Source organism: Cupressus sempervirens, chromosome 7 (assembly GCF_028749045.1).
Source record: "Cupressus sempervirens isolate cs-2001-9-10 chromosome 7, ASM2874904v1, whole genome shotgun sequence".
NCBI classification, from domain to species: domain Eukaryota; kingdom Viridiplantae; phylum Streptophyta; class Pinopsida; order Cupressales; family Cupressaceae; genus Cupressus; species Cupressus sempervirens.
Window position 1 is genome coordinate 111,770,452 of NC_143124.1, and position 72,089 is coordinate 111,842,540.

The window sequence follows — 72,089 nt, forward strand, 5'->3', positions numbered from 1 at the left end:
CAACCAATCTTCTAGCAATCTCCCCAATCTTCCAAAAATCTCCCCCTTTTGCATCGATGGTAACATAGATGAAAAAACATCTAGTTTCAAGAATACCAACAAAAGAGTGTTAATCATGCTTTCAAATATTTTTCATTAATCATTCTCCCCCATTGATATATCTCAATGTTCTTTCTATCAAACTATCATTCCATGAAATTTATCATGCAATACTTCTTGCTCAACATAAAAAAATTCATGCAATATTCTCCCCCATTGACATCAATGTCAAATTTTGCAGTAACCAACATCTCTACATCAAACTCTACAACAACTAATTCTTACTAGCTTGAGTGTCAAAAGACACTATTCATAATAACATCCAACAAGAGTGCTAGATGACTCTGTGCATCACAGGTACTCCCCCATATAGGAAGCATCAACATTCAATCCAGACAATAATGGTGCTCTATTAAACTAAAATTATGCACTCTTGCATCTTCTACTCTGATTTAGGAAGGGGCATAACCCCAAGCATACCTTGCAAATTTTCAAAAATCTCTTTGGGAAGAGGCTTAGTGAATATATCTACAATCTACTCTTTCATGCTCACATACTCCAATTTGATTTCCTTATTTGCAACCTTCTCTCTCAACATATGGTACTTGATAGAAATGTTCTTATTTTCCAAATGCAATACTAGATTCTTAGATGTATTTACCATATTTGTGTTGTTACAATGTATAACAACAGGTTCATTGATTGCTATCCTTATATCCTTTAGCATTGACTTCATCCAAACAACTTGATTGTAGTTATTTGCTACTACAACATATTCTACTTCTAATGTACTTTGAGATGTATAATCTTGCTTCTTTCTTAACCAAGAAAGAAGGCTCTACCACTAGTGCTCTTCATTTCATCCATACTACCTACCCAATCTACATCAGTATAAGCACTTAGATTGAAATCATTAGATCTATCATACCACAATCCAAATTTTGAAGTTCCTTTCAGATATCTAAATATCCCTTTTACTGCTACATAATGTGCTTCTCTAGGATTAGCCTGGAATCTTACAATAATTCCAACTACATTTTCTATATCTGGCCTTGTGTGAGTTAGATATTACAATCCTCCAATCATAGATCTATACTTTTTTTGGTCAATAGTAGGTGTCTCATCCTTTGTATATAACTTGTGTCTAGTTACCATGGGTGTTCCAACAAGTTTACATGCTTCCAATCCAAACCTTTTCAATAAATCCTTCAAGTACTCAGCCTAAGAAATAAAGATTCATTCTTTATTTTGTACAATATGCAATCCTATGAAATATTTTATCTCTCCTATCATGCTCATCTCAAATTCCTTCTTCTTCTCTTTAGTGAACTTTTTACTTTCTTCATCATTTCCTCTAAATATGATATCATCAAAAGATATTACCAAAATTATTAAACCATCATAAATTTCTTTCCAATATAGATTACTATCTGCCATACCTTTTCTACATCCAAGTTTTTTCAAATGTTTGTCTAACCTTGCATACCAAGTTCAGGGTGCTTGCTTCAATCCATACAATGTTTTTCTCAATCTGTGTTCTATGTCCTTGTCATTTATCAACGGAAATCCTTCAAGTTGTTTAATGTATACCTCATCTTCAAGTTCTCCATTCAGAAATGCTAACTTGACATCCATCTAATATACTTTGAGCTTCTTTTGTGCTACATAGGCTAAGAATAATCTTACTGCTTCTATTCTAGCCACTAGAACATAGGTTTCATCATAGTCTATTCCTTCTTGTTGTGAGTAACCTTTACATACCAATCTTTCTTTGTTCCTTACAACTTATCCTTGTTCATTCATCTTGTTCCTAAATACCCATTTAGTACCTATCACATTCTTGTCTACTGGTCTTAGGACCAATTCCCATGTCTCATTCCTTAACTATCTAATCCAATTCCTCTTTCATGGCTTGTTTCCAATATTCATCTTTACATGCTTCATCTACATTCTTCGGCTCAACTTGAGATATAAAGTATAGTTCTTCATTTACTCTACTTCTTGTCATCACACCTTTGTCTTTCCTTAAGATGATCTGATTGGATTCGTGATTCTTTATGATATTATTTCCTGACATAGGAGTTTCTATCTCAAATATTGGCTCTATTAAAGGTTCTAATCTTTGTTCCTACCTTGCCCCTCCTTCATTTTGAAAATCATTGATAGTATCAAGAAATTCTTCATCATTCCTTGGCTTAGTAATAACATCACCATCAAAATTGTAATTAAGTATTCTCTCTTGTATTCTGAATTTCTTGTCAATTCTCACATTTACACTTTCCATAATATTCATCAAAGCTATTTCTTCTGACACATTATTTTCATTAACACAATCTTTCAAGGGCCTTTCCATACTTTCTCTAAATTTTTCAACTTTATCATAAAGTAGACTCTTTCTAAATCTTTTAGGATATTTACTTGAAAAATGAACAAACTATTTACATGTCCAACAAAAAAAAAAAAATCATAGCTTCCTCTAGCTTTATGTCTTCTTCTGATCTGGATCTATCTTCACTTGTACTACTATTCTACTATACAAAACAAAAGGATTCTAGATCTAAAAATTCAATATTCTGCTCTTTACACAAATTTGATGACTCACCAAGAATTTCCATCATTCGAGTGTCAAAAAGTTCCTCTGCTAGATGTATGACTATCTTTCCTAAACATTTTCACCATGGATCTCCAAAAGTTGTTAAACTTTATCTTTAAGTACCTGACGCTCTGATACCAATTGTTAGAAATAATAGTCCACCAATATAACTAAGGGGGTAGGAGGGGGGATGGATCAGTTATCCAACAATTAACAATTTATCTTCTTTAACCAAACATAACCTTTCAACCAAAGTAAACAACAACCACAATAAAATGCACATAGACAATTACACTAGGTATGTTGACTAGGGAAACCCTTAATCAAAGGGAAAACTTCAGTGGGAATGATGCCCACAAGATGATGTACTAACATAAATATTCCTTGTTAGAGTATGGACCCTGTTAGGAGTCTATTACATTATTTAGTACATAGAGTCCTTGTTAGGAGACTTTGAATTCCTATTAGGAGATTCAACCCCTATTAGGAGTTGTAGTAAAATGTATGCAACAAGAGTCTACTACCCAAACATGCAATTTCAACTACAAGAAGAGCTCACTACTCAAACATGTAATTTATTGTTATGTTCCTCTTTCCTCTATCCTATCAACCAAACTAGTCACTATTATATCTTGTAGACTAGGTCACGAGCCTTGGATCCAAATACCAAACTTCGAATAACTCATAAAAACCTTGACAATGAAGTTTCTTTCAATTCTGCACTACTTTGCTCAACTTCACATTATGCACTCTCTGCAGCTTCTCAATCATTCATCATCCACATCATCACACATGCCATGATAAAGAAAAATGTCCTTCCTTTATACCGAGTCCATAAAACAATTCCCTGAGTTGGCGATTGGTCCTCAACTAATTATTATAGGACCACATTAATAACACATTACACTTAGCAATAACATAAAGCTTTTTCTTTGTAACTTGAATAACCTTCCATACACATAATACCATGGTGACCAAGCTTAGGCACATCATCACCAACATGTCTCCTTCATCTCCTCAACCTCAATTCTTAGAATAACAACTCTGCTAAGAGATATAAAAAGTTTACCATAACATGCCTATGTAACTCTATCCCAAAATAGACATCACCAAAACTTACATAACTTCTTCTAGAATTCTGCTTTCATTTTTTGAAGTCAATTGTAAATACCAAATACTCAAAAGTATCTCCCATAACCTCAGATAGTTATAATATACTCAACTTTCTATTCATACCAACTTGATCTTTCTATTGTTCTTTTGTTAGATACCACAAAAAAATGTTATGCTGACATCAATGATAAACTCATTCATGAATGTAATATATCATTACATTAAAATGTCTACAATACTCCCCCATAGGAATATCATCATCATTCATGCTTGCAACCAATCTTATAACAATCTCCCCAATCATCGAACAAAGGGTGAATTAGTTACTACAAATATAAATCCTTGGTCTCTTAGATGTCAGTACAAACCATAAACTCTACTAAAACTATTGTAACTTAGTTAACACAAATCCACTATGTTAACACTAACAATATGTTGTAACTCAGAGAGCACTGTAACAATAATTGTTACTCGACAAATACTTAAAATTTAGATCTTAAGATATTAAGTGTGATTAACCTTAATAAACTTAGTTACATACAGATAAAAGAAAGAGCATGAACATAAGAGGCACCAAGATTTAATGTTGAAAACCAACTTGGGAAAACCACCAATTGCAACTAGTTACTATTTTTCACTCTTCTGAAATAAGCCCTATTAGGAGGAAACCTTGTTAAAGGTTACAAATCACACTGTTAGGTGTGAACCTACTAGAGGATTTATTCACCGTATTAGAAGTGGCCTTGTAAGAGGTCTTTAGACACTTCAAATAGAAATGCCACCTTGTTCAAGGATTTGCAAAATACTTGTTAAGACAAATCTGTTAGGAGATTTGATACACTACTATAATGGTTAGAACTTGATTGTTGATGCAAGCTTATCTTTTCTAATTTTAGATCTCAATTCTAGCTTCAATACTTGATCCTTCTTAATTAGATATATCTTTGCAACTCATCAAGGATATTCTTCTAATCCTTCCAATTCACTACCTCTAAGAACCTCTTATCTTCCACTTCACACTTGCTTACTTCCATACATTTCAATCCAAATCTTGGCATTATATTTATATCATGTACATAGTCAAGTCAACTTGAATACAACCTAAAACAATTGCAATTCATCTCTTTGATTAGCTAGAACCAAAAAACAAATTCATTAAACTCAATATGCCATAACAAGAAAAATCCTTTGTTAGCCAACCTTACTTGGTAGACACTAACTCATAAATGATTTTCCTATGTTAACCAAGTGAGCTCAGTTCACTTGGTTAACACTACTTCTTTAAAAACTTTGGTCATCGAGTGAGCTCGGTTAACACAGGTTCCATCCAACTTTCCCTTGTTAACCAAGTAAGCTTGGTTAACATTGAACTTCAATGAACTTCTCTTTGGAGCCCGAGTGAACTCGGCAGACACTATCTTCTGAACTAGGAAAACACTAGAGTGCTTGGTAGACACTAGAAACTGTCCTCATCACTCGAGTGAGGTCAGCATACACTGACTAGTACAATTATGACATTTTGTATAACATTGAAGACAATATACAATTGATCAATTATTTTCAACACCATCTACTACCAACTCTTTCCACTTCTTGCAATGTGCAATAGTAACCAAATTTGCACACAAACATTTTCTACAATGTGTAATAGACATTATATACAAAAGTGTTGAATGAATTATGCATGGAAAGCTAGTAGAAGAACATATACCAAAATTAGTGAGAATACCATTTAAGAATTGTAAAAGAAACATGTGAACACTCATCTACCTCATTCACCATTTCAAGATACATGGTACATTACCACCAACATTGAATGATAATATGACTTCAGTAGAAAAGGCTCTAGAAAGTGTAAATTCAAGAACCCTTTACTTTTTCTATACCAAACATTCTATCTACTATGCTCTTCAATCTGGAATCTCTAATATAATAATATTTTCATCTATTATACAATTTATCTATAATTGTAGAGCCTATGAAAAGAAAAACCACCTAGAGGAGATTCACAAAAAATTGTAAATTCACACATGTCAACATCTACATATACTCCTCAACAAGATTAGCTTTATATACTAATATAGTAAAAATGTTGAAGACAATGAGATCTATTAGATTTCCACAATCCATGCTAATGTGCTCACAAATTTTTGGATTTGATTGTGTATAATTTTTTTACATCAAATCCAACAATTTGTGAGCACATGTTGAAGACAAGTTATTTTATATATCTAAGTAAATTTTTTCATTACACTCACAATGAACATTAATAGTTACAAACTCCTTGTAAATGAGTTTGGTTAACTATAAGATATGGCTTTACCAATAAAATGACAACTTTCCTACAATATTGTACATATTTTAAAGCCAATGTCTATGGATTGTTAATTTTGTGTTTCTATTTAAGTACTCATGTTATAATGTAAATACTTTAGTTTGAACATCATCTTTAACTTTACTATTTCTATTTCTATCGATGTTTACTTTTGTTGTTGCTATTCTAAGTAATCTTCTATAATATAAATTGTTTAGTTTGATCATGGTGTTTAACTTTGTTGTTGCTATGTTTATGTACTCATGCTAACTTGCGGTTCATGATAACTTATCTCTAATACTAGATGAAGGAAAGAGAATCGCAAGTGAGATCTAGTAGACATATAAATCAAAACACATAGATAATTGTTGCTCTTACAATAAACATAGATAAAAATCATAGATAAAGTACTTCTCTTACTATTAAAAATAAACTAAAAAATTATAAATTAACTTTCTTATCTTAGAAATGAGTTGTTGCTCTCACTTGCAAATCAAATCTATTGTCTTCTCTTCACTTCCTACTTCCTCTACTGCTCATAAGCCTATATTTTTAATATAAATTCTTATCTAAACATTCACACCTTCTTTTGGTATAGTTGATACTTTCTTTGTCTCCCTAATTCAGCAACAAGTGTCATCATGACTATCTCATGCACTTAAATAGTGTCTTGAACAATATCCTCTACTCTAGTGCTCCTCTTGTTTATCCATTCATCCAACCTAACTAGCAACTACCTCTCACCAAGTCTGCCAAAGATAAGGACTAGTGTCCGTTGGTCAATAATTTCTAAAATTTATGCAATATTTCATTTAACCTTTACAAATAAAAATAAATAAAATAAAATAAAACACAGTAAATAAATATTTTTGATTTAATTTTTAAAGATGTAAATTAATTTTTTCAAATATTTTAAATTAATTATTTGACATACAAATGCATTAATAAAACTAAAATATAAATCAAGACAAATAGAAAGAATGTGACGAGATGAGAAGAAATGGCTAAAACTGCAATGTGAATTGGAGAATAAACGAGAGACATAAACTACATGGAAGAAACGTGAAAATCGCAATAATCCTTCTGCACAAAATGGCTCACCTCTCTTTCAAAATTATAATGTGAATTAGAGAAGAAATGAGTGGATTCAATTTCTAGAAGGAATCCAAAAATCATTTCCAAGATTCCTTTTACTCAAACCTAACGCCCTTCGAATTTTTAGACACAAACCTAATGCATTTCTTCCATGCTTACAAATTTTCAAACATGAATCCACCCCATTTCTTCCGCGTTGTTGCATATGCAAATAACTTTACCGACTAGTAATCATTATGGAGATTGTTCATGGATCACGATGCTTTCTTGTTTCATTCCATTCACATTATTCCGCATTTCTTTCGCTAGTTTCTCATGTAAAAATATACCCATTAAATCTCTATACCACCATTTCTTCCATAAATCACTTTACGCCTTCAGTCATTTCACATTACATTCTACGTATCCCTTCTCTTACAAATACCCAGTGTTTCACCTCTTATTTCCTATCTTATTCCTTCTCTTACCAGTTGAAATCCTTCTTTCATCATTTCATATCCTCGTAACTTATCCCTTCAACTTCCCAACATTAAGCCGGTTTTTATAGATTTCCTTAGTTCATCCATTTTACAACTATCTACTTTTTCGGTCTCAGCAAAATTGGAATCTAACTAGTGCTTTCTTTCCCCAAACATTACACACAACAATGAAAGCTGATTTGCTTGACATTGTTAATTTCTCCAACGGCCATGCACTATCACCCTCGTAATTATTAGAGATATCATTCATGGTTAAATCTGGTGTCAAAATTATTCCTATTCTCTCTACCATGCAAATCCCATGTAAATCCCAGTGATTTCAGATGCGTAGATCAAGGGAAAGGAATGTATACCTAGGCATTTAAGGAGTTTGAGCAGAAGGGTATATACCTGGAAAATCTTCAGCACTGGAGGGAGACATTCCGCATCGACTTGTTTTATACTGGTAAAGTCATGAAAAGTAAAGAGTAAATTTCGTACCTGTTAAAAATATCTATTCTTTTAATATTGCAAGTTATTCTTTTAATATTCCTCTCAGTTTTTTTGTTCCATATACTATTTCACTTTGGCATGGCTTATTCACCTTGGCATGACTTAATCAACTGCTTATATATAGATTGTTAAATGCTTTTACTTTTTCAGTGTTGAGGATTGAGTGCTGAAGAAAATTAGGAGGCTTATTTTGCAAGAAATAAATGTGCCATTAGTGTTGCGAAACACAAGTATAGAAGAAATGGTCAAGGACTTTGAGATGGTTGCACTCCAATCTGTTGAGAGTGGTTAGGGTGTAGAACTTGTTGAAATTTGGTGAATGGGTGGTTGTGAAAAGAAAGTATTATATAATAAGAAATCGTCTTTGTGTATGATGTTAGAGATGCTTCAACCAAAGGTCTCTTAAGTTGGTTTTCAAAATGTAAGATTCTTGGTTTTCAAAATGTAAGATTGTTGGCCCATTCATGAACTTTGATTGATAAAAATATCGGAATCAATTCCCCCGTATACATAATTGGATAATGAATATTTAGTTTTTTAAAATGCATGTTCAAGAGCACATACCAGCTTGAACTCTCTCAAACAAAGTTCAAATGGTTCAAATTGGTTCAACTTGGTTCAACGTAGTTCATTCAAGTTAGGTATGGTCGAAATAGATTCGTACAGGTTCATAAGCACAGGTTTCAAGATTAAGTCCAAAGTCATATGAGCGGTGCAGTTCCATGGTTGATTGAGACCAGTTCAGAAAGTTCAGATTGGTTCAAGGACAAATTTCCACCGAAAGTTCAATAGTTCAAGTTCTAATGTTCTTTTATTCTTTGTCTTCTTAATATGAGAGGAAGAATATACATAGAAGGATAAAATCGAATGCATGGTCCACTGGATATATGGTTCGATGATCAATTCCATAGCATAGAGTGAAACATAATTCAGATATTCAAATGTCAGTATGGGGTACATACCAAATAATGCAAGAACTCAAAAGTAGGAGAAATTATAAGATAAGAAGCAAGTAGTAACCAATACCTCATTCAGAATCATCATTGATATTATTGACAATGGAGCCCCATTTAATGTAAAAGATTAAATTTATATCATAGTCGGCATGTTGTTTCTCTAAAATGGTCAGCAACAGTATAATGTTTCCCTGTCATAGTGGAAATAACCACAAGTCAACCCAATCGCCTCTTCTAGTACCATAATCTTCTTCCCCGAATGACAGCATGTCATTGGAAGATAATCCGCAAGACCTATGACGCAGTTTTGATAATATTTGAGAGTTTGTTTCTTAATGTTGTAGATAAGATATATGATTCATCTTATGTTTCCTTATCTTTCTGTCTTCTTTCTTTCTGATGAGAGATCATATAGTTTGAGTTTGATCAGAGATATGGGGGAAAAAATCATCTTGCATCTATTCTGTTGTAATGTTTCTGAACAGAAATAAATGTATTTAATTATTTTTGTGTAATGGGCCGATTGTTTAATTTAACTTGAACCCAAATTTAATTTTTGTCATAGTAGTTTGTGTCACCATCAACTAATTTTTGTACACCCTCAGAAAGCTTTTCCCAATGGGTATTTAAGCACGGCTCGTAGTAGTCGATAGGTATGCTTTTGGAATTTGATCTCTCTGTAATGTGGATTCCTGTTGGAGTTCAGCATTGTTGGCCATTTCGGAAGTGAAAGACCTTCCATATCTGGCTTGCACGGTTTCGATGGGAATCAACCCTCACCCTATTCTGTCGGTGTTCATCTGGTTTGTATCTGGCAATTGGAGTGCTCTCATTATTTGTAAATACTTATCAATCTGCAAATGTTCATCCAAATTGGTATGGCCATTGCATGGTGTTTACATTATTATTTTTCATTAATTAAATAATATCGGTTGATGTTTATGGTGTACGGCTCACTTCCCCTCCTCTACCTACAAATCACATTATTAAGAACTCAACTGTTGTTGCTCTCATTCACTTTTCAAATCCGTACGGACACCCACTACAACATATGACTTCATACTTCACCATTCCGTACAGCCCCCACCTCACTTTCCTGCCATACGGCCTTTGTTCCCACCATATGAACATTGGTCTCAACGTACAGTCAGTCACTGTACAGGTATCTTACTGTATGGACTTTGGCACACTATACAGGTATCATACCTAGTCACCGTACACTGAATTATCCAAACCCACTGTATGGACATTGTTTCTTGCTATAAGGTTACCTTCGATGCTTCCAATTTGCTCGCCCCCTTTTGAACATTGCTAATTCGATCGTAGATTGGAAGTGATTAGTATCTAGCCTACACATTTTGGACCGTATGGCCTCAGTTCAAGAATTGGTGCATTGATTAAAAGGAGTTATAGCAGGTACGATACATTTCAGTGGTATCAGAGCAATTGATCCTGCCAGCCTGTGATCGGTGAATGCGAGTTTATAGCCAAAAGAGAAGAAGGACATATTCTATTGATTGAATGGATGAAGAATAGGAACGAAAACAAGAACCGACAGGTGTCGAACTCATTGCACTTTTGACGGATCTTGCGTGAAACCAGGCACAGATCACTGATACTCAACGGCTTATGGAAGAAACTCTCAAAAAGTTGGCGAAAAATAAATTTTTTGGAGAACCGAATGGACATAGCGCAAATTCAGTGGCAGGCAGATCACACCCTCACACTGCACACTCTCGACCATCCATGCCGACTTTCCCACCACGGACGGAGACACATCACAGAGAGAGACTTCCGACCTTCGAGGAAATACAGGAGGATTGGTAGAATGCAAATCTTGAAGAAGACATCTCCTACGAGGATTATGCAGATCTAAGAATGAGATATGCAGGAGGTGGAAACAGAGGAGAATATTTTAATGATGACCTAAGGAGAAAATTGATTAAGGTGAACCTGTCTCCATTTGATAGTTCAAGCTCCATTTCAGTGCAAGCATGGGTAATTAAAGCCAATGCCTATTTCCAGCTAAATCCTATGCTCGAAGAAGAAGCGATTAAATTTTCCACATTACACTTGGAGGGCATTGCGCATGAATGGTGGCACCACGGCACTATCACTCTTGGGCATGATCAAATAAAGACTTATGCAGAGTTAGCAGAGAGACTAATTGAACGATTCAATGGAAAAGACCTCGAGCTCAATTTTAAAGATTTGGCACAGCTGAGGCAAACGAGATCAGTAGATCAGTTCATCGTGGAGTTTTAGAGACTTTCTGTATTGGTGATAGACATCTCTAAACGAAGGCGGGTTGTTCTCTTTATGGATGGACTGGCCAAACCACTAAAAGGTTGGGTGAAAGGATTCAACCCGTCAACCTTGACAGAAGCAATCAATAAGGCACGAAGCATGGTTTCATCGTCAGCATCATCCTTATCCTCTCAGATTCATTCACATCTGAAACTATCGACGTTTCCAAGGGACAAACCTCCACCCAAGAAGCCATCACTAGATGAAGCATCCTAACAAGAACTCAGAAGAAAGAAGTTATATTTTAATTGCAAGGGGCCTTGGGAACCTGGCCACCAATGTCTCGGGAAAGGGAAAATTCATTACATCAAAGTGATGTTTGATGAAGAAGATGAGCAGGATCGAGAGGAAATGCCAGTGGAAGACATCCAACCTGGCGGTGACATTGACAAGGCCAACTTCAACCATACAGAGAGGATTTCTGCTTTAATAAAATGTGGAGGATCCATTGCCTTGGTTGGTAGTTCAAGGTGCACAGTTTTTCATGTGTGAGGTACCCTTTAGGGACAAAGGATCACAGTGATGCTAGATAGCAGAGCTACATTGAATTTCATAAATTCATCTTTAGTACAGTGAAGGAATCTTTTGATGGAAGCACACCTGGGCTTTCAGGTCAAGGTTGCCAGAGGGACTTTCCTGCCCTGCACACACCTAGTTCCTCAACTGAGCATCATGATGGAAAATCACATGGTGACAGAGGACTTTTTCATAGTGGATCTGGCCGACATGGAGGTCATCCTCGACATACAGTGGATGGAAACACTTGATGAATACACTCAGATTTTCAAGTGAATGGACTTCACTTTCATGGCTGATGGGAAGAAGGTGGTCCTCCGAGGGATGGCAAATAAAGGACCGAAGGAAGTGTCTATGCATCGGATGGAGGCAATCCTACAGCAGGATGACGTCACGTGGGCTGCACAATGTTTCATCTCAGTGGAACCTATTAAGGGGCACCGAACACCTCCACAAGATAAAGAGCTTCAAGATGTTTTAAGTAAGCATGAAAGGGTTTTCATGGATATTCCTCCTGGCATACCGCCGCATCGAGGATTTGAACATACAATAGAGTTGGAACCAGGAGCAAAACCTGTTATAACCACATCGTACCACCACCCGAAGAAGTTCAAAGATGAAATTGAACAGACAATCTAGGAGTTACTTGATAAGGGATGGTTCCATCCCAGTTTTAGCCCATTCACATCATTAGTGGTGTTGGTCAAGAAGAAGGATGAAACATAGCATATGTGTGTGGACTATCGGGCACTGAACAAGAGGACAATAAAGAATAGGTACCCCATTTCGAGGATAGATAAGTTGATGGATGAACTATATGGTGCGGTCTATTTCTCAAAAATAGATCTCCATTCTAGATACCATCAGATCTGAATGAGGGAAGAGGATGTGGAGAAAATGGCCTTTCATTGCCATTACGGACATTATGAGTTCCTGGTCATGTTGTTCGGTCTAACCAATGCACCTAATACATTCCAGTCATGCATGAACCACATCTTTAACAAGTAGTTGCATAAGTATTTGTTGGTGTTCTTTGATGATCTTGTTATTTATAGCAAGACATGGGAGGAGCACCTGAAACATTTGAATGAGGTTCTAAGTATCATCGAAGAACAGTCCCTATTCGCCAAACAATCCAAATGTGAGTTCAGAATGACGGAGATATTGTACTTGGGGCATGTTGCTAGTAAATATGGGGTTCAAGTGCATCAGGAGAAGATCCAGGCTATCCTCGATTGGTCTCCCCTGAAATCACTCATGAATTTGCGAGGGTTCTTCAGATTGTGCAGCTACTACAGGAGATTTGTCAAGGGTTTTTCTCATCTTAGCACGCCTTTAATAGATATGATGAAGAAAGGGGCTTTCCAGTGGAATGGAGAAGCGCAACTCACATTTAATGGGTTAAAAGAGGCCATGAGCACTTGTCCAGTGTTGGCATTGCCCGACTTCACCTGACCATTCATTTTGGAATGTGATGCATCAGGGGAAGCCATTGGAGCAGTTTTGATGCAGGATAGACACCCCATCACGTATGAGAGCAGGAAGCTTACACAAGCCAAGTGCCTGTATTCCATCTATGATAAGAAAATGTTGGCCATTGTCCACGCAATGACCAAGTTTTTGCAGTACCTAGTTGGTGCCAAGTTTGTTGTCTGTATGGATCACAACAGTCTGAAATATTTCCTGGAGCAGCAAGATCTGAACGAACGGAAACAAGAATGGGTAAGCAAGGTTCAATCTTTTGATTTTGATATTGAATATGTAAAGGGGAAAAACAATGTTGTTGTAGATGCCTTGTCCCGAAGACCCACCATCTGCTCACTAGAGCAGATCTTAGCCGATTGGAAGACACAATTGCTAGTGGAATATTCCAAGAATACTTTCACCTGTGAGATAATGGATGGTCACATCCACGATGATAGTTATAAGGTGGTGAATGATATCATTTATTATAAGGATCGGATCTACCTAGTGCCTGAATCAAAGTTGAAGAAAAAGATCCTGAAGCACAAGCATGACTCCCCTCTGGCTGGTCATCCCGACTTTCTAAAAACTTACAAAAGTATGCGGGAGAGGTTCTCATGGAAGGGATTGAAAGGGGATGTGTTGCAGCATGTCAGAGCATGTACTATTTTCCAACAGAACAAATCCGAACACACTCTTCCTGCTAGACTACTACAACCTCTGCTGATTCCCAAACATAAGTGGGAAAGTATATCAATAGATTTCATAACAAGTCTTCCCGAGGTGCATGGAAGGGATTGCATCTTCATGGTAGTTGATTGATTGAAAAATTATGCTCACTTATTCACCATCCCTTCGGACCTTCAGGCTGCATAGATCGCCGATCTATTTTTCAAAGAAGTCTTTTGCCTACACGGGTTACCTCGAAACATCGTCAGCGATCAAGATAGATGCTTCATCAGTATTTTTTGGAAAGAACTGTTTCGGATGGCAGGAACTGAACGATCACTGAGCACAAGTTACCACCCACAAACAGATGGCCAAACTGAAATTGTGAACAAATGGCTCAAAGGTTATCTATGAAACTACGTCTCGGCACAACAACGCACATGGGTGAAATGGATCCACCTCAGAGAATATTGCTATAGTACCACTTATCACATGTCAATCGGAATGATGCCATTCAAGGATTTTTATGGGCACGAACCGCTCTCCTTCCTCGATACATTGTTGAGCGACAGTCATGCTCCAAAGGAGAAGGATTGGCTTTAGGAAGGATAGGACATTCTGAAGAGTTTGAAAGAAAACTCGCAGCAGGCACAAAACCGACAAAAGGTATATGCCAACAGACATGAATTAGAGAGGAGTTTTGAAGTGGGGGATTTGATCTATCTCCGACTACAGCCTTATCGATAGTTCTCACTGAAGGGAACAGGGAAGGAAAAACTAAAGCCCCAGTTTTATGGTCCCTACCGCATGATCCATCATATAGGTGAGGTAGCGTATGAACTAGAGCTTCCCGAATGTAGTCACATTCATAATGTCTTCCACGTTTCTTGTTTGAAGAAGGCTATTAGGAAAAACATCTCCATCACTACAGATCTTCCACCACTCAATGAGGAGGGGAAACTCATCTTGGAACTTGTTGAGATTCTCGAAGTATGTGGAAAAGTCTTGGGTAACCGAATGGTGAGAGAATACCTGGTACGATGGTGACATCTATCACTGGACGATGTAATGTAGGAAGGCGAACACATCCTTCAGCATCCGGCACTGCATTTACTTGAGGACAAGCAAATTTTGAGATGGGAGGACTGTAATTTTATCGAATAGAAATAAATGTATTTAATTATTTTTGTGTAATGGGCCGATTGTTTAATTTAACTCGGACCCAAATTTAATTTTTGTCATAGTAGTTTGTGTCGCCATCGGCTAATTTTTGTACACCCTCAGAAAGCTTTTCCCAATGGGTATTTAAGCACGGCTCATAGTAGTCGATAGGTATGCTTTTGGAATTTGATCTCTTTGTACTGCAGATTCTTGTTGGAGTTCAGCATTGTTCACCATTTCGGAAGTGAAAGACCTTCCCGATCTGGCTTGCACGATTTTGATGGGAATCAACCCTCACCCTATTTCGTCGGTGTTCATCTGGTTTGTAACCGACAATTGTAGTACTCCCATTATTTGCAAATACTTATCAATCTGCAAATGTTCATCCAAATTGGTATGGGCATTGCATGGTGTTTACATTATTATTTTCCATTAATTAAATAATATCGGTTGATGTTTATGGTGTACGGCTCACTTCCCCTCCTCTACCTACAAATCACACTGTTAAGAACTCAACTATTGTTGCTCGCATTCACTTTTCAAATCTTTGGACACCCACTACAACGTATGACTTCATACTCTGCCATTTCGTACAGACCCCCCCTCACTTTCCTACCGTATGGCCTTTGTTCCCACTGTATGAACATTGGTCTCAATGTATGGTCATTCATCGTATAGGTATCTTACTGTACGAGCTTTGGCACACTGTACAGGTATCATACCTAGTCATTGTACACTAAATTGTCCAGACCCACTATATGGACATTGTTTCCTATTGTAAGGTTACCTTCAATGCTTCCAATTCGCTCGACCCCTTTTGCACATTGCTAATTCGATCGTAGATTGGAAGTGATTAGTATCCAGCCTGCACATTTTAGACCAGACGGCCTCAGTTCAAGAATTAGTGCATTGATTAAAAGGGGTTTAGCAGGTACGGCACATTTCATCTATTTTAGACTACAAAATTTATATGCCTACAACATGTAAGGAACCAAAGGTGCACGGAATCGCTTCCTATGCTAATCTTTGAGAAGATGATTATGCAAATTCAACTAGCTATTGCAGAGATCTCAAGAAATGCATAATAACATAATCAAAATAACAAAGAACACATAACATAGTGATTACCATGGGGAAACCCTTCCAGGAGAAAAACCCCACCCTCCAAAACCCACACAATGTATTATCAAACCAAGATGATTATAATACACTTGCAATGCAAGTTCTTACAGGAGCACATCACCAAAACTCAAACTTGGAGAGACTCCTTCTAGCACTAGTCTTGCAAACTGAACTCAATTACACAAACACCTCCCCAAGCCCTCATTTTATAGTGATTTTACAACCTGGAAACTGCTTGTAGTTTTACAAAACCATGGGCAAAACTATCATGACACATGTTACCTATTTTTGACATTTACTTTTCCAATATGGAAAAACAACTAGGTTAAAATAGTAATCCCGTCCACAATTTTGTCTATTAGTCTAGACCCCCATAAAAGTCATAAAATGAGTCATCAAGGCTCTAAAAATAACTTACCTATATTCTACTATGGACAAGACTCATTTTTGACAACTCATTAACCAATTTCCAATGTATAAACAAGTGGAAAACTTCCACAAACAAATTCTAGAATTTTCCAAAAGAAGATTGCAAGGTTGAGACACATGTTCTCAACACAACAAACTTATAATCCAAAAATTTATCAAGAAATTGGATTTGAACTGTCATCCTTCTTGGTTATAGAATATAGTACTTGATTTCTAAACTAATTAAAGAACAAGGGAAGAGATGCCAAGCACCATCAAAACAAGTAGAGTACACCTCATCTAGTTTTATGAAATTAAGCCTTGGAACATTCATGTAATACTTTCAATCTTAAGATGATGATTATTCATCTTTCTTGCAATATAAACCCTAGGTGGCATTAAATTTCACATGAATCCTTTCATTCACATGACTAAAATGGATCACAATTTACTATATTTTTTAATTTACTAGTTTGAATGACTAAATAAATGACTAGTTTTATCATTCAATAAAACCACAACTAATTTGATCATGAGCATTATGGAGGTACATATTGAGTGTAGGCAAAATTTTTAGGGTGAACTGTTTAAAAGTTGCGATATTTCTATCAAGGTTCAAATGTCCTGTTTCTTCTTCAAACTCATTGACCCATATTTCATGAGCCACTTGTGGTTCACATGAACCTATCTCTAATGAGAAGTCAGTACCTATCTTATGACTACTCTTAGAAGTTACTTCCTTGGGTGGGGATAATGTTTAAAGCAAGAGATATAAGGCAACACTTTGGCAAGCATTTCTTGCAAGGGGAATTGCAGCCCCTAATATTCTAGGATGTAATCTTCCTTGAATAGATGGAAGGCCCTCCCCCTTCCCATTTTGAAAAAGATAGGTGAGTTTGGATTGATTCCTATCCTCACCATCTTGTTTCCTTAAATCTGATTTAGATTTCATACTTCATTTCTTAGAAATTTTGCAACTATTGAGAGATTTCTCCCCTTGTAGATTTTCAACTAAGCCAAGGTATGGTAGCTAACCAAGAGCTTCTAGGTCTATGGATTCGCACCCTAAATTTGAGCTAGATGGCAATTCTACATTAGGATGAAAGAGATTGGAAATAGGATTAGGCTAGGGAAAACACAAAAGTTCATAGTAATCAACCATATAATTGATGTTAAGCATTTAATAGACCAATTCTAGTTCCATTCGAATTTGATCATTGACATTTTGCTCCTACAAGGGAGGGTCAATTAAAGGTTGGGCAGCGTACATGTGAAATTCAAGGTCTTGCCATCTAAGAAGTTCTTATTGGACTTCTTTTTGGTTGTATGTGAATTGCTCCATTAAGTCATTGAGGTGTAATAATCTTTTTTCAAGCAAGTTTATCATGTCTCTAGCCTCCTCTTTGGTGGATAAATCCAAGTTATTAATACTTGGGGGAGGGGGAACTTGAGTGAAGTTAGATAGGGGAGGGGGAGATCTTTGTACACATCTAGTAAGGATAACCCAAATGGGAGGGGCAGATGATGGAACTTAGAGGGAATGTATGCCTCATTGCTCTTAAGATCAAAGATAGGGAGCATGGAGGAAGGTGAGCTCTCTAGATTAGGATTGGCAATGATAACTGATTGAATTGTTAGGACTCCTTGAGTGGGGAAGGGACAATAGGGGGGCACATCATGAGTGGATCCAAGAACTTGGGTAGGGTTGTGGTTGAAAACAAATCCTCGTGTTTGAAAATATTTGATCATTGGAAAAAAGGTCAAGGAAACAGCTTTTGAGGGAGTCGCATTCAAGGAGTTCTAAAATCTTGGAGAAGTGAATTCCTCTAGGAATGAAACTCATCGCTAATGGCACCAAAGTAGGGTTTATCCTATTTTGTTTGTGCAAGTTTAGGGGGAATATCTTTTTGATATTAAGGAAAAAGGATGTGAAAGCATTGATAATTTAGTTGTTGTGGATCTATTGTGAATGGTTTAGCCATTTTTCTGTATATGTTAGCCCCTTTATATTTGGTTGCTTTACTATAAAAATCTATTAAATTATTTCCAAAAGAAATAGTGTAGAATTTTTGGTAGCTTAGGTATTACAACTTTGTCTAGCATTCGACTTATTCTATCCACTTAATGAATTTTTTTTTTCTTGTTGATTTTTAAATACTTTCTTTAATAAAATTTTAAAATGTGATTATTTTTTACCCTTTGTTGTTTGAATCCCCAAAGTGTATATATTAGACATTATTTTTAAATATAAGAAACAATTTTTCATCCATTTTATTAAAAAAATCTTATAATAATTTATAAAAATATTCTTTAAAAATGTTTAATGTTGAATTTGGACCCTCCATCTAATTAGGATATATTAAATAAAGTAATAAAAATAAAAATTATTGATATAACCCATCCAACTGGAACAAACAAAGTTTACACAGGAAATAAATACATTCAGCCACATTAGAAAAAGTAGGTGGCAGATATTTTAAAAATAAGACTAAATTACAAATGGGCTGTTTTATTTGTTTATATAGAGTATTCTATAAATGATGAATAAATCTAAAAATGGTGGATCGAATACTCGATAACGCTCAAACTTCTGTTTCTGGTATCACTTTTCATAACAATAAGCTTCCCATAATCATCACTGGAAAAACACTAAAAAATGAGGACCTGAATGAGGGTTTGGCATCCGAGGTTGGAAGTTGGCTAGGCGGTGATGCACCAACAGCGGATGGAGTTGACGGAAGACCTGCTGACTCAGCTGGAGCCTGAGCTTTACCCGTTGTGTCACCAGAAGCATCTAAAATCAAAATAGAGAATTATTCTCTTCAGCAAAAGTCTTTTGTATATACCCGTTACCCATCATAAAAAAACATATTATATGAGAAATGCATATACCTGTAGAAGCCGTTGGGGCTACACCTGAACCTGCTCAATAACAACAGCGCCCATTAGAACTCTGTAATACTTGACTTTCACAAATTCCTTACAAATTATTAACCTTCTATAACCACTTATACTATAGCTTGCCGCCTCTTCAGGATTTTATATTTCATCTTTGTCTAATCCAAAATAAATAAAAAGATCTTGCTCTAAACACCACATTCTCATTGCCTTATTCAAATCAAACGGTATGTGGCTCATCTGACATGACACCGGCTTCTCCTTCATTAGTGTGATTTAAAATGAACTGCCTAAATAAATTCATAACTAGTCATCAAATTACTTATCTGAAATTGTACTAATTAAATTTTCGTTAAAAACTAAGTATGAATCAGCTAAACAATCTAAGTCTTGATATTTTTATATTCAAGCCTATCCTAAATACATAATTAGGAAAAGAAAAAATCATATATAAATTTTTTAAAAATGCCATTGAATAAGAGCATACCTTGGCACTGTGGAGTATCAACTTGGCATATGCTAGGAAGATTGAGAAGTTGGGTTTGGTTAATTGGAAGGCCTGAGGGAAGGGGAGGAGGAGGAGAAGAATTGGAGGGCATGAAAACTAACAATTGGCAGGCACATGTCGCACTTGATTGCACAAATGAAGCAAATGCGGTGCAACAACCCAGTGGAGCATTGATTCCATTACCACTCCTGAAAAAATTAATGCAAGGTGACAAACCGAGAAGAGAAGTTGTGCATCCTGAAGAGCTTGTCTGTGCCATCACCATGCAACTCCCTGCTGCTGAAATGACAACAATCAGAGCAATCAATGCATTCTTTTGCCCCATTTCTACGTATTCCTCGATCAGATCAAGTGAAAAATGATGGGTATGCTGTAGAATAGAATTTCTGATGGGGGAATGTGTGATTTGATGCAGTTCCAAACTGAGGTTTACGTATTTAAAGAATGAATGAATGTGTTTGACATTGGAAAAGAGAGCAGATAGAAAAGTATTGAAGGGCCAGGTGTTGTTTGGGTCACCTAACTTGCTAGTTGTTTACCGGTTTAGAGTATTTAGCTTTGGAAAAGCTGTTAGGAAGCTGTGTGTCAGTGGCCAACAGCATCTAGTTTTGTTAGGCGCTAACGGTTAGAATAACCATGACCCAGTTCGGGGATTTAAAAATTGTTGCAGAATACATAATTTGAGATGACATTAAGATTGATATTCATTTCATTTTACGAGTTTGTTTTCTTATTCGAGATTGATGATTTTCGAGTTCGGTTGAATTTCAAGCTTGTCCACAGTTATATTAATTGAATTAGAACTCTCTGAATTTTTTATTTTGTTTAAACACTAAATGTTAGTTGATGGTAGATTGAAAATATCTCGTCTGTACCCGCAAGTCCACCGTCCCATCCATGAATGTCCAGCGTGCAAGGAAAGCAAAGTTTTCCTTCTTTTGATTTATTGTTAAAAAAATGTGTATGTCCGCACAAGTTATATTAAGTGGGCTCGGGTTTAACAAAAGTCGCATCTTGAAATCAACCGTTACACGACACGTTACTGGAAGAAGAAAACAAATAAGACAACGAATCCGGAGCGAAGGAAAATAATTGAGAGCAACTGATGAACCATTTTAAACACTTGGTTCATGGTTTATCATAAAATACAGTGAATAAAGAAAGAATTGTGATAGATATAAATGTGTACAGATAATTTTAAGTTAACTTATCTACTTGAGATTATTTATTTAGTATTTATTTATATTAAGATTAATATTCAAGTCAATCAAAATTGGAAATATTTTTTCAATCTGTTTAAAGCAGTCTAAAGTTGTTGTAACATTACTTAATATAAATGGTTTTGAGTTGTCTAGTTTTGTATTATCTTAGAATCTATTTGAAACAAACACAATTGAACATCTATATAGAATAATGATATTAAACTTCAACTACAACCACATTTAGCACCTTACACTTATAACCAGCTCCATAATAACAAAGGTGGAGTACTCTATAAAAGAAAATTGTATAACATTTAGTATTGGATTATAACTATAGATATTGCTTAAATACTTACAAACAAAAAGGAAAAGTTCTTACCACCATGGAGGATCAAACCATGCATGGTCTTGAACACACAACTGAATTTTTTCTCTGTTTTCTCTCCTTAAAACCCATCTACCTTTGTTGGCATATGAGCCTCAATAATATGTCCATTGATTCATTATTTCTATGTATGATAATATCCATATATTTTTTCCTAGATAAATTTAACAACCTAAGATTCCCTCACATGTTCCTCTCTCAAAAATTGATAGTTGCAATGTCCATTCACAATTACACGATTGTCTTCAACTATTTTTGGTTTGCCTTAGAATGATGTCATCCGAAACTATCTCACCTTTAAATTTTGGGGAGCTATTTATTGTTGTCATTTGATGTTAGTTGTTGCTTCATTTTTCGCTAGGTATGTTCCTTCCATCTCATTGTCCTCTCTATAGATTAGTGGAAATTGGTACTCCTTGCAATTTCCTAATTATTTTTCTCAAATTCTAATTTTGTGTCCACCCAAGTGCCACGTTGCAATACAAGTCAATGGGGAATCACCTTCTAAATAGGTTTTCTTTGCCTTATTTGATCTATACACTAAAGTATAATTAGAGGCCCTCTAAACTCTACTTCATTTATTACACTTATACTAGGTAAATTTTACAAAGATCAAATTCTTATGACCTATGATGACATGTCATATTCAACACTTTCACTTGGATTAGGAATGGTTGAATGAAATATTATTCTTGATTTTTTAGCTTTTTGTTTTGATGCACCCGTATATTAGAGGTAGCAATGTAAACAAATGTAGTTTCAAAACTATGGAAATTGAAGAGCTAAAGAAGAAATTAGATGAAAGAGTATGTACATGATAGTAAATGGATTGGATGAATTATGGGAGGTATTGGTCATAACATGGATGATGGAGATAGCATTTGTTAGATGATAAATAGACACATGGTAGTGGTTTTTGTGGAAGTGCTTGGAGTAAAGATGGACACAATGATAAAAGAGTTGTGTACCCGTGCGTGTAATGAAATTTAGACTGTAATATTTGGATTTACCAAATTGTGGATCCAAGGGTTTTTTTCAAATGACATAAAGATGTAAGAAATTGTAGCGATAACACTACGGTTTATGATAGTAGTAATACAATTGAAAGAAGATAAAACATTAGAAAGCATTATTAGGAATCTTCAATTGAACTTATAAAATTTCCTTGTCATGAAATGACATTCCATTAATGTCTTATAAATATATTTTCTTTGTTAACTCATTTTAATGTATTTATCAAAATTTGTTATATATAACATGAACTATTTTATTATTATCTTATAACTATTATTTTTAATTTTATTTGTTATAATAAATTTATTAGAAATTATGATATATTACTTGAACATCTCCTCATGCCCATTTGTTTTTTCAATATAATGGTTCAGTTAGAAATATAATGTTCATTTAATTCAACAAAGATTTCAAAATTCAGCAATAACTTCTTAATAAGAAATTAACATGAATATACACATTTACCAAAAGATAGTAATAAAAAACTAAATAAAAAATGGTATTGAATGAGAATAGAGTCTTAAACTAAGCAAATTTCCACAATCCATGACATATGCAAAAAAAATTATTGAAAGTGATTGTATTTCAATTTTTTACCATCAACCTTTAGAATCAAAATACCAGAATGTAAATAAATCATTAAGTATGCTACAAAACTTTAATGATAGAAAAATTGAAACAGATAAACATTTTGCAGAGAATCTAGCATCGCAAACTTGTGCCTGTGGTTGGGTGCCTGCAAGGTCAGACGCAAATGGACGGCGGCGGGTCAGACATTGACCTTCGTCTCATATGATCTGATTGGCAATACAATTGATAGGTTCTAGACTTTGAGTATATCTGCATTAATCTATACCGACCAGTCATGTCTAAACTCCAGCCACTTAAACAGCGAAAGCAATCCTTTCTACATTTTCATGTAGAGCAAGAACAGAATTAAGGGGAAAGATAGGTGTATACACTTTGCAAACATAGCATCAAATTTGACTCCGTTCTTGAGACATCCTCCGAACAACATGCAGTCCTCCTTCTTGCCCTTTTTGTTGAAAAGGTCACGAGGTTGATAAAGTCATCGGGGGAATAATTTTAAGTCTCCTTGTAACGAATGTCAAATGCGATGTCTTTCAAGATATCATCATAACAATCGTTTAGAGCAGCACTTTAAATTAACTAAAAAAAAACTTTACCAAAAGTATCAACTTACAAGATTTCTTTGACTTTTAGTTCCTGACTTTTAAAGACGCGGATTAATGTTTTCGAATCACGTTTTTTGGTTTGGAAGTCGAAAAAACTCAAAACAATCCCACTTATAACATAATTAGAATAATATTTCTTATTAAAAAAAATTGAATTTTTTGATTCATGTTTTTCAATTGGCTTTCTCCTATTTTTTCCAGTGGTCTTTCTATTTTATCTATTGGAAAAATTTGTAGAAAATAGGAGCATATTTGTCTTTTGTCATGCACTTGGTTTATCAATGCTGGTCTATCGGAACGACTTTAAACATCACACGCTAAGCTTAATTCCTAGATCAAAAGTGTTAAATACTCAAAATTGACTATTTTTACACAAGCTTAATTCTTCCCTTAATATATGATGTTTAATTCTTCTCATGTCATGTTTTCCCTTCCACATTTTGCAAACATGCTAAAGTCTTATACCAATTTCTCCATTCAGGGGCGTAAATCTACATGAGCGATCCTAGCTCTTTGTGATAAAAATGTGCAGTGCTTCTAAGACTTTAGCGATCATCTGATATGGCGGTCTTAAAATTGGAGTCCATGGTATGGTTTAAAGAGATTGCTTTCAAATCTAATTATCAGCACAGAGGTTGGAGCAAGTTTGATCTACTATCATTCTCCATAGCTAAGAAATTGCGTTCTCTCACATCCATAGCTTTTAGTCTAAAACAAACGTTCTCTAATCTCCATGGATTTTGTCCTAAATCAAATTTTCTGTAATTCTTCCCTGAATTTTTCTTTTGATTTTAGTTCCTACAACTTTTTTACCCAAATGTGAATTCAATGTGTATCAGGCTATTAAAAACCAAAAGAGATCACCGCCACCATCACTGGATATATATGACACAATTATCATTGAAAATCAAGATTATAATTTCCTATTCGATTTAGTTTTCCTTTATAAAATCTATATAATCTACATGCTTTCGACCTAAGCTAATAAAAACCTAGATAAATACAATACTTTTCCTGGTAACGCATGCACTGCTGATTGTTGTTAATCAAATTCACTTTCTTATACAAATAATCAACACCCTTTGTGTCTAAATGATAAAGCTAATTCATGATGTATTTTCTTTTATAGTTAAAAGGAAGATTAAGACAAGAAGGAAACCGCTATACCTTGATCGCCATCAACAGATTAAAAGTACAACCGTAAAAGAAAGGGCATATATAATAGTGAAGCCCTCGAAAGAATTATTTTTGGGAATAAAGAAATTCTACAAATAATAAATCTTATAATCCATAAAATTGGTTGCGATTATACGTGGTGAATGAAATATTTAAGGAAAATTTCTAATCTTTGCAAAAAAAAAAAAACATCTCTAAACATGTTAAGCTAGTGTCCTTCACATTCAAAATGTCTGAGTGCACGATAAGTTTAGTCTCGCAGATCACGAAAATGAAATGATCAACCTTCCATTTCTCTATTGTATCACTACTCCTTTCGCACATAAGGAAAAGTATGTCAGTTTGATTTTTAGTACTTTGATAAATACAAAGCATAAAATATTGAAGGTTTTGTTGCTGTGATCACAATGTTTATATATGGATTTCACTATCCAGATGTTATTGTATGAAGGCTAATGATCATAATATAATAATATGTCTCTTGGTTTTATAAGACTCTTCATTCCTAATGTAATAGGAATCTTTATATATGCTAATCATGTATCATTTATATATAAATATATATTTTTATTATAATACTCTGTCTAGTCTGGACGTAGCCACATTTGTGGTGAACCAAGATAAATATTGTGTTGTATTTTCTTTTGTCTATTTATTTGCATCTCCTATTTACTTCTCTCTTTCAAATCCTTTCAATTGGTATCACAACCTGTCAATACGGGTTGTGAGATGGTGGATGTGAAAGTAGAGAAATTTGCAAGGAAGAACTCTTGCCTATGGAAAGTGTAGATGCATTCTTAATTGGTTAAGAAAGATTTGTAAATTGCAATTGAAAGAAAAACTAAGAAAATGAAGAGAGTGCAATGTCAAATCATATAAATGATTCGAAAAAATTATTATGTCAAGAAACCTCAGTTGGTATGACTCAAGGTGATGAATCTAAAGCTATCATTTTGTTGTGCTTCCTACTAGATAGTTCAAATGTCATATTTACAATAATTAGTGCTACAAATTCAGATGATGAAGTTTTTGCCACTTTACTCAGTGAAGATATGAGAAGAAGTAACAAAGACTCCTCATTCAATGATGTTCTCACCATGGTTAGTACTGAGATATGGGGAAGAATCAATGATATAGGTAATAATTACAATTGAAAGAAATGTAAATCACCCAATAGATCAAAGTCAAGAGGTAGGAATGGAGAGTGCTAGTTTTGCGGTAAGCTCCACTCAAAGCAAAATTGTCAGGCTTAGAAGAAGGCACAAGGAAAGGTGAGAAATATTGAAGAGAATATAGCCTCTGAGAAGGATGAAATTATTTTAATTCTTTCCACAAATGACATCAAATCATATTCTTGGATGATAGATTCTAAAGCCTATTTTCATGTCACTTCTTCTACAAATTGTTTTACAGACTATCATGAAGGACAATTTAGTACTGGGCTACAACTATAGATATTGCTTATATATACAAAAAAAAAAAAAAACTTCTTACCACCATGGAGGATTAGACCATGCATGGTCTTGAACACACAACTGAATCTTTTCTCTATTTTCTCTCCTTAAAAACCCATCTATCTTTGTCAGTGTATGAGGCTCACTAATGTGTCCATCAATTCAATATTTCTATGTATGACAATATCCATATATGTTTTCCTAAATGGAACTCTAACAACCTAAGGTTCTCTCACATGTTCCTCTCTCAAAAATTGATAGTTGCAATGTCCATTCACATTTACTCTATTTTCTTCAACTATATTTGGTTTCCCTTAGAATGATGTCATTAACAACTATATCACCTTTTAATTTTGGGGAACTATGTATAGAAAAAATAGAGGTAAATCTAATTATTTTTGTCATGTTCCATGTTAGTTGTTGCTTCATTTTTAGTTAGATAGGTTCCTTCCATCTCATTTTCCTCTCTATAGATTTGTGAAAATTTGAACTCGAAATTTCCTAATTATTTTTCCCAAATTCTAATGTGGTGTTCACCCAAGTGCCACATTGCAATACAAGTCAATGGTGAATCACCTTCTAAATGGGTTTTCTTTGCCTTCTTTGATCTATACACTAAAGTATAATTAGAGCCCCTCTAAAGTCTACTTCATTTATTACACTTATACTTGGTAAATTGGTTTGTCTATAGAGATCAAATTATTTTGATCTATGATGACATGTCATATTCCACACTGTCACTTGGATTAGGAATGGTTGAATGAAATATTATCCTTGATTTTTTAGCTTTGTGTTTTGATCCACACGTATATTAAAGGCCATAATGTAAACAAATGTAGTGTCAAACCTATGGAAATTGAGGAGTTAAAGAAGAAATTGGATAAAAGAGTATGTACATGACAGTGAATGGATTGGATGCATTATGGGAGGTATTGGTCATAACATGGATTATGGAGATAGTATTTGTTAGATGATAAAAAGACACATAGTAGTGGTTTTTGTGGAAGTGATGGGAGTAAAGATTGACACAATGGTAAAAGAGCCATGTATACCTGTGTGTGTAATAAAATTTAGATTGTAATGTTTGGATATACCAAATTGTGGATCAAAGCATTTTTTGAAAATGACATAAAGATGTAAGAAATTGTAGGGATAACACTATGGTTTATGATAGTAGTAATAGAATTGAAAGAAGATACACCATTAGAAAGAATTATTAGGAATCTTCAATTGAACTTATAAAATTTCCTTGTCATGACATAATATTCTATTAATGTTTTATAAATATATTTTCTTTGTTAACTCATTTTAATGTATTTATCAAAACTTGTCATATATAACATGAACTTTTTTCTTATTATCATGACAGCCCATTAATATCTTATAATTATCATTTTTAATTTAATTTGTTATAATAAGTTTATTAGAAATTATGGTATATAACTTGAACATCTCCTCATGCCCATTGTTTTTTCAATATAATGGTACAATTAGAAACATAATGTTTATTTAATTGAACAATGATTTTAAAATTCAGCAAAAACTTCTTAATAAGAAATTAAAGTGAGTATATACATTTACCAAAGGATAGTAATAAAATACTAAATAGAAAATGGTATACAATGAGAATAGAGTCTTAAAGTAAGCATATTTCCACAATCAAAGACATGCAAATATTTATCTTGTAGTGATTGTGTTTCAGTTTTTTACCATCAATGTTCGGAATCATACTCAATAATCTATTATCAGAATGAAAGAATACCAGAATGGAAATGGATCATTGAATATAATGGAAAACTTAAATGATAAAAAAAATAAAAATTTGAAGAGAATCCAGCCATCACAAACTTGTCCGTGTGGTTGGGTGCCTGCAAGGTCAGACGCGAGTGGAGGGCGGTGGGCGTAGCTTATCCTCAGTGTCTTATATTTTCCCTTCCACATTTTGCAGACATGCTGAGTCTTATATCAATTTATCCATTGAGGGGCATAAATCTACATGAGCAATCCTAGCAATTTGTGATAAAAATGTGCAGTGCTTCTAAGACTTTAGCGATCATCTCATATGGCAGTCTTAAAATTGGAGTCCATGGTATGGTTTGAAGAGATTGCTTTCAAATCTAATTATCAGCACAGAGGTTGGAGCAAGTTTGATCTACTATCATTCTCCATAGGTTAGAAATTGCGTTCTCTCATTTCCATAGCTTTTAGTCTAAATTAAACGTTCTCTCATCTCAATGGATTTTGTCCTAATTCAAATTTTCTGTAATGTTTTCCTTGAATTTTTCTTTTGATTTTAGTTCCTACAACTTTTTACCCAAATGTGAATTCAATTTGTACCAGGCTATTAAAAACCAAAAGAGATCACCGCCACCATCACTGGATATATATGACACAATTATAATTGGAAATCAAGATTATAATTTCCTATTCGATTTAGTTTTCCTTTATAAAATCTATATAATCTACATGCTTTCGACCTAAGCTGATAAAAACCTAGATAAATACAGTACTTCTCCTGTTAACGCATGCACTGCTGATTGTTGTTAATCAAATTCACTTTCTCATCCAAATAATCAACACCCTTTGTGGCTAAATGATAAAAATAATTCATGATGTACTTTTGGTAGTTAAAAGGAAGATTAAGACAATAAGGAAATTGCTATACCTTGACCGCCATCAACAGATTAAAAGTACAACGGCAAAACGAAGGGCATAGATAATAGTGAAGCCCTCGAAAGAATTATTTTTGGGAATAAAGGATACTCTGCAAATAATAAATCTTATAAGCCATAAAATTGCTTGCGATTAAACGCGGTGAATGAAATATTGAAGAAAAATCTCTAATCTTTGCAAATAAAAAACCTCTTTAAAAGTTAAGCTAGTGTCCTTCACATTCAAAATGTCTGAGTGCACGATAAGTTTAGTCTCGCAGATTACGAAAATGAAATGATCAACTTTCCACTTCTCTATTGTATCATTACTCCTTTCGCACATAAGGAAAAGTATGTCGGTTTGATTTCTAGTGTTTTGATAAATACAAACCATAAAAAATTGAAGGTTTCGTTGCTGTGATCACGATGTTCACAATATTTACATGGATTTTACTATGCAGATGTTATTGTATAAAGGCTAATGATCATAATATCTTTTTATGTGTCTCTTGGTTTTACGAGATTTTCCATTTGTAATGTAATTGGAGTCTTTATATACGTTACTCATGTATCATTTATATATAAATTTATATATTTTTACTATAATACTCTGCCAGTGTGGAAGTAGCCACATTTGTGGTGAACAAGCATAAATATCATGTTGTATTTTCTCTTGTCTATTCTTTTGCATATGCTATTTACTTCTCTCCTTCAAATCCTTTCAATTGGTATCACAACTTGTCAACATGGGTTGTGAGATGCAGAATGTGAAAGTAAAGAAATTTGTAGGGAAGAACTCCAGCTCGTGGAAAGTGTACATACATTCTTTGTTGGTTAAGGGGGTAAAAGCACAAACCTATGTCACTCTTTTATAAAGGAAAAGGCTAACAAAAGTATAACTATTCGTCTTCAATGACATAAAAATGGTAGTATTATTTAGAATTTGATAATGAACTAAAATAATGAAATGTGTAAAAATGAATGAATTTTAAGATTATAATTTTTAATGATTATTTGAAATGAGAATTGATATATTTTCCTATTTTTTAAAGACAATTTTTTACTTGCTAAAGAATGCTGAAAATTAGGGGTCTAGTTCCCAGCAAAAAATTATGTGGAAATAAACTTATTTTACTTTGATCTTAGATTATATTATAGATAACATATATAGCTAGAACAATCAAAAATAAAAATTGGCTTTACACCTATATTTTATCTTTTATAACGGTTTAAAATTAACTCATTTGAAATCGATAGTTTTCATCTCCCACCACATTTTTCAAAATAGATCTTCTCTAACCAAAAGAAAAACTATACATTCTTAAAGAGGACTGCCTCCTCTAGAATCTCATGTATTTTTTTATTTTTTAAATGCAATTTGATATTTTTTACGTTCTCAAACTTGACATCTTCTCTAATGTTAAAATACATACTTGTAAAATTTTTTAATTACAATATACTATATCTAATTAAAACACTATAAACTCTATAAGAGAATATTCTTAACTTTGAACTCTATAAAATGGTGTTTATATGTTTTTTAAAAATATTATAAAAATAGTAAAAGTTATTGAAACATCAATTTTCTAAAATAATTTGATTTCTTTAGTAATTGGATACAAACTAGTATAAAACATTCATCTAATAGATATTTCTAATTGAAAAAGTGTGAGACCATATATAACTTAGCTAGGGTGAATTTGTTTAGATCATATGTTTGAACAAAATTGATTTTTAGATAGAAGTACTCAAATTTAGTTGTTCTAATAAGGTAGCCTGAAAGGTGACACAACTTTGTACATTTACCTTGAGACTTGTCAATTGCAATTGAATGAAAAAATAAGAAATCAAATGCAATGATGAATGAAGATTGGGAAAAGATTGATGATAAGGTGAAGGCATAAATATTTATTTCACTATCTCAGAATGTCTTGTTCAATATATTGAAAGAAAAGACAACAAAGAAAGTTTGGGATAAACTTCAAAGAATGTATCAAATGACATCAGCTACAAATAAATTTGTAATTATGAAGAAGCTCTACAAGTTGAAAATGAAGGGACTGCAATGTCAAATCATATAAATGATTTGAAAACTTTATTATCTCAAGAAAGCTCGGTTGGTATGACTCAAGGTGATGAATCTAAAGCTATCATTTTGTTGTGCTCCTTACTAGATAGTTTAGATATCATATTTACAATAATTAGCACTTCAAATTCAGATGATGAAGTTGTTGCCACTTTACTTAGTGAAGATATGAGAAGAAGTAAAAAAGATTCCTCATTCAATTATGCTCTCACCATGGTTTGCATTGAGACGAGGGGAAGGAGCAATAATATAGGTAATAATTAGAATCGAAGGAAATCTAAATCACCCAATAGATCAAAGTCAAGAGGTAGGAATGGAGAGTGCTAATTTTTTGGTAACCCCCACTCAAAGTGAAATCGTCAAGCTTACAAGAAGGCACAAGAGAAGATGAGAAATTATGAAGAAAATATAGCCTATGAGAAGGATGAAATTATTTTAATTCTTTCAACAAGTGACACCAAATAATATTCTTGGGTGATAGATTCTAGAGCCTCTTTTCATGCCACTTCTTGTATAGATTATTTTCCAAACTATCATGAAGGACAATTTGGAGAATTATATTGGAAACAATAAGTCTTGCACGGGATAGTTGGTAAAGGTGACATTATGCTATAGTTGGAAGGAGGAAACTAATGGTTGCTACAAGATGTTCATCATGTTTCAAATTGAGGATAAATCTAATTTCTATTAGTCATCTATTTGTACGAGGATATCATCCATTCTTTCATCTAGGTTCTTGGAAAGTCACTAAAGAATCTATTATTATTGCCAAGAGGCAATAAAGTTGGTCGTTTATGTCTCTTTGATAGACTTGCCAAGGTAGGTGTTTCTATGACAGTTGTGGGTAGTGATGTGGCACTTTGGCATCAAAGCTTAGGCCACATGAGTAAGAAAGTACTTGCAATAATGCTCAAGAGAGATCAACTACAAGGTCTCCAATAAGAAAACTTGGAGTTTTATGAACATTATTTCAAAAAAAGAAAAAGTTGGTTAACATCTTGGAAGATGGGCATGACATGAAGACATGACTATTGGAACTTGTGCACTCAAATGTCTCTGGTCCTACTGAGGTAAGTTCTTTAGGAGGTGAAAATTATTTTGTTACTTTCTTTGATGATTGTATTAGGAAGGTTTGGATATATACAATGGCTAAAAAATTTGAAGTATTTTCCAAATTCAAAGTTTTCAAAGCTCTTGTTGAAAACCAAAGAGGTCACAAGATTAAATGCTTAAAAAAAGATAATAGAGGTGGGTTTTGTTCACTAATGGTATTTAAAGGGTGAAAGTTATTCCCTACACCCCTTATGAAAATGGGGCAGTAGAAAGGTTTAATAGAAACATACTTGAGAAAGAATGGTGCATGCTTTCAAATGATGGCCTAGGAAAATAATTACGAGTTGAAGCATGTAATACAATGGTATACTTAATCAATAAAAGCCCTTTGTCCTAATTTAATTTTGAATTACGAAAGAGGAATGCTAGGGAAGAATAGTTTCATACTCACATTTTGAGTTTTTTTATTTTTAGACTTTTGTTCATGTTCCTAAGGAGAAGAGATGCAAGCTCGATCCCAATTCTCAGCCTTGCATATTTCTTAGTTATGGAAATGATCAATTTGGTTTCATACTTTGGAGTTAAATTGATAAAATTATTATTTGTAGCAAGGATGTTGTGTTTAATGAACAAGTATTTCCATGCTTTCGAAATGAAGAAGAAGAACTAGTAAAAGAATATGTGCTGAAATGAATTATTAAGACTCTAGAAAACGCTCTGCTAGGGTTTTCTTGCTACATGTGAACTTTCAATTTTTTTTCGTACGGCCCTTTGCCTGCACTCCCCTTCTATTGACACCACTTGTCATACCGCATTTACTGCGGGAGCTTTAGGTTAGAATATAATGGCTCTGGCCAGCGGTGAACTAGATGTTTTTGGTGTTCACACTGCTGGTTCGGACTACCATGGTGCCACCATCGAACAAACGCCCACGCAAGTTTTTTTTGAAGGTTTTTCATGAGGTAATCCTAATATTATCCTTCCTTTGCAAGAATTTGATGTTTCATGTGACTGGTTAGAGCAACATACCTTGATAGGGTATTTTGTTGGTAGGAGTCCTCCTAAAGCTATGCTTAGAGAATGGATCAACAAATGTTGGACTCCTCATGGAGTCTGCCTTGATGTTGTGCAAAACCTTACCAAAGGTTTCTTTTTATTTTTCTTTGCTAAATCATCACAAGTAGACACAGTCTTTAACAATGGCCCTTGGTCTGTGTGTTCCTCTATACTTTTTTTTTAGAAATGGTCCCGAGACTTCACTGTCTCGGATGATAAAAAGCTTAGGGTTCCTATATGGGTCAAATTCCTAGGTCTACCCTTGCCCTGCTAGCCTTTCATTGAGTCTATTGCCCAAGCCCTAGGCAAATTTGTCACCAAGGAGCCTGAGAAATTTTTTAATGCTCGCCCTCAGCAGCGTGTTTGCGTTGAAGTTGATCTTTCCAAAGATCTCAAGGATTCTATGGAAATCCATATTGGAACTCAAACCTTCTCACAGAAGGTGCTTTAATTGAACCTACCTAACACATATTATAAGTGCCAGTCTACGGAACACAAGATCAGGGATTTCCCTTTGGCTACGCCTAGGGTCAAACCCCAGCCTAAAGTGGCACCTACCAAATAGGCCGAAGGAAAAAAAGAAGAATGGGTTACTGTTGGGCATAAGGGCAAGCCTTCCTTGAATTCCTTGGCCCCTAAGACATCCTATGCGGTGGTTACCGTGATTCCTCCTACTTCCACAAAAATGTCAATGCCTGCTAGCATGGAGACGCCAACGGTTTCCATTGCACTTATTCTTGGGGTTTCGCAAGTTTCAAACCCTACTGGTTCGTAAGAGATCAAGGTGGATGCCAGGGCCTCACCCTTGGATGGGGCTCACACTCCTCTTACAGTTTCTTCCATAGTACCACCAGCAACAAGGCGTTCTCACAGTCCTCTTGGACATGCGGAGATATCAGGGGTAAAACGACAGGCTGTAAGTCCAAAGGATTTTCTGTCTGACTTCCACCCGGTTTCTACCTTTTTGCAGAATAGCTACTCCTCTCTAGAGGACGAGGATGATATGGAAGAGTTCTCATGAACTTCCTCTCATGGAATGTTCGAGATCTTATAGACCTCTCCAGAAAGTTCTATGTCTGGGATACCCATCATAGACTTGGGAATTTAGATTTTCATTGCCTGCAAGAAGTTAAGATTTCTGGTTTCATGCTTTCTATTGCATGCCGCATCATTGGGCAGGATAGCATTATGTTTCCTTCTCAGCATGAAGCTGGCCAAGGTGGTGTAGTTACTCTCCTATCACCTTGCCTACATTCTGCTATTATCTCGCACGGTTCTGACCCCACACACTGTATTATTTGGCTTTTGCTTTCCATTAACAATCATTCTTTTGGATTCATTAATGTTTATGCCTCCAATGATGCTATGGAAAGGGCACAAATGTGGGTTTGGCTTGCTGACAACTTGTCGCCAGCTACTTGGGTCCTGTGTGGGGACTTCAATATGGTTGAGGTGGCCTCTGACAAAGATGGCATTCTGCCTTTCCTTTGGACAGCTGGGGAAAGAGAAGCCTGGTTTTACATGCGAAATAAATTGGGCCTTTTTGATCCCAATACAAACCGCCGCCATGGTAGTGGGGCTTGGCACACTTGGTCCAATTTTTGAGTCGGTCTTAACCGCATTTTGAATCATCTTGATCGTGCTATGATCTCGGCACAATCTTTTTTCTCCTTTTTTGAAGATTGTGATTTACTTGTCATTCCCCTGACAGATGTGACATTGTCAGACCACTCTCCCATTTATTTTGGCATTTCTTGGCAAATAGCTATCCCCAAGGTGGCCAAGTCTCAATTCTTCCTCAACACGTTTGTGCTATTGCATGCTTCCACCATCTCCCACATCCAACGTGTGTGGAATTTGGAGCCACATCTGCATTTCCATCGGGGTTGGATTCAATGGTGGAATGATGCCATTACTAGAACTGCTCGATTTTTGTGCATCTACGAGTGTCAACGGGCAATCTTCAGAAAATGGTCTTATGAAGCCAACCCCTCAAAAAAGCCTCTTAAGCTCTCACCTTCAACCCCTTTGATGTGGATTTACAAATTCAACTTGCCAAGCTTCGCCATGATAAGCAAATTGCTGATAACTATGCTACCCAAGGAGCCCAAATCAAAGCCCATCTCCATTGGTTGGAGGTTGGGGACAAAGCCTCGAAGGAGTTCTTCCAGGCTCTCCGAGCCCATCATACCAATGTTGGGATTAAAAAGATAAAACAAGGAACTGATGTTCTTTCTAGTCTACCTAACATCTTGCAAGCATTTGTTCTTCACTATGAGAACGTCTTTGCTTCGCAGGGTAGTTCGATTGCTTAGGAGGAGGCTCTCAGAAAGTGTATCGTTGTTAGTCCAAATTGCCTCACAGTTGAGCAACACGCTTTCTGTGAGCAACCTCTTTCCCTTCGAGACCTTAAAGAGGTAGTTTACTCCATGACGGATGACAAATCCCCTAGGTGTGATGGATTTCCTGTGAATTTTATAAACATCTTTGGGAGCAAATTGGTCTTGATCTGCACAAAGTCTATCTTCAAGTATATCATTCTAAAAGCTTAGGAGTGATCATAAATAAAGGAAATATTAAATTCATACCTAAAGCTGGTGATCTTGAGGACATATGCAACTGGAGGCCCATCACCCTCCTGAATGTGTCTTATAAGATCATTGCCAAGGCCCTCTCTCTCTTAAAATCCACCATATGCTGCCTTTAATTGTGCGACCTGAACAAATTGGCTTCATCAAATCTAGATATATTCTTGACAACATCATTGCTATCTAGGAAGGTATGGAATGGGCCCGTAAGTCTAAGTAGCAGGCTATCTTTTTAAAGATAGATTTTGCTTAAGCCTATGATCGCATTGAATGGCCTTTCATTTTGGCTATGCTTCAGGCTCTGGATTTTGGTCCCAATTTCCTTCAGTCTGTGGAGATGCTCTTTGGTGACGCTAATGCTTGCCTCACCATCAATAATTCACAATCTGAGGCTTTTGAACTTTTTCACTCCATCAGGCAAGGTTGTTCGCTAGCTCCAGTGCTTTATGTCCTTGCTGCTGAAGGTTTTGGTTATTTACTTGCTCACTTTATGTCTTTAGGACTGGTCCATGGCATTTCCTTGCCTAATTCTTCCTCCTAGTTAGTCAATGGTCATTTTGTTGATGATTCTTTTCTTACTCTTCTTGAAGATGAAGAAAACATCAAAAATGTTTTAAATTGTTTGGACTTTTCTTGTCAAGCTTATGGCTCTGCCATTCAATGGCATAAAACGCTCTATTACTACCAGTCTTTCTTGCCAGCTCCACCTTGGCTCAACTAGTTTCAATGGAAATGGGTTACTCATGGAGAAATCTTCCACTTTCTTGGCATTCACTTTGCTTTCTAGGCCTCCCCTGTGGAACTTTGGAATGCTATGCTTGCAAAGATTAGCAAAAAACTTGATTATTGGATCACTAAGCCACTTTCTCTTGTTGGTAAATTCCAAATTTTTTCTAAGATTCTGGCTGCCACCCATGTGTACTATTCTTCCTATTGGGCTCCCTCCAAAGCTTCCTATCTCAAACTAGAATGTTTTCTCAAAGATTTTCTTTGGGCCTCTGGTTCTGGCCATCATGGTTTTCACAGAGTTGCTTGGGATTTTTGTTGTCTCCCAAGGGAATTTGGGGGTCTCGACCTGCTTTCCACTTAGAAGCAGGACCTTGCCCTCTGTGCTAAATAGATTATTACAGCTATTTCTGGAGATGAAGCTTGGAATATACTAGTAAGGCATTGCATTTCTTCCGACTTCCCTGTTAACAGACTGGCATGGAAGGGGATTAGTTTTCAGACCCTTCTCACTATGCATGAACCAGTGGTCATATAGGGCTCTTTTGTTATAAAGAGCATCTTGAAAGCCTAGGAAGCTATTAAACCTTGGCTTCGTTGGGCTGGTGATGAGTTTCGCAATGGGCTATCCTTAAATCAATAGAACATTTGGTGGTCTCCCCTGTTTGCCATCCAGGGTACTCCTCTTGCCAAGACTCAAGGTGCAAGTGCTCTATGTTTCTTTAAACGTGGCATCCGCAATACGAAGGATTCTTTTTCAAGAGTCACCATGAATTTTAGGTCATGGGAGGATATTCAAGTTTAGTACCGCCTTGTCAGTTCTGATTGCCAAACTTATGACCTTCTGTTGTCTTCCATCCCTGTGCACTTAGTTCATAAAGTGGGGATTCAGTCTGTTCATCCTTGGTGGCATGATTGGAAGTGGTATCCTGCCACTCCATTTACCAAGTATAAGCCCAATATGGGGTACAGATGGCTTTTGCCCCACCTTCCAATGGTGGACATGCTTAATCAATGGTGGCATTTGCAATCTTTGCTTTCTGAATGGAGAAAATGTTTCAACACCATTTGGAGTACCATTACAGAACCTAAGATTGCCCACTTTGCTTGGTGCCTTGCCTTCCAAGGTCTTCCCCTAGGGCCTTGGCTCAAGCACATTAGGGTTCCTGATCCCAGATGCCCCTTCTTTGGTCAACCTGAGTCCTTTTTGCATATTTTTTGGTTTTGCAAGCGTGCTCAGAATTATTGGCACTGGATTCATGATTTTTTCAAGCCTTTCAGGCCCGAACCTTTTTCATGGCACATGATCCTGCTGGGTGATTCCCCCAGAGTTCCTCGGAAGCTCTCCCAGATTTGGCATACCTTCAGGATGGAAATTTTGTTTTCTCTGTGGAAAGATAGGAATGCATTTTTATTCACTCATAGTTTTTTGGATGTTAACATTGCAATGTACACTAAGGCATGCATTTGTAACAATGTCATTATGCAGATACAGGTGCAAGCTAATAAAGTTGCCCTGGAAGTTGCACACTTACAAGAATTGTTAAATCATTGGGGCAGTGCTCCATGCACCATTGCTAGAGTGCCTCTGAATGCCTCGGCCAATGCCTCTTCGTCTCGTGGTCGCCATTCCTGATGCTAGTCCTCTGGCTGCCATTCACACACATTGTGCTCCTAGGGTCCCCACCACCGCTCTCCCAGTAGTGGACATGGCGATTGGAGGCGCCGCTCCGCTTCCCCACCGCATGGTGGTTCTGGCTAGTCCCCGGCTCCTCCCCCTAGGCATGCTTCTGGCTAGTCCTCGGCTCCTCCCCTTGGACATGCGCACTCTGGAAAATTTCCTTGGCTAGCCTTGGCAATTTCTCTTCTGCGGCTAGATAAGAAGGATGCAAAGACTGCGACTACCCCAGATCCTACTGATGTTGCTGACGATCAGACTGTTCTCAGTCTGCCCCACAATCCCACTAATGCATGGGGATTTCCTGATAAAGACAATCCTCCCTCTCCTGGTACTTCCTTGGCAGCCTAAGGTTGTTAAAAGGTTTTTTTATGAATAGAGAATAGTTTCTAGCTGAGGCCATGTTGTTAATTCTGGCTTCGGTCATGTGAACTCATTTGTGGGGTGATCTTTTATCCCCCGACCCCTTTTTTGTGAATTGTAAACTTAGTAAATTTTATTAATTGAAAAGGACTATTCATCAAAAAAAAAGAATATGTGCCTTTTTCAAAGTTTGGTAAAATAAATTCACAAGGAAATCACAAGAGTATTTTGACTATGCATCACTCTTCACCCACAACAGTTCTAGTCCCAGCTCCCATTTTCTCCTTGTCCAAAGAGGATATATGCCATTTTGAGACAGAAGATTCAATCTTAGGACAACTTACAAATATAAATGAGACAATATTTACACAATCTTATGCTTGGCGAAAAACTCCACCAGTTGGTGATCACAAAGTATTCATAAATACCAACGATGCTAGGCACACAACAACATCTTGTGCTTTCCAAGAGTCAAGACACAATGATAGATAAAAAATGGGGTATGAGGACTCCTGTCAACGAAAATAAGAAATCTCCTCTACAAACTTTGACTGAGATGATCACGTTGGGAGGTTGCACGTAGGAGATCCTTCACAAAATTCAATCTCTCCTCTCGCAAATAGTGAATTTGATAGCTTCCACATGCACACATAAAACCATGCCCAAAGAAATAATAGAATAATCAATGTAACAACAAACACGGTGGTGGAATCATCTTCAGCAGATCAACCTACCCCAAGCAACTGCTATGACATGATACAATTAGAGATTGAACTAATTCAATCTAAATACAAATGTATCATGTATCATGTATCATGTTCTATAGAACAACAAAATAAAACAAAAAGTAGATCACTGTCATTTTCCCTAGTTGTATAGGGAAAAATTATCACTAAAAATTAAGATCAACAAACAAAATGAGAACATTTATGGTTAAAAAATTAGCAAAGACTAAGTCCTCATATGGCATGTTGCATGTATATCACATATCAACTCATTAGGCAAGTGGTATTTGACACATCTTGCATGCTTCCACAACTTTGGTTGCATTACTATTTTTGAGTTTTGCCGTTTATTTCTACATCTAATGAATCTAATATTACAGTCATCTTTTAGGGACTTCATCTCTTTGAAATTTTCTAAACTTGAGCATCTTCCAATTTGTTGCTTCTTTCAGTGTAAAAATTTCATTCTCTATCTTATCTCTTTTAAAACCTTTACATGTTTTATCTTTTGTAAAATGAAAATGTTTTAGCTAAATTTTGCAAAGTTTGTAAATGTTGCAGAGGCAACTTAAATAACACTTCTTGCTTGAACTCCTTACCATGTATTGGCATTTTGATATTGGTGACAATTTGATCCAAATTTTAGATTTTATTCTTATTCCTCTCCCTTGTTCTCTTGATTTTTTATATCACTCAATTAATTTTTTAATGTAAGAAATTCATGGGTATTATTGGTTAATGTTGCAATATTGGAATGTTTCTAATATTGGATTGATTATTTCTGAAACTTGATTCTTTCCTAAACTATTCTTTCCTAAATTGATTCTTTCCTTTCTTGTAGCTATATGCATATGACTCACAACTATATATGTACTTGTGCAGTCTTATGTCAATACAAGAATAAAAAATATTCTTCTTGATTTTTGATTTTCAAGGTGGTGTCAGAGTTTTGAAGCTTCAGTCATTTGTATCCCTTCATTGAACCATGATCAATTTATATTCGAAAGTATTTGAGAGAAAATCTGCTCTCATTATTATTCAATCCAAAGGTTCATCATTCAAGGCAAGGATTAAACTCAATGAAACAAACTATGATTTGTGGTCTCAAATCATGGAGATACATATTGTTGAGAAGAAGAAACTCTCTTTCATTCATGGTAACTCACAACCACCTACCGAGAAGGATGATGGATATGAGAAGTGGTACATAGACAATCAAAAGGTCAAAAGATGACTGTTAATATATATGTCCCTAGAAATGATGAAGCAATACACTCACTTACCCACCACTCAAGATATTTGGAAAACTCTTTCCAAGGCTTTCTATGATGGAGCAGATGAATTGCAAGTGTTTGTTTTGAATCAGAGGGCTTTCTCTGCTAAAACAAAATGGCAAAACACTCTATGTGTATTATCGAGAATTAACCAAAAATTTTGGTTAGTTGAATCATTGTGACAAACTAATCATGGAAAGTGAGAAGGATATTGAATCTTACCAAACCAATTTAGCGAAAAAGGGTGCATATTTTTCTTGTTGGATTAGATGGTGACTTCGAACAATTTCATGGTGAAATTTTGATAATAGATCGTACTCTCCAATTAGAAGCATGTTATGCATTGGTCCACCATGAATCTATTTGATGCATAAAAATGATTGGAGAACCAAAAAAGACTAAAGCTTCAGCCATGCTGACTCAAAAGTGATCTAATCAAAATGGACCTCCTCAAAACATGCCTAAGATCACTAATGGTGCTAATAAATCCACCTACAAATGCACCCATTGCAATCAAACTGGTCATACCAAAAGTCATTGCTTTGAATTTTTTGGGTATCCAGAATGTTGGGATTGTAGCCGTGATTCATGGAAGAAGAATTCCAAGAAGATCTGTAGTGCAACATTTGTTGCAATAAAGATAGAGGATAATGTTGCTAGATAGATCTTAGCATTAGCAATAATGACGGGTAATGGTGGGGAGTCTTTAAATATGTCTACACTTGTTTCTGATAGTGCATGGATAATTGATTCATGTGCTATAGATCATATGACATTTGATTCTAGACAGGTATCATCCCTTAAACCATCCTCACAAAAATTTGTTTCCACTACCAATTTCTCTCCAGTCTCACTTATCAAAGAAGGATCCTTACCTCTCACTAATACTTTGAATCTAAATTTTGTTTAGTGGTTACGTATTTGGATTACAAATTGTTTTCAATTTCCCAAATAACCACTACTTTAATTTGTGTTTTAATTTTTTGTCATAATTTATGTGTGTTTAAGGACAACCAAACAAGGCAAATGATTGGTTGTGGTGTTACACTAGTACATTTGACAGGGCATAGTTCTACCATCACTTCAATATCGGCATCTACTGGAACAAATAGAGAGATTTCCTACATGCATGAACAAGGCCCCTACCCTACCCTACTATTTTAAGGTAAGGGGTAAGGGGTAAGGGGAAAATAGTAGGGAGGTGGTGGGGTCTTGCCTGGGAATTTTCGTGTCGACCTGAAACCCCAACAATTATCCCCCGCAACCCTGGGAGTTCCATAGTAAGTTCCATTAATGGCCCCTTTGTCAACTATAGTTCCCTTTGCATGCACCACAATGGCCCCTCCCATTTTTAGACCAAAATTTTTGGCCATCTATTAAAATGTTTTAGATTGGTCGAAATATGGAGGGAAAAATATCTTTTTTATTAAATCCATGCTCATGGTGGTTGAAATTTCAACCAACACAAGCTTAAGATGTTAAGATGAATATGGGTTTTGGCCTAATTCATTGTTCTGTTTAACACGGAGCGCGCGTGAGAGCTGCACAACCACAAGAATTGGTGAATGTGATTGACTGTTACTCACAACATGATCAACTAAACACTTTAACAATATCAAGGTAGGAGAAGAGGTGGGAATTGAGGAAGAGGCCTCAAACTTGGGATTATTTCAAACTTTTTCTGCATAATAACATCTTGGGCCCTCTATTCCTGTGGGGTGATGAAAACTACCAGTTGTTTTACAGAGGACATCTAGGTTCTTTTCAGCACAAATGGCATTAACAGTTGGCTTCTTTACATGTTCTCTACACATGCATGGGAGCTATGTGCTAAGTTCCCCTTAAATCGTTACCATTTTTTAAAATTTTGGTAGTTGCTTGACAAATTACGAAGGTCACGGGTTGAGTGTTTTTTTAAAAACTATACTTCTGGAAGCTAAGGAGGCTATAAAGTGAGAAACCTAGAAGATTAAGGCCATTCTTAGCAACATGTATGCATTCTCTACATATTTCAATATTATGGTTTGCAATATGACTACCTCTCTCTGTCTCTAGGGTTTATGGTTTCTTCAACTTATGGCTTCTTTTGTACTTATCACATTTTTCTGCCATTATTGTTGTTAATTTAATGCAAGATTAACATAAAAGATATCCCACACTACCCCAGCAAAAAATTTCTCCAAATTTAATCCTCTTCAGCAACTATGTACAAGGAACTTTAGGTTTCCCAATCTCACAATATTTCAAAAGAATTTTTAATAATGATCATAAACATCAATATGAATATCTTAGACACTCAGTAAGTTACTAGAGACATACCTTGCTTGAACATGATGCAATAGGAAACAATGGTGAACTTTAAATCCCATCAAATAGAATCATAAGTTCAAAGAAAATTATTACTTTTTGGAATCATTAAGAATTTATGCAACAAAAATTATTGTTTGAATTTCATGCATAAGGAGTTTGATAGAGAGAGTTGATTTTTTGCTACCAATATCTTTTGATGAGCAGTTTAATATTTTTTTTATTAAACTATTTAAACTACCACAAATCATGCACTTATTCATGCATATTCCATCATTATCTCTGCATGTTGTGTGATAGGGCTTGTCAGCCTTTACTTTTAGCTTCTTGTTATTTGTTAACTTATTCTACTTATTTCTTATGCCCATGAATACATGGTTAATCACCACTTCCATGTATACATATATCTCATTATGCAAACTAATATGGTTAAATATCACTGCTTTCACATATAAATGTATTTCATTATGCAAACTATGTCATTCAATTGCTCTACCAATACTGAATATGGTATCAGAACAATGCAGATCCCATGCCTTGCCTGATATCTTGTGATGTGAAGAGATTATTGGCACTGATTGAGATGTGAGGGAAGATGCAACATTTTTTTATATGTTGCATAGTGGAACTAACCCCAATGCACCCCATTAGGGTTGGCCTTGCACTTAACTTATTATTTTATTTTCATGCGATGTGACAGAAGGTTTTGTCACTCTAAATGTGGCCCCCACATTCTTCCAACATGCAACAAAGTAGTCACTACCCATCATGATAGATAGTTTAGAAATGAGAGACAAGGAATACTTTTGGTAGTATTCAATATGAATTGGCACACCAGCTTTTGAGTTGGCTCTTAGTAAGAGCATTGGAAGAGGTGGTCACTACTGATTTCTCCTAGTTACCTCAATTTGATGCACCCTAGAAAACTTGATTAGCTTCTCTGGCTTGTTCATCTACTCTAATAGAGAAACTACTTTGTACATGTCACAGTGAATGCCATTTTGGGCCAAACTTTTTCAAGGTTCTAAAGCTCCATGGTCATAGATGTAAGCTTCCACACTGCTCATTCATTTTTTATTTTTAATAGATTTAGATGTGATTGCTCTTGATGACATTAAATTGGTATGTTTAGTTGTCATCCTTGTCTAGGGCTTAAAGCCCTCATTTTCCCAAGGTGATTTTTTATCAGGCTTGCATTTTGCACCTACTCACAAATATTATCAGCTTTGGTTTATTCTCTCAACCAGTTGTGAATGATATTTAAAAACTAGTATAACATCTAACTATAGCCTATGCACCTCTCATTGGGAACCATATCAAGTCATCTCTTCACAAAGCTTGCATATTAGTAGGTCGTTAATTTAGTTTTTTTCTTCAAATTGCCTAAGGAATTTCCAATGGATTGACAATCCTATGTCAATGTCACCTTGAACTATACCTTTCCTCATTCAATCATGAGAAGAATTTGACACAACCTTTCTCTCTAGGGCTTGGATTTTTTTCATTTTTGATGTTTACCTGTCAACTTTACATCATTTTGGAATGATATAATCTATATGCATGTAGCCTTTTGAAAATAAATAAATTCTTTTATTACAAAGTCTAAAAATTATTTTCATTTGTATTTTAGATGGAATTCATCATTATTACCTCTGAAAGTGTGGTTTCTCATTTTGGCTCATATTAACTGGAAAATTATAATAAATGTGAGTTTCCTTGTAAAATTTGAAATTTAAATAATTTCTACTCTTTTTAATATTTATCTGAATGATTTCAACATGTTTAAATGGTGATTACAAGGGGGAAGCCAAGGAACTACTAGGATAGAAAAAAAGGAGGCTAGGAGGAAGCCAATAAAAAGGTGCAAGTAGTAGGAGAGTTATTTTTATGCTGATTTTTTCTATTGTCATTTTCTTGATTGTCAATAGTATCAAATTATTGCATAGGTGCACACACATCCCACAACGCAATTATATTACATTTGATATATCAATTTCTAAATTTTTGAGTTTATGAGTATAAATATTGTTTAATCTCATTATAATAACTTTGAGAAGGAAGCTCACATTCTATCATAAGGCCTTGTAAGATTTATGATGTTACTGAGCTATGTGGAATTTTATGATGTTACTTAGTTGTATGGAATTTTATGAAGTTAAATGTATTTTAGGAATAGGTCGCAACCACTCATTTACTTATGGCTTAAAGAAAACTTCTTCAGATAGCCTTTGGCAGTTAAGCATTTTGCATATGTTTGTCCTCTTAGTCTCTAATATCTGTGAATGCAACTACACAAAGGAATCAAACCCAAATATATTACTTATATTTTTCCTCGATGGATAGATTAAGAATAGCATGTTCTTTAGTGGTATATATATAATATATATATCAACTTAGATGTTATAGGGGAGGAACATATATGCATTAGATTTTGTTTCTATTGCTTCAATTTTTTTTTGTAAATCCTATAGTTTCTAGTGGGTTGCTCCATAGAGGATATCTAATTCAAGTAATGCAAGGACTACATGCAACATATAGTTTCCATCATCAAAGGCAATATATTGAAACCACTAGTTCATACACATAGAACCATCTTTCAAGAACTACATGCAAATCATTCATATAAATATAAGTAAAATCTTAAAATATGCAGGCATGTAAAATCCTCTTCTTTCTTGACTTTAATGCAAATGACTCCTATCTATTCATAATTTCTTGAAATAACATATGAATCTCAATTATTGTACTTGAAATAGCATTATGATAAATCAACAGACATTCATCAAGTTCAATCACCTTTGTAATCAAGCACATTATTCTGTTGCTTTAGACAAAATTATTTTATGATTTTCCCTTTTAGTGCAATGCATTTGCAAAGAGGCTTTTCATATGATTATCAAACATTTGGGCAATGCCATTAATGATGAACTTCCTAAAAATTACAATCTACTTTTTCAAGTACTAAATTGGATGATATGAACTGCAATTGTTTTACTTTTAACCTACTTATTTATTAGATGATCATAATTTATAAATTTCCTTGGATATTCTTATATTTAATGTGACTAGTTTACATGAATAGAAACATTTTCTTTAATAGTCCATCATCTTCTCTAAAACAAGATGATACTCTAGTTATGGATTTTCTTCTCCAGTTATAGATTTCCTTCTCTATGGGTTTGATTGCTTTTCAAAATCAAGACATTTGATACAAGTGACACCTTCCACAGTATGTTCCTATAGAAAAAATCCATCTACTATAGAGCTAGGAGTATAATCAATGAATAGGTGAGATAGATTAAAAGTCATGAGAATACAAATAGAGAGTATGGTGAATTGATATATCATTCACAATGTACTAGAAATTAGATTTCAAGATAACAAATTTTCCTCTTGTTAGAAAATATGTTGGAGGCTATGATCCAGAAGCTCCCTAGTATGGGTAGAAATAAAACCATGGAGCATGGAACATCAATATGTAGCAAGCATGATAGAAAATGGCCAAAATATAGTTTTAAATGAGACTACCATATATATCTATATTTCTATGTTCAAAGTATACTTGAAATGCCTTGCTAGGGAACCCAGTCTACAAATACAAGATTGCATCAACTGAATATTGCAATAAATCTACATATGATAAGAAAGGATAGAACAACTACAACTATGTTTCCTAGCGGGATGTTACAAAACTAAAAAATTCTTTGGTCACTAGTGTACAAGCATTCACACATCATTTGATGTTGATTATAGTTAGGAATTACATAGAGACCATGACTAGCTACAATTGTTAATCATTATCTAGCTTCATCAAAGAACATTAGGTAAAACTAAAATATCAAATTAAAGAAAGTGTAGTAAACCTTGCCTTGAGGTATAAGTAAATAGCTTTGTAGAGCTGATCATGAATAGGCCTACAAGAGGATAGCACAGTTTCAACCAAATCTAGCAAAATGGTAGGCAAAATATTGGAATAGGTAGCAATTTCTATGAGATACCCATCCCACACTTTGGCCACATTAAATACAAATGGACTGTTCCTAGTGGAGTTGTGAGAACTAGCATTTCCTTCACTAAAAGGGGTGTAATCAGACTCTTCCCCCACATCACTTTTTTGAGACATGAACATGGAAACTATATGTTGCATGCTCTCTACCTCCAAAATACCCAAATCATCAATTACATCATCATCATTCTTCAATGGCAATAAGAAATCTATTGTCATAGCCTGATCTAATTGGCTTGAAATTATATTTTCAAGCTTAAAGGTGCACTCTATGTCTACACTCCATGCAAGGGAACAACAAAGGAACCCAAACAAGAAGGGAATAGGTATGATATCTTTGTCCATAGGGAGTAGCTTAACCACACAGTCCACCTCTACTTTCATCTCACTGCTTTTTTCCTTTATCATGTTTAAATCTTGAAAGTCCACCCTATCAAATATACATCTGTAATGATAAAGGATTGATTAGAATATGGGAAAATGAATCTAGATGTAAATTAGCTCAAATCATCAAAGGACTATAAAGCTCTATTCAAATTTCATTTTAAGTGTATTTGTTAGAGTTATAGATCTCCATTGAGTTATTTTTAACAAATTTACTCTCATTTCAAAGAAGTAATGTGGAAATGTCATCCATAAAGGACTAATTTCCCATTTAGATTCCTTGAAAATTAAGAGCCCATATAGCTTCCTTAAAACAACAAGAGCATGCACCTATCGATGTACAAAAATAGTGCTCTGCAAATAAATTTCTCATTAATGTATTTACTTCTTATTGACTCTATTATATGCCTAAAAAAATCCAAAGGAAGGGTTATTAGGTCATTGATTAGATTCTCCAAGTGGCTGCCCTCAAAAGTGATCTCCATGGTTGCCAATGGAAATAGTACATGAGCTCATTTTTCAATTACAGAGCAAGTAAGAGTGATATTGCTTCAATACAAGTTTTGGCTATCCTAAGCCCTTGGGCTATGGGATTAAGCTCCTCACATCATCAAAGGGACTAAATGGCATGGTCCCAGTTCTTCAGTATTGTATCTTTGAAATATTGGTCACTTTGTTTGCAAAGATTTCCTTTGGAGTAGTTCTCTATCATTTCAAAAAACTCTGATGCGCACCTGATTGCTGAGATGGTGGATGGTTCCATGTGTATAATACAACCATAGCATTTGGCTACTATGAGCTCAAAAGTCTCTACCCCACCTGGACAAGAATTCAAATCTATTTCGTTGGCTTCCTTCAACTTCCAATTCAAGTATCCACTCATTGACACCAAAGGTAACTACATGCAGACACATATAAAAGTTGAAATACATTCATAATTGATATAGGATATGAAAAATATAAGTGGACCAAGATCAATTCATGTACCTTGTGAAGATGGAAAGTGCAATCCTTAATGTGAACTATTGTGTTGGTTGAGAACCCCATAGCTTCAAACCTGTGCAGACCATACCAGATCCAAAAATGCAAGAGCTATAAACATTTACCTTCATGAAATAGAAATGGAAGTAATAGCTAATTGCAAAGAAATTTTTCTAATCATTCTTGTAGTGCCACTCATGACTATTATAAGAAATTTTATTTTTCTATTCACGAGTCTGGAATTCCTTTCTGGTCATTGTCTTCCAAGTTTTCCAATCTCCCTTTTTGCATACCGTGCATTACCCATTGTTCACTTTTCCATTATGATTTCACATTATTTGTTGTTTGGTTGACTTTAGTATCAACTTTACCATCTCTAAAATCTTTTCTAATTGTGACCTATAGTATTTTTCTTGTCCATGTTCCACCTGTCTATCATTATGTGTTTTGAGCCAAGAATCTAGAGACCAGAACAGGCAACTGCTTGCAAACATTCCTTTCTATCTGCAATTAAGATTTGGATATGATTTTCTAAATTGTGAATAGATTTGTCAATAAAATATCCTTTTAGGTGGATGTGTCAGCTCTGTGAATCAATTTACTTGTCTCTTCATTTTTTGGAGATTTGTTAAACTATATGATAGGTGATAGTTTGGACTTGTGTACATAGTCATGTTGATCCAATTATAAGTTCAATTTTTTCTATTTGCCAAACCTATATTTATGCACTGGCTTCTACTTGTTTAGTTTTGTAGTCTCTTTCTTAACACATTTCATATAGTCTTTATTAACCAACATTTGTGGTCTAGAAGAACTTATCTTTTACTCTATATGCAAAGTGATATTTTAGAGCTTCTGCAGCATGGCCATTGAGAATAAGGATATTAGAGAAAATTTTGAAATTTTCCTATTAATTTTGGAATTCTAGGAATGTGAGAATGTTTACTGCAACAATATCAAGGATCACAAATTCTAGGTATGGGAATTCCTTTGTCACCTCCTCTCTACATTTACTGTGGTAGAGAATTGCATATACATAGCATCTTCTACCTTTGTTTCTCAAAATAGCAGGGTATTGATATAAATTTTAGATTTATGCTAGCTATTTGATACAAATTTTTGTTTCTTAAAGTTCATGTATCTTGCTATTTGATGGTACATTTCTTCAACAAATCTTATGTAAGTTTTTTTTATCTTGCTTAGCAAATCCATCAAAGAGAAGTGTGGTTCTAAGCTAAAGGGCCTTAAACAAGTATTACAATATATATAGTAAGAGTTAATGCACACCACGGTCATTCTTGATTATATGAATTGCAGGATTGTATGCCTTCTTTGTAACCAAATCATTTGATGAAAACCAATGAAATAAATGTTCTAACTAGTAGTGAACTCTAGGATCCATGTGCTATGAAGATGCATGCCATTAAGGCTAATGGATATTTGAAAAGAAAACTACTAAAGGGCTCACCTGGATTAGTTAGATCATGGCCCTTGTCATACCAGCTAAGATTTCCATAAGATAGAATGTATGCATTTGAAATCCCAAAATATTTTGGAGTATCATGTTTCTAGTTGTGAGATAGAGCTATTAGGTGACACTCTTGTTATGTTTATGGTTGCAAGACAAAACCATTTCAATGATACAATATATGTTTGAGGCTCTCATGCCCAAAATATAAATATTTTGGCGAATCATTTTTACAATGGCAAAATAGAACCACTAGATGACACTTTAGTTATAATTGCACATATTGTTTCATCACATAATTGAACATTTTGTTTGGAGTATCATGCTTATAGTTTAGTTTCAATTAGAAACCTCATGCTTACAGTTGATTGTTAGCATTGACAAATATAGGATTTCTTTCACATTGGCATTCTATTTTTAAATAGATTTTTCATTTAGCAATATCAAATTCCCATAATTCATATCAATGAATTATTTTTTCTAGGTTTGATTATAAAATGGTAATGTTTTAGATGACACTATATGATCCAAAATATGATGTTATATCACAATAGATTGTTGTATGTAAATGAAAAGCATATTGAATTGTCTCGTTCCAAAAGCTTGTTTGCAAAATGTTCCTAGAGCAATTCCTATTCCTAGCTAGCCTCCCATGATTAATAAAACCATAGACAATAAATTTTTTGATTACACTTAGTCTGTAGTCCTTAAGATAATAATCTTCAGCAACAATGATAATTGTCTCTTACTCCAGTCTCAAACTGTACAAACCTCTTAATAAATTGATGAAAATATGACCCCCCTATTGAACGATTTTAAAAAGGTAATGTCCATCTACCTAGAGCACACATAGATCACATCTAATTAATATTTCCTTTTATATCTTACTAAAGAGCATATATTTCCTTGAGAAAAACATTGCTATACATTAATATTTTTCAATCTTTTAGTTATCTTCATTAGTTGATGTATTAATCACATTAGTCATTGCTATCAGGATTAGTCAAGGCATACTACTAATAGAACCTAAGTAACTTTCACCTTAATCTCTTTGAGGCATTTTAAGATACTTTGTCCATAACTCCACATTTTTCAAACATCTAGGCCTTCTAAAAATTATAGGATCATTTTAGTTACATTTGAAAAGATTGATCAACAATTTCCATATGTGCAGATATAAACATTAACTACAACATGTCCAATTTATTTGTAGATATATTTTCCTATGAAGAAAGACTACACCTAACAATATGAACCCAGAAAATAATAATGAGACAATGGCTACATTGTGGTCTCAGTTCTAAAGAAAACCTAATAAATGTTACTGTCCTTGCAAAAAGTGTAAGGGCTCAAAGAAATGAAGAATTCTAATCGCAACACCCCAAAGTCATTGTATGCAACATGGTCATGTTGAAGTGGCCATGATTTTTGTCCATTGCTGAATATGGATTTCCTACTCGAGGAATATGGAGGTGTGAACTAAGGATAACACTCCCATGGAAGAAGATGCTAATGTGCCAGAGGACATGATTGAAGAAGATGGTATTGGGGTAGGTGATGAAGAGGCTCACAATGATGGTACTAGTGAATCTGATAATGATGGTGAAGATGGTCTTGATATACCTTTACTTGAGAAGGCACATGAGCCCTTATACGAAGGCTCCAAAATAACTCTACTCTCAGCTATAGTATTGTTGGTGAACTTAAAGGTTATGAATGGTATATCCAATGTAGCGATGTCAAGTATGCTAAGGTATGTCATTTTTGTCATCTTCAATGTTAGCATACAATTATTATTCATTATATTAACAATGCATATTTTTTGTAGGTTGATAGGTGAGTTTTTGTTACCACCATCAAACATTTTGCCTCATTCATAACGAGAATTATCTACCATTATGAATCAGATTGGAATGAAGTATCAAGCAATTCATGCATGTCCCAATTATCACATTCTATATCATAAATAACATGAATTTTTAATAGAATGCCCTGATTTTCATATTAGTAGATATCAGTCAGATCAAATTAAAAAAAGGTGTCTCACAAGGTTCTTTGGTACATTCTCATTATTCCATGTCTTCAAAAATTATTCAAGTGTGCTAGCTTGGCACAATTTATGGATTACCGTGCATGCAATAGAAGCCAAGATGACATTATGCAAATGCTTTCTAATGGTTCTAAAGTTAAAGAGATAGAAGAAACATGGTCACACTTTAAAGAAGAACCTCATAATCTAAAGTTTTCATTGGTAGCAGATGGTGTCAATCCATATCGAAATATGAGATCTATTTACTCAGTGTGGTCTATTTTTGTTATTAAAAATAACATTCCACCTTAGATGTCCACAAAGAGGGAGTACATAATGTCGTCAATGATTGTGCTAGGTTTTTTCATTTTATAGTTCTTTAAATTAATTTATATACAGTGCATGAAAATAGTCATAATAATTATGTAATATTTATGTTCATTCAATTATTAGGTAAGTACCAAGTTAAAGATATGAACGTCTATATTGAGTCCCTAATTAACGAGTTGTTGAAGTTATGGAATGGCATCACTACCTAGGACATATCTAGACCAATAGGACACTAAAATTTTCAATTCCATGAAATGCTTGTATGGACAATACATGATGCCCGTGGGCTAACTCATTTTTGTGCTATGTTATATTGTTAAGATCAAATATTTTTGGTCTGTTATAGTGCTTACAAATTAATATCATATGCTTAAGTTGCACATGATAATTGTACATGATCCAATTGTACACAACCTTTTAGGTCTTTAGACAAAGGGAAAATTTGCATGTCCGATTTGTGGTCTGAAGATGAAATCTTGTCATTCGAGAAGTTTAGGAAAGTAGGCAGTCAATGAGTTTAGGCACTTTCTCCACAATAATCATAGGTATTGAATTGATGAAAAACATCTTTTCAATGGGAAAGAAGAGACATCATCAAGGCCACAAAGAATGACACCTCATCTATGGAAGTTGGAATACAATCGACTAAATTGTTGAGGTAATGTCCAATTTGTCATCTAAAGTTTAAAATTTGTATTTTGATATTATCTTATATTTACGAACGGTGTAATTGATGCTCGTAAAGGTCATCAAGGCATCAATGACCAACTTCCTAGAGGAATGAAAAGTTATCCTACTCAATTTAGTAGGTTACCATACTAAAAGAATCTCTCAATCGTGCATTTGTTTGATGCTATGCATATTGGAAAGAATGTAAAAGAGACACTATGAAAAATATTGGATGGAAGGCGTGACAAAGAAAAAATTGCCAAAATTTGTACTAACATTCATGAATCCAATCATGCACTAAAAGATTTCATTGAATCAAATAGAAATAGAGACCACATAAATACAAGTGCCCTTCCTTGGTTACTAACAGAGCAACAAAGTGATGCATTAAAAGAAGTCATAAAGAAAAATAAAAAATTCTAATAGGATTTGTTGCAACTATAAACACCCTTCTATCAAAGAAAGATGATTTTGGGCTAGGGTTGAAAACAAATGATTGACATACCTTCATTAAGGTAAGTCATGTTCTCTATTTACAGTATATTTGTAAAATTGAATGTACTACTTATTACATTATTTAATAATATATTGAAATATTTTTTTTTTAATGATTGCAGTATATCCTACCTCTATCCCTTCAAGACCCGTTTGACAATAGTATTAAACAAGTTATACATGATCATGGAAAACACATGAGGTTAGAAGTGTTTTTATTAGATTTGTAGCTTTTTATCTGAAATATATTGTATAATTTTATTTGAAATCTCATTTATGTGTTTTTGTGTGTTGAATCTCTTTTAGGTGGCAATCATCTAAAGAAATTGACTAAACAGATATAAATAATTGGAAGAGAAAAATTCTACAGCTTATGTGCAAAATGCAAAAGTGTTTACCTCCAACATTTTTCAATGCTCAAGAACACTACCTCATACATGAAGTTGAGGAGATTGAATTGTGTGGACCTATACAAATTAGGTCAATGTGGATGGTTGTGAGGAACTTGAAATTTATGAAGGGATTGTTTGACAAAGAGCATGTCTTGAGGGTTCTATGGTAGAGGTATATATGGTATACCAGACCATGGTGTACATTAGTGAATATCTTCCAAAGTTTGCATCAAATATCCATGTAGATCACATTTGGGATCTCAACTCTAATGAAAAATTTGAAGGGGAGTACCTAACGAGAAAATGTAGATTTAGGAGAGTGAGAGGTAATTATCAGTTATCTTTTTTTTAGTTTAATAATTCTTATCCATCATCGATATATAAGTTGTTTCTAACTAGTGTAATTGTCTTCTTTATAGTTGGTAATGAGTGGGATGCACTACATTTGTATATTGCAAATAATCTTTGATTGGATGATGGTATGGATTAAATAGTCTGAAGAAAATGGTCACTCATTAACATGGGATGGTGTTGCATCATTGGTTAAAGAAGCTAATCGTAATGGAGATCCTAATGTTATGCCAATAGTACTTGATCTAGTATATGACTTAAGAGATACAAAGGTATGCATAAGATTACTAATCATGAGACATAACTTTAATATCAACTCACAGATCGATGACATGTTTGAATAATTGTAGGCCAAACACCACAAAGCTATGTACTACAATGGATATAAATTTTGCACAAAAGAGTCAGATGAAATGAAGAAAATGTGTGATTCCAGGATAAGTGTTGTCTTTGCGGTCACCAATATTTTGTCTAGAACTAACATACATCCTCAAAAATCTAAAAATTGATACTATCACATTTTGGATGATATAATTGAGTGTGACATTAATTCATTCAAAATAGTTCTATTTGTTGTCAAATGGTATAGGCTATGGCTGAATCAAAATGATCCTGATAGGACTGTTATTGAACATGATAGTGGATTTACTACGATTAATACATGGTCATTTGAGCCAGTCAGAGATGAGCCCTACGTTATTCCAAGCCAATGTGAGCAAATGTTTTACTTTGGTGTTCCACACAAACTAGGTTGGTCACTTGTTATTAGACATGACCCAAGAGGAAGGCCGATAAAGTATAATGTGATGGAAGAAGAAGATATTGAAGAAGCACAAGATGAAGTAAATGATTATCAGGGATGACAGTTACACAGTGATCAAGAAGAAGAATATGGTGATGAGTTTGGTCATATTGATGATAATGGTGATAATGATGATGATGATGCTAATGAAAATCATGATCATGGTGGTGAAGATGGTCATGATGGTCATGATGATGATGGTGATGAAGATGATAATGATGGCGATGAAGATGGTGGTGGTAATAATGATAATCAAAGTGACCAGTATGATTATGATGATGATGACATGGATAAAGATCATGATGATCAATGAAATGTCTAGGTAGGATCAATGTCAACTATGATGGGGTCATGTACGACGGTCAATCATAAATCATGCCAAAGAGTGTGGTGGGTTTCAGATATTTGTAACTCTTATTGGGAAAGAAGCCACCATGTGTCCCTATGCTCATTTAACTTCATCCAAATTGTCATTATTCAGATACAAGATGACTAGAAAAGCTCTTGTAATCATTTAGGCATATATGTTTTCTTATAGGCTTTGGAAACTCTAAAATGGATATGTTTGGGAAGAGATGTATTCTAGTATTTTTTTTTTGAGCTTTTTATTTATGGTCATGTTTAATAGATCTACACTCTAGTTTGAAGTAAAATAATTCATATGGCAATAATTTCAATACTATGATTGGTGGAAGTACTTTCATATGTTTTTATGTATGCATTTACCAATGAAGAAAGTGTAATTGGTGGTGTCTCTCTATCTTTCATTTTATTTTGTGTGTACTTTAATTGTCATGATGTCTCATTTACATTTAATAAACTTCATATTTTGATCCTTTTGCGTCAATTTTTGTGTATGTTTTTTCTTAGAAGGATTAAATGTGTTTCTAGGACAACATAGTTAGGTAGTCTTAACCAGAAGGTTCATTAATTTTACCAGACTGAACTAATGCATCTTAGAACTATATTGTATCACCTTTGGGACACATTTTTGTTGTTCTCTCCATAGATAAATATGTGATCTTGATAGAGAGAAGATAAAAATTTGATGATTTTATTGATATGTTATGGGGAAAATTTATAGGCCAAAGGCAATTACAAGGGAAAATTATTTGCAGGTAGTTAACAGTTACCAAATGGTAGTATTACTAAACAATGTAATAAAAACACACCAACATTTCCCCTTATTACATTGATCCTAAAAAAATTAATTTCCCATGTAGGGACCCCCCCTTAATGGTTACATAAAATATACTGATGACATAATTTGAGTGCATATTTTCAAAAAATGTTCTTTCGGAGTAGCATTCCCCAAATCAACCAGGATCCATCAAGTTGTCTTGTGATCCTCAGTAAGGTGTATATTTGAGGTATGTTCTTAAATCATAAATTTAAATTATTCAACAATGATTCCTAAGAGATGCAACAAATCTCCGTGATTGTCTAATGATTGCAAAGGGTATAATTCTCAATCACATACATTGAATCTCACTTGACAGCAATTCATATTGAGCATAATATCAAGTCCCAAACTTGTCTCCTAAATGAAACTCCACAAAACATATCTTATTCACATTTTTCAACATCAAAAAGAAGATCAAAGCAGCAAATCAAAAATGTCAAAAATGTTTCTCATGCAAAGCACCATTCCCAAGCGAGAAGCAAACTTGAGATAAGCACCATCCACAACATTACTATATTGGGAAAATAAACTATTTAACATAATGCCCTTAGCTTCATCATCACCAACAAGAGCCTTAAATTTTTCCAAGTTATCCAATGAGAGACCTTAGGTTGACACTATAATAACATTCTGCATTTTGAAGCTAAATAATTGAAGTTTTAAGGAAAACATTGCATTAACAACTTTTTCTCCAAATAGCTTGTTTAAAAAATCACAAATATCTGAGACAATTTATCTAAATCTGCATGATGAAGCTTAGAGTTTTCAAGACAAAGACCAATGATAGCCTTGGCTCTATCATCTCTACTACTCCACTCCAACAATTTACTCAATGTTTCCCTTCCTGATGATGGATCAACTCTAGCTCTACCTATATCACTGCTCTGACCACTCATGCTAAAATATTCAATTCTACTGTAATGTTGCAAATCAAAATAGAACTTAACTGATCGCTCCAAATTTCAACTACCAACTAACATAAAAGCTCTTGACCAAGGGCATTCTAGAAGAAATTACATACTATGCTACCACAGTGTCTAGCTCTATGCTGATCACTCTAATAGAACAATAAATCTTAGAGAATCCACATATGACATCATAAATAATCATAATTATGTATTAATATGAAAAAAGTCAGTTTGTAAAAACCACAAATATTTTTGAATCATTGCCACCATAAAAATGAATTTGCAAACAAAATACTCAGTGGATAGCCCATGTTCAGCCTACATCCATATTTAGTTGGTCTCATAACTTCCACTCACCTAGACTGCTAATAAAACATACACTTAAGCTAATTCATCAAGTTTCTTTGATCTCCTCATACATTAAATTATTCCACTATTGTCAACTTTTTTTAATTCACAATACTAGTAATAACAACTTTCTTTAATTCACAATACTAGTAATGAATAGATAACTTGAGACTTGGATAACTTTTTAATTTCAAACTTAATTCACAAATTGGTCACTAATTTGTTTGCCTCGAAGGTCACTTGGCATTTGAAACTTACATTTTCTGGTCACATGTTAGATTCCTTGAAGAATAGCAATACGAGACAACTTTGCACCCAATGGAACATATTTTCAACATAATGAGGTTTACTCCACTTCTACTCAAGAAAATTTTGTTTCCCATAATATATGTGTTGAGAAGTAATAGCATTATTGTGTGTCAACACAAGGAGAATTAGTAGTGACAAGAATTATTAATCACCCTACAAATTTTACTTAACTAGTTGGAAAAGTAAAATGTATAAACAAAATAGAAGATTGATTAAACATTCCAACCTTTTGTTTGTTTTATTTGAGTGGCCTTGAAGGGGTGTTTAATCAATATTAACACTTATTTACCACTACTGCTAAATAAGTTCACCAATGTTTATCTAAAATTTTGGGATGAGGGGATGTAGTGATATAGCCTGCAAAAGGTTTCCCAAATTCTGATAAGTTAACTAGTAGGAGAAGCTATTAAATTACTATAAACAAATTAAAAGCTAGGGACAAAAATGTCGATGCAGGTAAAATGTTCATTAGAATGTGTTTTTCAGTTAGAATATGTTTTTCACATGTTGTTTTAGCTACAAAACCATGTATTTTATCTTTTAAGATGTCATTTTAGCTACAAAACCATATCATTCAATTCCACTTTAAGGGTCATTAGATGTCAATGAAGTAAAATATTTTAAATCTTCAAAATCATCATGAGGAATGGTAGTAAAAGAATAGTATGGTTTGTAAGTGTTTTCCCTAATTCATCAATGGATGTAATGAGTGGTAAAAGTAATGCCAGATAGATCTTACTATAGTCCTATTTTGTGCACTAATAGATAGACCTTTAGTTGATAGAGCAACAAAGAGTAGTACTATTGAAGCTAATCCATTTCCTTGAGTAGTTCATGTGATTAGTACTAGTTCATATGTAGGGACATTATTGTTGAACAAGGAAACTATCTTTCCATTAAAAGAACAAAAGCTTCCAGGTGCTTTAAAATTGTTATTATTTAAAGTATAAATTTAATTTACTTTTACATTACTCATTTTGACTGATAATCTCTTTATGTTTTTGTAGGTAATAAAGCTTTCTTTGATCATCTTTTTGATATGACATTGAGACTGTTTGGATCCACCATACGTAAAAAGTATGCATATTCATATCATTGCTACATAATTTTTCATTTCTTCCATTTATTTTACTATACTAAAGTTATTGATCTAACAATCTAATTTTTTTTTAAAAGGTGGAATTAAAAAATTAGCTAATTACATTGTTTGAGGAGAAATTTAGAAAAAACATTCTTGACACTGGCCTACTTGTCAAAGGAGCATCAAAGCATATAAAGACTGTGAGGGATCAATATAGAAAGTATCTTAACAAGAACCCAAAGTATGACCATCCTCTTATAATTCCACTGATGGAGTGGAATGAAATAATAGAAGATGCAAAGGAGAAAAGGCTATGTGAAAATAGAGTAAATGAAGCGGAATAGAGCAAAAAAAGGTATGTCATGATAGTATTAAGTACATTGTAATCATGCACTAATTAGTGATATTTGTAAATATATAATCTAAGATGTTTGAAATTGTTCATAGATTGTAGGACTCATCCATGGCTACAAAAGTGAGACTACAAAAGGTTGGCCAACACAAACTTGGCTTTGGTGGCTATATGAATCTCCAGTCTCGACTTGTAAGTAGGAGTAATGAAATCTCATATTTATTTCATTATATAATGTTGCAAAAAATTATTTTTAATGAAATCATACATGGAAAAATAATGATATTAAGCAAAAAATACAAGGCACAGAATTCAATGTGGAGCTCACAGATGAAGATAGAAAAAATGCCTTGAAGGAAGGCTATAAAGTCATGGCTGCACACCTACATGAAAAATATGAAAGCCTTGCCCAAGAATCTAGTGCACCAAATGATATCTTATAGGTAAATTGGTCAGATGAAAAGTAAATGAAATTGAATAGTTAAGAAGATTCTCTTTTCGTATTAGTTTCGAACTTAAATTGACTATATAATAGTATGCATAACATTTTACTATAGCTTTCATATCCTATCACAAAACCTGCTCATGATGAAGGCCATGATGTGCATTATAGTGGTAGAGGTATTAATTTGCTATTGGAAATTAGTTATGTAATTATGAATACAATTTAACATCTTCAATTATAATTTAATGTGTATCCTTTTTTTGAATATTTTAGAGCATGTTGAACATCATGGCAAAGGAGTGGTGGATGTTCCAAGTGTTCAACATGTTGACATGGCGGTGGATCAAAATGTTAATGTACATGATGTGGCATCATCAAGTAAGAAAAATGCATGTTATGTTGTACTCGTACTTAATTACAGAATTGTAACAATTCAAAAAAGAAAAAGAATATGCCGATTTATCCCATTTACTTGTTCTTGCAACAGAGCCCCCTTTAGTGTAGTAGCCTCTTACTTCTCCAAAGAGAAGGAGCCATTGTAATTTGACAGTACACATGCCAGAAGAGGAGGAGAATAAGGAAGATATGGATGCTCCTATGAGAAATTTTCTTAAGAGAACTAAGAAAAACAAAAAGAAGAAATGATGTTTTAAAAATGCTCTTTGATAAACCTTGTTGGATAATGAAAGAACTTTGTTTTAAGTAATTATCTATGAATGATGCATATTAATACTGATTTTTATTTTATGTTAATGAATATTGTTATGTGTTAATGAAGTCTTGATTATTATTGTGTATTCATGAATTTTATATCATATTAATGAATGTTATGTGATTGTATTGATTGAATGTTATAGTTTATAAATGGATGAATGAATCAATGAAGTATGTAATTAGATGATAAAGGGTAATTTAGATTGATATTAGGGGGAGGGGGCTGAGGCAAAATGAGCTTCCACCTTCATGTGGTTGGCCTTGTTAAGTAGAGAATATTATAGTATTCTTGAAACCAAGTAAAGCTCAAACTAACATACAAAGGAATCGCAAAACCCAAATCCATCTACCTCTCATCTTCTCATCCCAATAAGTCATATTTTCTGCCACTTTTATTTGGAAGGGTCTAAAGCCTAATCAATTCATCATCTGCATATCTTGAAATCATAATGCTCCAAAGAAAAGAATGATGTGCTTGAATAATGCACATTATTTCTTTCACTCACTTTATTTGGATGCCAATTGCTTGCATCACAAAGTTGAGGTAGTGTAACTTGTAAGGTGCCCAAAATATGTGCTCATATCTCACCTCAACTAATGCAGAGTCTACAGTCTTAATCCACCAAAATATTCTTAAGTGCCTAGTAGCACCCAACCCACTAGAAGATGCCAAGCAAGGTTACCAACATTTACCCAATGCTGACCTTTGTCTCTCCAAGTGGACTTCACTTCTCTAAAGTCTTGCCCCCTCTCTAGGGATCTTAGCAAAATTGGGTCAAATTAAGGCTTTAGGGACATTAGCTCTCAACTAGGCCAAATATGGAAAGTTAGGCAAAATGCTTTCAAGGCTTCAAACAAAGACTAGTTTTGTCATTCCTAGTCCTATATACCTTATTTTTTATTGAATACAAATACAAGAATTCCAAAATTTAACCTTTGATTCAAATATGACCCCATTTTCTAGCAAGATTATCTAATATGAATCTTGAAATCTCTTCCCACGATAGTGGTTGGCTTTGACATGATTTTTGCTAAGTTCATTTTTGTGTATATAGGTTGGAATGGGCATTGGGCTCACTAGGTGCACTAAAAATTCTAGCATGGTGCTCTCTGGAATATCCACGAGGTATGAAATTAATGCTATTGTAGTTTGAGATAAAGTGGATGAAAAAATGATCTTCAACACTAAAATTCCATTGTAACAAAATAAAAGTTTTACTTACTCTGCTCTAATCAAAAATTCACTTGGTTTTGTAGTCTCATCATAGGCCTAGAGATAGATCTTTTGAAATGAATGATATATTTACCATCCTCAATTCCATCCTTGCCAATGTCTTACTAACATACAAACTCTAATGCAAAGGCCTTGTGCCAAGTCTTTGTTTTTGTGATGTATGGACTACCTGTTACCTTGTCTTCTATATTTTAATGAATTCAATCTTGGAAAATGGTGCAATAATGTTAAGGATCCTGAGTTGATACAACATCTGCTCATACAAGCCAAGGATTGGTTTCCACTTACTGGAAAGGCCTCTTAGCTTGCATTTGGGAAAATCAATTTATTTGTCTCTTCCTTTGCATAGGTTACCTCAACTATTTACTAATTTGTTTATAACCAATACATGAACTTGTCCTCATATCAATTTCTTGATTTTTTTTCATATTCAAATTTGATCTGTTGCATTGTAATATTCCAAATTTTTTCTTGCATTTTGTTTCTAGTGAATCTAAAGAATACTTGGCTAGGAAGAACTCATATACATATGTACATGTTTATAATTTTAGAATCACTTTATAGCATAAGCCGTAGTCCTTGCATGTGATATTGTTGTTTTAAACCTTGCCTTTTAGGAAGGACTTGTAGTTCCACGTTTTGGTTACTGCCTTTTATTTTTGATAGTAGAATAGTTTAATCACTAGGTATAATTAGTTCAGCTGGATATATTCAGTAGAATAGTATCAAAATTCTAGAAGTTGCTTCAAGAAATAGATACAATAAAGGAATACATCTTATTACATATCAAGAACTTATCCCATGGAAAAAAATGGGAAGTATATATAGCAAAAGGAGTTAAGAGTAGTAGTATAATCATTAGAGCACATCAAAACTTGATAGTATCAAACTTCATAAAGAAGTAATCGACATCCTTCATGAGGGCTCTGACCATCATTACTTTACAAAGACTCCAGAAAGTCTGTAGCAAATAGTTCATCATTCCAGCTTGCTAGGACATATTCCTTTGGTGCATTATCATTAGGGCTCATGAAATCTTCATGTTCATTCCTATTAGGGGTAGAGTTTTGGGTGTCATTGGAAATATTCATATCTTTCATCATCTTATCTAGTTGATTTAGTTTAGCAGGATCCACCATATCTTTGTATTGATTTAGATAGTGGATAGCTTTGACATCTTCCTTATGAATGAGAAGCATTCCATCTTGAACTAGCATCATAAACTGAGCCATAGAAATCTCCAAAAATGTATGAGTTTACTTGTAAGCCCAATAAGACTTCTAGAGTACTTGGCTAGGGATAACTCATATGCATGTGTACATGCTTATAATTTTAGAAAGACTTTATAGCATAAGCTATAACAACTACTTGTGATATTGTTGTTTTAAACCTTACATTTTAGGAAGGACTTGTAGTTCCATGCCTTGTTGACTACCTTTTAGTTTTGCACTATATACCATATATTAAATATCCACTCCACTTACATTTTATTAATAATTTTTTTTTCTCTTAGATGAAGAATTGGTAGCTTCATTGATATTTCTTTCTAGTTATGTCAGCTATGCAATCTAAAATATCAAATAGTGAGCAAGAAGAATGGATTGAATAACATTGACAAGGTGCTAAAGCAACAAGACCTTCAATATATGAAAACAACCTTGCTATTTTCCATGGCATTGAAGCATTGCATGAATAAGGCTAGGTTTCAATTGCAAATTCTGATTTTCCTGGCAACATTTAATTAAAACCCTATTAAGATGAAGACAACAACTTTCATTTCAGTTGGAGAAATCACAAGTGTTAACCAAATGAATAGGGCATAATTTGTCACACCAAAAGAGGTATTTGGTCAGCCCCAAAATATATTGAGTAAAAACATTCCAATAAAGAGAAATATTTATCCTCTAAATGGAAAGGGGATGGTGATATCCAACCCATACAAATATAGTAGGAAACCAAAATCCAACTATAGAGTCTAGTGCTAAACTGTAAATTATAAGTCATGAGAAAACAAAGATAGGGACCCGTAAAAAAAGAAAGAAAGAAGTATAACAACACAAGGTTTTAGAAAAGACATACCCAAGAGACCAACAAAAAAACCACCATGACCTACATCCATCTCTTCATATCACTAGGAAAAATCACGAAGGCTTCAAGGGCCATGTTGGTCAAAATAGTTAAGAAAGCAAGATTCCCTAAGAAAAGAGTCAAAGCTTTATTTTATTTTTATTAAATATTTTGAAACAAAATTTAACATTTATGAACTCTATTTAGTGCATGTAAGCCATAAGAACGAACAAAGTTAAGTAAAGTTATAGTCTTTTATTAAGACTTGTGCAATCTGAAATATGTGACCAAAGTACACATCATTGAGCAATGTATATAACCCACTTGTTCGATACTCTTCATTATACTAAGAATTAATAAATTGTGATCTTCCAGAACAAATTCACACATTTTTGTCGCATCAAACACATTTTGATCTTAGCGTAATAATTGTTCCTAGGATTTCCACAAATTTATACATCCACCATTTTTTCATAAAATTTTAATGCTTTGCTAATTCATCATGTCCTTAATACTATCGTCTATAATTTTTCTATTTTGTCAAACACTTGCCAATTCAAACACTTTGGCAGCCAAATACTCAATTGTAGTAGCTATATAGAGGGAAGCCCCTATACTAACTAGCCTAGATATTCTTAGCTCCTAGCTACTATTGTGGATTCATAGCATTTGGAAAGTCCCTCCTTTCTAAATTTAACATTAGTGACTCTCTCTTCATTATTTTTATGGCATTCCTTTAAAAAATAAAAGGTAGCCCCTTTGAGATCAGGCCCCTTCAAGATCAAGAATTCCAAAGACAACAATTGGCCCTTTTCTAGAAATGAAATAAAATCAGAATATGCTTATATGACATTAGTAAGAATTGCTTTGCTTTCCTAGATTAAATAACATATTTTTGATATTAATTTTCAATTTAAAACACGAATTGAGAATACTCAAATAGAAACAAGAGATAAGATTTATCGTAGTTCACCACAATTATAGCCACATCCACACTGAGAGTAGAAAAAATCATTTATTCATACATTGTAACTTGCATACTTAGGGCTTTTCCCTTATATTTATACATTAGTCTTCAAGAAAAGATGAAAAGACAAATAAGAAGAATATGAAGTGAACAGACATGATAGTTGGACTTCACATCCAACACATTCATGGTTTATTCATAGTTTTTTATGTTGATGTGTTTTTGGGGAGGACTATTATTATCTTCATATGTTTTTGGCCTCTTTGTGCCCCTCTTATGTTTTATTGGGACTAGAGTGACCTTGGAATCTCTTTTCCTATTCCTATTGGAGACATTACACATTTTCATTAGGTTTCTCCTCATAGTGGTTATGAAAGTCATTTGCATGTTGTTCTTGGAGTTTGGTTTGTGACTAGTGCATCCACTTGAGGGTTTCAACTACTCTAAGGCCTTGACTGCTATGTTCTTGGTCTCTAATGGGTTGTCCTCTTGCTACATCTCTATGGTTTTTGGCTCCTCTACTATTTTTTCTGGCGCTTCGCTAAAGGAATTCTCTCATACCCTTCGCCATCGGCTATCATTTTTAGTTAATTCTAATTCACATGTATGCTATTACTAGTTTAACCTAAATTTTAGGCTCTTCGTTTTCATTTTAATTTTTTATATTCATGACTACCCATCAACAATTTTTTTTATGGTGGTAACTGTGTCTTCAACCACACCCATTATGAGAACTCTAAAGTTCAAATAATTACATACTTAAAAAGCCTAAAACTCTACTAGGAATATAATCTTAATAATATTTACCACATAGATTGGTGGCATAACATGCCTCCAACTCCATTAGTAGGTAATGGTACAACTAGAGGTTTCAACATTCTAGAGATATTGGAAAAATTAGTATAACAACTTGTTGAAACTATTTAGCATCATTCTCACATGTATTCAAATTCTGAGCTGTATAACCAATATATATTGGTAAAACTAGTTTCAAGTGAGAGATATGTATATGTAAGATTATCTTTTAAACATTGAAGTTTAGTAGACCTAGGATTTAATCTTTGAACCACAAATGCCTAGATTTCCTTAAAGCTTCAACCTGGAACAAAACATACAAGAAAACCTAGTTAAATAAAAAAACATGTAAGAAAACTAAGTTAAATTCAAGTTATATGGTTACTATAGCTTAATAGAACCAATAAAATACAAATACAACTAATAAATAGATAAACTATATAATAGATCCAAACTTTGAAAGTATTAAAAAAACCCATATAGTCAATAAATAAATAAAGGTATTTGGTACAAAGTGTGGCTCTATAATCTTTTCCAGTATCATCCCTATCTTATTCCTATATTTAAATAATGGAGCAGATTATGTATTTGTGCAAAAATGGGAGATCTATTAATTTTCAAAATGGAAGAGGATTGATAAAAGATAGAGGAATAAAAGAGCTACCTAGATGCAGCTAGATTGAAATTTGTAAAATGGTCCATTATTTTGATATAGGGTTAAGATTGCCCACAAACATATGAGAGTATGCAAAGTTGGGAATTTATCTTGCAACATGAAGACCATGGATATATTAGTCTTTTAGCTATTCATTATTTTTTGATTGGTTAAAATGATTAGAAATCTTCTACTTTTCTTTTAGTTCCTCAAATTATTTTGCAGTTTCACAGTTTAGCTTGTTACGAAGATATTCTTGGTAGTATTTCAATGGTCAGTTGTTAATGACTGATGTATTTCTTTATTATAGTACATTATACTGACAAGGAAAAACTTTTAACCCTACGTGTAAAATTATCATGAAAGTGATGCTTGTATGTGGAATCCTCTTTATGCAGGGTAGTGAGAAGGATTAGTCATGGAAGGAAAATAAATGAGTTCTACGATTTCCTACTAAATAAATTTTGACACATTCTCCATGGTAATTACTTTTAAGAGTGATCTTGAATGAAACCATAAGCAATCCAACCTAAAATATTATATTGTGCTATTCAGGTACACTATATTATGTCTAACTCTAGATTTTGTTTGGGAAAAATGGGCATGATTATTAGTCCTAATTTGTAATTGGGTTATTTTATATTTTTGTTTGGGTAAAAAAATTCTAATTTCTTATATTCTACATCATTTTCTATCATTTATCAATAATTATAATAAAGAGCTAAAGAAACCTCAAAAAAATTGTTGATTGCAGATCAATAAACTAAAAGGAAAGAGGAGGGGATGTCAGCCAAGGTTATAGGGAAAGACCTTTCAGTTAACTATCAATTTTAGAATGGTCATTTTTTTATCGAAGTAATGGCTTATAAAATAGGATTACTCTACTTAAGATTCAGGTATATTTGATAATGAAAGATAATTTGAATAATTGGGGGTCACCACATTTCCTCTACTCAAGATTCAGGTAAATTTGATAATGAAAGATTATTTGAATAATCTATTACATTAAATAGTTATAACTATATTCATAGCCTTGACTCAAAAGGGTATGTGCAGGATCATGGTGTGCCAAAAAGTGGTAATCTAAAATATATGTAGTTCTAAAATGCCTCAAAGCATATCAAAATCTATTTTGACTTTTTTTCGACCCATCTTGATACCAAACCAAAATATTTATACTTTTATAAGGCCTAGTATTGCTTTGGATACCAACCCTACATGGTCAACTTAAAAATGTCTAGAAAACATGTTTTTGGCTTGTTCTTGTATTTTTTTACTTCAAACACATGTTTGATGACTTTTTTTCACCAAAATTTAATGAAATGAAAAGGATTTCTTAATAAGTTTCTTATCTTTCCATAAATGTAATTTCTGTCAAATTAAGAATTTGGTAGCTAATTGTTATTCATTGTCTAATGGAGTTACGCATAAAGTGTTGATTGACACACTAATTGAAAAACAATTATGGATTTCAAATGGTAAAAAAAAGAATTAAAATCCAAAAGATGCATCACATTATATACCTTTTCGACTATAATTAAAATAAAAGAAAAATTAAATTTTGTAAAGTTTTGAATTAGTTAAGCTGGCCAGACATGGGTTTTTTTTTATTCCAAGAATACTATAGTAGAAAATTCATAATTAATTAATTATTTGGAATAAAAATACAAAAAAATATGTGTCACACGCATGCATGAGTCTACTTCTTATATCTTAAATTTTATTTAAAATTATTATCATTTGATTTTGATTAAGGTGGTCAGACATATGCCTACTTCTTATTTTTTTCCTAAAATTTTTATACTATTGTATTAAAATTCAAAATTTTGACCAATCAATTTTTTCTTTCTTCAATAATACCTAGTACAAAAACTAAATTCAATTTTCTACAGATTACTTTTCGCATATTTTTGATTGAAAGTTCATAACAAGTTTATAATTGCACGTCAAGTTGACATAACTCTGATTTGTTGATTTTTCATTGTCACTTAAGGGCATAGTTTGGTTGACCATGATCTTGCACATACCCAAAACATAAATTTAGGAACAATTTTATTTTTTTAGAAGATGGAAATTATAGTACAGATTTGAAAGAAGAACACTTCAGGGAAGCACATAAATTCATGCCTTTACAATTTGATGATGAGGAAAGGCATGTTTCTCTATACACATTCTTACCATTTTTGGCAAGTCTACAAGTTTATGTAGGATTAGATTTTTCAAATATTGAGAAATTACTATTTGCATTTCATTTCATTAATACATTTTCAAGCTTCACAACAATCAACCCAAATGGAAAAATATTAGGTTTTCCTATAAAACTTTTTGCCAAATCCTAGAATCATTCCATGGAGGCAACCAAAATACATTTTCAAGTCACTCAAGCATTGTTTTCAAATCTTGGTACCTCACATATGCCTTATAAAATAGGATTACTAGATGGCTTGGAAATGGTGGAAGGTGGAGAATTGTTGTGGGAAACAAGGAAGATCGACATCTTAATGCAAAGGCCCTTCTTTACACAACCAAATATTTTGTTCACTAGACCAAAAAGAAGCACCCTCTCCATTCCTCTAAGAAAATAGGAATGTAGGAGTGCCCTAATTTTTATCCTATTTATCCATTGGGAAAACATGCTCTTGATACTTCTGTTACTAGGCCTAAGATCAAACATGTCTTGCAGGTATCCCTCGATGAAACAAGATTTGAGTATTATACAATTGGGACTTACTTCACAGACATTGATAGGTATGTTGTAGACAATACAAGTGCTGACAATAAATATGTACTGAGATATGATTATGGAAAATTATATGCATCCAAAATGGTTTTTGATAGTCATAAGAGTAGAAGGGCCTTGTGGGGATTGATCAATGAATTGAACAACATTTAAGATGATATAGCAAAGGGGTAGTATAGTATTTAGGTAAGGTTCAACCCAAATTTTTACTTCTATATATCTATGTACTGATTGCCTAGAAACTAATTGTATTGAATGTGTTTTGATGACTTTTAGTCTTTTAGCTATTCATTGTTTTTTGGTTGGAATATATTGTGCACATGTAAATTTGTTTAGTTGTCAATTGGTTGATTCTCTATTTTTTTATGTTGGTTCATTTTTATTTAAAACTAAAGAAATATTGTAGTAATGCAAAAATGAATATTTAATGTTCCTCATCTTATACTATTTTCACATTAATATCTTGTGGAAATTATATTTTTTTGAACTGTAAAAGGCTTTCATAAGTGATCCAATATTTGATTGTTTTGCAAGAAGAAGTGACAGTGATTCAAAAGAATTTCTAAAGATGAAATTGACAAGGACATGAATCAAACGGCACTCATGGTATGATGATGGATTGGAAGGTTTATACTTGGGAAGGTATTATTCTATTTTTTTTGTTCTAGCTTATAGCTCATTTAAGACCTTCTTGATGAAAGGTTGAGACTACTAGCTAGAAGAGGACATTGTTGGAGTCATCTACAAAACATAAAATTACTACTGATAAAAAGGCAAAGACAATAGTAACTAGCAAAACACAAAAGTCAGGTTAGTGCTTAAATACTTTCTTGTTAACAATGTGTTGATATTTTGAAAACCAATTTGATATTAAAACTTGTCTTAAATAATGACATTGGTAACATGACTAGAGGGAAGTTTCAATTATTTAAAAGAAAATGGCTTACACTCAATTAATGATAAATCTAAATGAGGATAAAGTTATTTAGACTAAAATTTAATTGATATGGGTGATCAACCTTATTTTTGTGTACTTGGTTACCTTCTACATCACTATTCTCTAGCAGATTTCATTTTCATGGAGCATTTAAGGAATTTGTTAGATTTCTCCAATGTTAATGACTAAGTAAGTAGTTATAATTCCAATTGAATTATATTATAGGTTTTAGCATTTTTAAACAATCTTATGTATTCTGTATGGATAATGGCTTTTCCTTTGTGCTTGGTTAAAAAATGGGGAATACACTAGTGGCTTTTCTGTCTGTAATTGATATGAAATAGAAAAGCAACAAGGATTTGTGTGTTTATTGTTGTTCCTATTATGTTTAGTTCTTATGATGAAAAATAATTTCAAACAAGGAGGGACTCATAGTGGACACATTTACATCTTTTTCTACCTTATTCACTAATCAATTCTTTTCGAACATATATGCACTTGAAGTACAAATATTTTCAACCAAGAAAGAGAAATATAGAAGCAAATAATAGAGCTTTAACATTGTCGCATTGTTAAACAATTATGATTCATGAAGGCATCTACTAAGCTTGCTTCTATTCACAGATTTGTCTCCAAATATTCAAGGGAATGATGGGATGTCATATCTTTTTTGGTTTGAACTTGTTGTGACACAAGAAAAATGACAACCTATCTAAGGGTTTCACTTTGTCTTGATTAAATCATTTTGCTAAACTTACTACACTGAACTGAGGATATTCAAATGAACTCAAAATCTTTGTTGTTGTCATGTGTCCAAATGGAATGTATTATATATATAGTCTTCTTTTGGTGCTTAAGATTGACTCCACTAGTACATACATTTGGTGAACAATTATTTTTTGCATTTGTACACTAATCAATTGAAATTGTAGAAGCTACTATGAACTTGGGAATATTTGATTAAGCTTATTCTTAATTATAGTCATATCTTTATAGGCTAAAAGAAGCAACCAACAACCTATTTCCTCCTAGGGCTATACATGTAATAGTTAAAGAGGATGCAATGCTACCCCTAATTGTTAGACATTGAAGAATTGCCCAGTCCATAGCCTTTAAATAAATAGACCAAGTTGAGATTCAAAACCTTATTCAACATGCTTTCACTTATTTTTTCCACTTTGGCTTCTACATCAACACTCCTATAGGGGATAGGAGCCCACAAAAAAGATGAATATTGTCATTCTATGGTGCAAGTTAATCAATGAGGAGGAGTTCTTAAACCATATTGTGCAATCAAAAAATATTGTGCGATCAACAAATGTATGTTTAAGTTGTGATTGTCCTAATAGACATGCATGCAAAATTAACAATATTAGATTTCCACAATCCATTTGTAATGCAACTTCATTTTGCATTTGATTGTGTGTGTTTTTTAGCATCATTGTTTCAGATCACTCTCTATAATCCATCATCAAGATGAGAGAGTGCAGGTTGCATGCAAAATGTCAAATCATAGGCAAGGTATGTGAACTATTTTATAGAATGCGTCAAAAAAAATTTTGACCAACCATTGGTCAAAATTTCAACCAATCATTGGAAATTTCCTACCAAGCATTATTTGAAATTTAGACCAATGCCTAAAAGTTTTTGACCAAGCATTGGTTTAACTTTTGACCAATTCCTAGAAGTTTTCAACCAAGCATTGGTCAAAATGTCAACCAATGCCCAAAATTTTTCTACTAAGCATTGGTCAAAATTTTGATCAATGCCTAGTAGTTTTTGACCAATTCCTAGTAGAAATTGCACTCGGGCTCTAGAAAGTTTTCAACCAATGGATTGGTCAAAATTTTGACCAACTAGTAAGATGGTCAAAAAATTTACGAGAAAAAGTTTGACCAATTGGTTGGTCTAAATTTTAACCAACCTGAGTTGAAGTTTTGACCAAAATTGGTTGAAAATGGGGTCAAATGTACTAGTGTTAGCTGAGGGAAGCTGTATTACTTGGACTTGGTGTCAAAGAGTTCAAAAAAGTTGCATCAAGCTCTAGCAATCGATGGCTCTAAGGGGGACAAGCAGAAATCTGAAATCTAGTTATGGCATTGACATTTGGGACATGCTTTCTTTTGTTACCTGAAGAAATTATTTCCTAGCTTATTTGCAAAATTTGATGTTTCTAGCTTCTGGTGTGAAGTTTGTGAACTTGCAAAAAAGTCATTGTGCTTCATTTCCATTAACTTTGAATAAAAGTCCACTTCTATTTACGATCATACATTTTGATGTTTGGGGTCCATCCAAAGTCACTTCCTTGGGTGGATCATGTTGTTTTGTTACTTTTATTGATGATTGTACTAAGATGACTTGGGTATGTTTAATGAAGTC

The 72,089-nt window shown here is 34.0% G+C and overlaps 2 protein-coding genes and 1 pseudogene across 2 annotated transcripts; 1 reads left to right on the forward strand and 2 right to left on the reverse strand.

Moving 5' to 3' along the window:
* Positions 1–14,355: 14,355 nt before the first annotated feature.
* On the forward strand, positions 14,356–15,446 carry LOC149545743 (uncharacterized). The gene is made up of 4 exons (XM_089793830.1): positions 14,356–14,440; positions 14,557–14,703; positions 14,804–15,072; positions 15,405–15,446. Exons 1-4 carry the CDS (start codon positions 14,356–14,358, stop codon positions 15,444–15,446), a joined length of 543 nt encoding a protein of 180 aa, XP_089649956.1.
* Positions 15,447–19,193: 3,747 nt separating this feature from the next.
* Positions 19,194–20,555, reverse strand: LOC149545744 (non-specific lipid transfer protein GPI-anchored 5-like). Its single transcript, XM_089794363.1, has 3 exons — positions 20,114–20,555; positions 19,621–19,650; positions 19,194–19,522 (listed from the first exon to the last, which is right to left on the reverse strand). Exons 1-3 carry the CDS (start codon positions 20,457–20,459, stop codon positions 19,338–19,340), a joined length of 561 nt encoding a protein of 186 aa, XP_089650489.1. The 5' UTR covers positions 20,460–20,555; the 3' UTR covers positions 19,194–19,337.
* Positions 20,556–45,263: 24,708 nt separating this feature from the next.
* LOC149545745 (BTB/POZ domain-containing protein At5g48130-like) lies at positions 45,264–48,746 on the reverse strand (annotated as a pseudogene).
* Between the last annotated feature and the right edge of the window lie 23,343 nt (positions 48,747–72,089).

Bases quoted from the DNA above. Each gene is read 5' to 3' on its own strand.
- LOC149545743 (XM_089793830.1), top strand. From the start codon at position 14,356: ATGGCAGGAACTGAACGATCACTGAGCACAAGTTACCACCCACAAACA. The intron at 14,441-14,556 runs GTTATCTATGAA...ATGCCATTCAAG, and splicing joins TGTGAACAAATGGCTCAAAG to GATTTTTATGGGCACGAACC. The intron at 14,704-14,803 runs GTATATGCCAAC...TGAAGGGAACAG, and splicing joins AGGCACAAAACCGACAAAAG to GGAAGGAAAAACTAAAGCCC.
- LOC149545744 (XM_089794363.1), bottom strand. From the start codon at position 20,459: ATGGGGCAAAAGAATGCATTGATTGCTCTGATTGTTGTCATTTCAGCA. The intron at 19,651-20,113 runs GTATGCTCTTAT...GTTATTGAGCAG, and splicing joins TGATACTCCACAGTGCCAAG to GTTCAGGTGTAGCCCCAACG. The intron at 19,523-19,620 runs GTATATGCATTT...TTTTGATTTTAG, and splicing joins AGCCCCAACGGCTTCTACAG to ATGCTTCTGGTGACACAACG.